This window comes from Coffea eugenioides, chromosome 3 (assembly GCF_003713205.1).
Source record: "Coffea eugenioides isolate CCC68of chromosome 3, Ceug_1.0, whole genome shotgun sequence".
Lineage (NCBI taxonomy): Eukaryota > Viridiplantae > Streptophyta > Magnoliopsida > Gentianales > Rubiaceae > Coffea > Coffea eugenioides.
In genome coordinates this window covers 41,134,542-41,205,994 of record NC_040037.1, presented here as the reverse complement: position 1 = coordinate 41,205,994, position 71,453 = coordinate 41,134,542, and the positions used below count along the sequence as shown (strand labels likewise).

General features: G+C 36.9%; 6 protein-coding genes and 1 pseudogene across 7 annotated transcripts; 4 read left to right on the top strand and 3 right to left on the bottom strand.

Annotated features, from left to right (window-relative positions):
- Positions 1–20,169: 20,169 nt before the first annotated feature.
- LOC113766638 lies at positions 20,170–22,638 on the bottom strand (annotated as a pseudogene).
- Positions 22,639–31,841: 9,203 nt separating this feature from the next.
- Positions 31,842–36,220, top strand: LOC113764741 (polygalacturonase At1g48100). The gene is made up of 6 exons (XM_027308719.1): positions 31,842–32,502; positions 32,754–32,921; positions 33,129–33,173; positions 33,273–33,480; positions 33,580–33,661; positions 35,475–36,220. Exons 1-6 carry the CDS (start codon positions 32,026–32,028, stop codon positions 35,977–35,979), a joined length of 1,485 nt encoding a protein of 494 aa, XP_027164520.1. The 5' UTR covers positions 31,842–32,025; the 3' UTR covers positions 35,980–36,220.
- Positions 36,221–45,524: 9,304 nt separating this feature from the next.
- On the top strand, positions 45,525–50,512 carry LOC113766926 (protein FAR1-RELATED SEQUENCE 11-like). Its single transcript, XM_027311084.1, has 4 exons — positions 45,525–45,713; positions 47,109–48,218; positions 48,976–49,419; positions 49,499–50,512. The coding sequence occupies exons 2-4, from the start codon at positions 47,250–47,252 to the stop codon at positions 50,339–50,341; spliced, it is 2,256 nt and encodes a 751-aa protein (XP_027166885.1). The 5' UTR covers positions 45,525–45,713; positions 47,109–47,249; the 3' UTR covers positions 50,342–50,512.
- Positions 50,513–51,741: 1,229 nt separating this feature from the next.
- Positions 51,742–55,060, top strand: LOC113765507 (protein FAM136A-like). Its single transcript, XM_027309718.1, has 3 exons — positions 51,742–51,927; positions 52,045–52,182; positions 54,699–55,060. Exons 1-3 carry the CDS (start codon positions 51,799–51,801, stop codon positions 54,879–54,881), a joined length of 450 nt encoding a protein of 149 aa, XP_027165519.1. The 5' UTR covers positions 51,742–51,798; the 3' UTR covers positions 54,882–55,060.
- A 1,576-nt stretch (positions 55,061–56,636) lies between these two features.
- Positions 56,637–61,481, bottom strand: LOC113764921. Of its 2 annotated transcripts, none has more exons than XM_027308966.1 (2): positions 61,038–61,481; positions 56,637–57,048 (listed from the first exon to the last, which is right to left on the bottom strand). In XM_027308966.1, exon 2 carries the CDS (start codon positions 57,006–57,008, stop codon positions 56,802–56,804), a length of 207 nt encoding a protein of 68 aa, XP_027164767.1. In that variant the 5' UTR covers positions 57,009–57,048; positions 61,038–61,481; the 3' UTR covers positions 56,637–56,801. The 2 variants fall into 2 exon arrangements, with proteins under 2 accessions (XP_027164767.1, XP_027164766.1); XM_027308965.1 differs by having other exon boundaries at positions 56,637–57,045; positions 61,038–61,480.
- Positions 59,377–61,414, top strand: LOC113766637 (probable LRR receptor-like serine/threonine-protein kinase At1g14390). The gene is made up of 4 exons (XM_027310809.1): positions 59,377–59,426; positions 60,045–60,069; positions 60,343–60,684; positions 61,337–61,414. Exons 1-4 carry the CDS (start codon positions 59,377–59,379, stop codon positions 61,412–61,414), a joined length of 495 nt encoding a protein of 164 aa, XP_027166610.1.
- A 1,478-nt stretch (positions 61,482–62,959) lies between the features above and the next one.
- Positions 62,960–66,922, bottom strand: LOC113765647 (D-3-phosphoglycerate dehydrogenase 1, chloroplastic-like). Its single transcript, XM_027309880.1, has 5 exons — positions 66,370–66,922; positions 64,780–65,156; positions 64,585–64,695; positions 64,407–64,502; positions 62,960–63,721 (listed from the first exon to the last, which is right to left on the bottom strand). The coding sequence occupies exons 1-5, from the start codon at positions 66,920–66,922 to the stop codon at positions 63,050–63,052; spliced, it is 1,809 nt and encodes a 602-aa protein (XP_027165681.1). The 3' UTR covers positions 62,960–63,049.
- Between the last annotated feature and the right edge of the window lie 4,531 nt (positions 66,923–71,453).

The following is a 71,453-nucleotide window of genomic DNA, read 5'->3' as shown; positions in this document are numbered from 1 at the left end:
CTTTTGGCATTTGTACTGATCGCAGGGAAATGGAATAAAACATGGTAAAAAGATACATATTCCTCACTATATTTGCTAGTTGATGCGGGATATCCAGCGTTGCAAAGTGGAGTCACAAAATCTGCCAACCAATGGAATTGCCAGACTATACGTTTTTTGTCAACATGGGATCCGCAGGATCAATCCTTATGGCAATTAGTAAAAGAGTTTAAGTGGTAGTAGGAAACAAGAGACTAAGTTAATTCTATTTCCTTATCTAGTGGAAAAAGTGCGGCAGACTTGGAGTCAATTTAGGATGCTTCCTTTTTCTTCTTTTGGTAGCTTTTCAAAAAGGCAATCAGAGAGCCATAAGAGACGGACTTGACTTTTTCTTGTTTTATTCTTATTCCATGAGGTGGACAATCTGAAGCATGAGACATTAGTCATTCTTTTTGACTCTGTCATTTTTTCTTCCTCTTATTCAATTAAATTATATCATTTAAATTGAGGACGATGCATTCAATGAATATCTCTACAATGTTCCATGAGATTGCTCCATCGGAGATTATCAAAATCTCTTTTTCTATCCAAGAAACAACGGAGGATTTGGTTCAACTTAAACTGTGAAATCGATATTTTTTTTGATACCGCCAATCAAATCCGGCTGGCGGGCTTGGTTACCCTATTTATTAAATAGAATAAAAAACATACAAAGCTGGGAGAGGCTGCAAGAGCTCCTCAATTAGGGGCCAGCTGAGGGATGCCTCCTAAAGTACCTAAAGCAGCCAATACCCAAGCGGTCAACATTACATAGTCCTCGTACAAACCTAGGTAAAGAGTGAGAAGAAAGGAAAAGGGAAAACTTTTGTGTGGCACTACCAAAGGCAGCCAAAGAATCCGCCACCGCATTGCCCTCCCGGTAGATATGACGATATGAGAACCTGCGCCAAAGACCTGACCAATGCGACGAAATATCGGAGCCACAGATGCCGGAGCACCACCAATCCCCTGTATGGCATCAATCACAATCTTGGAATCGCCCTCAACCAACCCTGAAGTAATGCCCAACTGCAGACACAGTTCCAGCCCCGTGGCTAACGCCCTAGCCTCAGCCTGCAGAGATGTCACATCTGTGTAACTCTCCGAAAAAGCAAAAACTAGTCGGCCGTTCGAGTCTCTCAGTACCCCCCTCCCCCAGCATGCTGGGGAGCCGTAAATGAGCCATCAAAATTAAGTTTGTAACCTCCTTCCGGGGGGCGGACCCAATGGATATATCGTGTCTGTACAGACATCTCAACCTGTCCAAGCTATTGAACAATCCTCTGCCAGCTTGTTCCCAGAGAACGCCGTTAAAGGAATGGAAACTTCAAAACCAGCAACTCTTTCAGATCGCCCAAAATCCTATTGGAGAGGGTATCAACCGGCAAAACCTGTCCCTCATATACAAACCCACACCTCGCACACCACAAATGCCACAAAATTACCGCGAGCACAATCCGTGTGAGCCACCTCAGTATCCAACTCGGTGAAGTATAGACCCACCAGTACATACACCGCTCGCGCACCAGCCTGCCGTGTGAAGAGAACTCAAATGGCATTTCAAATAACGTCCAAATTACTGTGGGGGTATTCCCAAGGGAGAAAACATGTTGCAAAGTCTCTGAGCTAGGCTCGCTGCAACAATAACAGCGTGTCTGCCCATGGATATTAAGCTTAGCCAGCACATCCGATACCGGTATCTTGGAGTGCAGAACACGCCACACCAAACAAGAGAACTTTATCGGTAGGCCTTCCACCCATACCTGCTTGAAAACCCACGACATTCCAGGGTCTGGGTCCATAAGTTTCGCAGCAGAGCTAATGGTTAATCTCCCAGACTGTGTAGCAGCCCAAACTAGTGCATCCTTGAAGCCCTCCTATCAGCAGAAAAACTGAACGTCAATTCTCCTTAACATATCCTTCGGAAGCACCTTACTCAACTTCCCCAAGTCCCAGCCACCATCTGACCAGTAGTCCGATACTGCTTCCGCTCCTACAAGATGCGGGAATTGCCACGCCAGAGGCCCAACGCCTAACCAGTTATCCCACCAGAATGAAATCTCCCCTACTGTCAAGTCCCAAACCGCATGAAGTTCCACCAACGCCCTGACCTGCAGCATCCTCTTCCAAATAGTCGATACCCCCGATGTAGGCTGCACCTGATTCGGGTAGGAGTTTTTACAATACCGCAACCTCATGAACTCCGACCACAGGGACCCACCCATTCGGAACCTCCACCATAGCTTTGTAAGAGAATGACTGAACCGTGGTGAAAAGTGATCGAAGCGCCAACCCTCCTGCCTCCTTCGGCTGACATAGGCGCATCCATGAGAGCCAGTGTCTCCTCGCCTTATCCTCCGCCGATCCCCATAAGAAATTCCCCAAAATTCTTTGGATACTATGAATCACTCCGTTTGGGGGATTCAGAACCGATAACAGGTAAATCGACAGTGAAAGTAAAATCGATTTAAGAAGAACCAGACGCCCACCAAAGGAGAGCCACTTAGATGACCAGCTCCTTATCCTACTAGCAATGGAGTCCACCAACCCCGAGAAAAGAGAACTAACTTTCCTCCCTAAAAATATTGGACAACCTAGGTATTCAATTGGAAGTGACTTAAACGAGAACCCAGTGAGCCTAGCCACCACCGCGCGCCGGGCTAGGGGACACCATGTTGGGGGCAAGAAAACAACTCTTCATCTTATTAACCAGCTGCCCTGAGCAAACTTGATAGTCCTGAAGCACTTGCATCACACACTGAAGTGAGCGGACATCCTCGCGAGAAAAAACAATAATGTCATCGGCATATGCAAGGTGAGTAATGGGGCCTCCTACCAGAAATGGAGTGAAACTGGGTTCATCAAGCAAAGCATTAAGGCCCCGCAATAGAACTTTCACTAAAATAACAAATAATGCTGGGGAGAGCGGGTCCCCCTGCCTCAACCCACAGGTAGACTGGAAGAAGCCACATGGCTGGCCATTCACCAAGACAGAGAAATGGCAGTTGGAAATCAATCGCCAGACCATGTCAATGAAAATTTCTCCAAAGCCAAACGCACGCAGCACTGAGATTAAGTAGACCCATGTGACTTTATTGTATGCTTTGACCATATCTAGTTTAAGGGCAATATTCGCCCCACGGACTTTCTTATTAATAGCAGATATCACCTCCTGGGCCAACAAGACATTATCTGATATCAATCTGCCCTTAACAAACACGTTTTGCTGAGGGGAAATAATCTTAGGCAGTACCCTTTCCAACCGGGATGCCAGTAACTTTGAGATTATCTTATTAACAAAGTTGTACAAGCTGATAGGTTGGAAATTCATAAAATGTGACGGGTTTGTGACCTTTGGAATAAGTGCAATTAGTGTTGAAGTGTACCCTACTGGCAAATTCCCTCCGACAAAGAACTCCTGAACCGCTGATACCACATCATCCCCCACGATGCCCCATGAGCTACTAAAGAATTTCCCTATAAATCCATCTGGTCCTGGTGCCGACTCCCCATCCATAGAGAAAATAATTCTTTTAACCTCGTCCCCATCTGGAACCCCCTACAGCATCCCATTCTCCTGTTCCCCAACCAACTTAGGGATGAGCTTTATCAGGCTTGGTGCAGCTGCGCAGGCAGCGGTGGAGGCCCAGATCCTGAGAAGAATGCCGAGAAGAACTGCTCCGCCATGACTTTGATTTGATTAATATCCTCCTCCCAGTTGCCATCGTTCGTCTTAATCCGGTGGATGAATAGTTTAGCCTTCCTCTGTCTCACTGTCGCATGGAAAAATTTTGTGTTAGCGTCCTCTTCCTGTAACCACTTGACCTTAGCCTTTTGCTGCCAGAATTCCATCTCCCTACACAATTCCCGCTTCAACCTTGCTTGGGCAAGGTTCAAGAGAGTTTGATTATGGTCAGAGTGCTCCTCTTCTACGGCCAATTCCTGCAGGCGCACTGCCTCCTCCGTGACAGGGTGTCGAAGCCTGTACAATAATAAAACCTGCTCAAACTAAAAGTAATTTCTGTTGATAGTGGTAAGTAGGGTCGAATCCACAGGGACTGGGAGTACTTGTTCCTTTTCAAGTTCACAGCGACGAAGGGGGTGTTTTTGTGCAGAAGGTGACAATAAAAGAAGTTCAAATAAAATCTAAGAAACTACTAAAAATTAAATAACAAATTACTAAAATCAAATGAGTGATAATTAAGGATCTAGCCAAGGAATAACTTCAGCAATGGTGCACCTAATTGATCATTGAAATGAAGGCAATTCCAATTATTTATCAATAAATATGTTATAACTACCAAACAAGCGATGACAGTCAACCCCTCCTTACTGTGTCGGTGATCAAGGTACGCCCGTTAATCACTGCCCTAATTGAGAAATAATCTTAGGTACGCCCGTAGAATTTAATTCCCTAATTGCCTTACGTATTAGAGGAGCCCTATTCTAACCAAATAACGCACTACCAGGGTTATTTTAGATTAGTCCGCGTATTCCCCTGACACAAACCCAATCATGCCAGTTATCACTATTTTGAGACAATTAAACAATTACGGATTTAACGTCCCAATTGACAATAGATTATCCAATTAACTAATTATCCGGATCCAAGACAATCAATCAACTAAATAATCATAAGCACTGTAACCAGGGAATATGCGAATACCAATAAGTAAAAGGAAAAGATTAAATTAAGTCGATCTCACAATTTTTAGGTGAACCAGAGCCTTCGTTGTTCCTTGACTAGAGTGGAAAAATTAGTTCATGTTTGATGAACTAAACCCATACAACATCGCAGAGAAGCCAGCGGCCATGGTCCGTTGGAATTTGGCAGAATCCAACTCGTCTCAATATATTGAATGAATAGAAAAGCTACAAAAGTTCATAGTTTTCACTCCGTCTGGCGCACAACAATGAAGAAAAGACTACTAAAAGCAACTAAGGAAGAAAAGTCCAAGCCATGAATAGCTAAACTCCTGACATTCGTAAGTCCCAAGAGCTACTAAGAAGCCAAAAGAAAAGTCAAAGGCAGCAAGTCTTCATTGTTCCTACCATGCGTTTCCGTTCCTTGGTCCAAAGTCTAAAAAGGAAGAAGAAATCCAATTCTAAGCTAGAAGCTGCCGCCCCTTCCTCTGCACCATTTTCTCTTATATCCTCCTGTTCCGTGCGGCGGCTCCAGGGAGAAGAACACTTTTGGCACAATGACCGAAAAGGGCTCATGTCCCTACTTCCCAAAAATGCCCCTAGGACAAACTCTATCATCTGAACTCTTTTCTTGCCAAATTAGCACCTGTTATTATATTTTCGTTCTACTCCCTGAAATAAATGCAAAATATCAAAAGTGAGTAGAATCTAGCAATTAATCCACATTAGGTCAGGTAATAGGGAAAATTAATAATAAAATAAATGATAAAATTGCAACCTATCACTCCGCCTCCCTTACGCGGTCAGCAACGTTGCCAAAAATCTCTTGATTCCACTTACTTAGTGCCGATTTGACAGCCTGTAATTTCAGCAGCAATCTCCGGAGAGGCCGGCCTTGTACAGGCCGCATCCACGCTTGTTGTACTATCTCCAAAAATTGGGGATGGGATCCCCATGCATTCAAGAATCGGAAACTCTTGCCAGGAGTGATTCCTAGATGACGTGCAGAAATCAGAAGAGGCGAATGGTCCGACACCGCCCTACTCAAGTGTAGCACCGATGTAGTTATCTGTAACTTTTCCCACTCTGAGTTCACCAGCAGACGATCCAACCTTTTCCACACACGAGATCTCCCAAACCTATTGTTGCACCAAGTGTATTTTGAGCCAGAAAACCCGACATCACACAGCTTCGCCCGTTCAATAAAATCCAGGAAGTCCTCTCCCTCAGACGGGGCAAATGGTCTCCCACCCTTCTTCTCATCAGCCCCTAGAATCATATTAAAATCACCCATCATAACCGTAGGAAGTCCATAAGAGTATAACAAGGCTAGGTCCTCTCATAATATAGTACGAGCATCTCTATCACAAGACGCATAAACGAAAACCGTCAAAACTTCACTACTAAGCAATGGGTTAGACATCCGTAAAGGAAGAAATTGAGCACTCTGAGCGACAACCACAGCCGACCAAGAATGATCAAAAAACACCCAAATGTGCCTTTCAGTGTTCGCTAATGCATGAGGGAAGTTTAGCCTTACCCGCACAGAATCCAACTGGGTCAATCCAAGTAGTGGCTCACACAAAGCAACTAAAGACAACGAGTACAAACGACATAACTTCCATAACCTAGCCATAGTAGATTTATTTTCCACTTTCCTAGCATTCCAAAATAAAGACTTAATCATTTAAAAAGGGAAGAAGTAGCTTGGGGAGGAGTAGAACCTGTCTTCTTATTGCGGCGGGCTACAGTATGCCAATCACCCTGTGGCCGCAACCCATCCAACCTTGGCGGAGGTCATCCATTGATAGCTGCATCGTGGGCATCTTTCTAGGGGAAAGGTTCATCTCCTCCACCATTTCCACTTGCTTTCTTGTGAGATCCACAACAACCTCCTCATCAGCGGTCTCCTCCCCGTCACCCTCACCAACTATCTCATCTGCTATACGCTCCAATTCCCTCACCGTCATGCTCTGAATGGCCTCGTCCACCAGCTGCTCGCAAACCCCATGGCGGCCAACTCCTCCACCAAGGCGGTTAGCTTCTAACCCTCCCCCACTAGCCTCCACAGTCACCTCCCGAGCACACGCGCTATCCCTCACCGCTGTTGCAGTATGCACGTCCATGGCCAAAACCCTCTCGTCGTGATAACAGTTCGCTGCCACCAAATTTGGAGCAGTAATGGATATCATATCTTGAGTAGTTGGTGCCAAGTTCTGTTAAGCAAGTATCAAATCCTTCCTATTAGCGTCCAGAAGTGCAACCTTAGTTGCATTGTCATTCTGAAGCAGGGAGTCACCCTCGCCTGAGTTGCCCGCGGTCAGGTGCATTCCATCTGTCTCGGCCGTGACCACTAGAGGGCAGGCAGCCTGCGCCTGTTCCTCTTTCCTCTCAGCAGCACCCTCACCAGTCCCAGCCACCGGAACACTCTTCGGTTTGTATGCCACAACTCCCTTCCTTCTCTCTACCTTAGGCTGACACAGGACCTCAGACCGTAGCTCCGGATTCTTAACCCGACAGTCTCCCTCTTCGGTGCCCTGATGCAGGCAATGAATGCAATATTTCGAAAGGTTTTCGGGGATCAACGTTTACCAAAACCCCATTCTGTCTCCCACTGACACCCACACCCTGCGCGGCAACACCTTCTGAAGGTCCACCTCCACGTATACGCGTGCCACACTTGGCCGCATCCCCAGCGCAGTCACAGAATCCACACACAGAGGCCGATCGAGGCAACCTACTACAGCAAAGAGGCACTCTTTTTGGAACAAGTGAATTGGTAACTTCAGTAAAGCGAACCAAACAGGTACGAGGGAGGATTTGCGATCGACATGGAAATCAATAGTCCACTTAAAAACCCGCATTGGAGCTTCCTGTATATACCAGATAAAGCGGGATGAGATGCGGTAGTAATCCGCTTCGTTCAGTAGCCGAATCAGAATATGCTTTCGGTCAACCAAACCCAGCGAGACCGTGTCTTTCAAATCCAACGTTCGGAAGAATTTACGAAGCTCCTCTATGGTTGGGCGACCCCTGGAGAATTTGCCCATCAACGTAAATTGAAAAGGAGCAGCGAGTCTCTCGATGCCAGCCATAGAAAACTTCACAACCGACTCCTCCTTATGAGTTGAAGTGGCGGCTTGAACTTTCAGCCCTGAAGAGGACAGCAGCGACGCAAAAGATTTATTTTGAAAACCTAGCGGCTGATTGGAAGAAACCACATCTGCAAAAGAAGGATGGCGCTCGGTCTGTCGGCCGTCCAGTGGCGATGTCCCCTCTCCCGAAGAGGAGGGCTGCTCGGCCATGGAGGCCAGACTTCTAGGCTGCCCTAGCTGAAAACCCTAGAAGCATGCAAACCCTAGAATTGTTACTTCTTGTACAAAGTGATGAATATATGTTTTCTTATACTACTAATAGACACTTGTATAAAGTTTATGATTTAAGAATGGTATAGTTTGAGAATAATTTTCAAGGATACATATTCCTTCAAGTCAAGAGAATCCATCCTCAAACCACCGGCTTCTTGAATACCTTAGAATTTCTCTAGGTGTTCGTGACTTATCAATCGAGAATCACACTAGGTTGTGGCGTCTTCTACCTTTATACCAAGGTTCCTTAACCACGTGATTAACGAGTTGAGGTCATCCGCTCTAAGCTTGGTATCCTCTTGTCGATCATGAGTCTAATCTCTTACGGGTTTTGTCACAAGGTTGGCGACGTTCGTATCAGTTTTCTCTCTTCTTGAAAAAGATTTGTCCTCAAATCTTGGGGACAAGTGTTAATGATAGGAAGAACATTGCACATCTCCTACCTGGATCAAAAACCATAGTAGATATGCAAATGGAACTCCATGTTGGTGCGCTTATAGGATAGCAATGTGGGAACTAGATGAATGAGCACCAGCTATGTCACATGTCGCTTGCACAACCTTATGATGCTTTCGAACAAGGACATTCTCCAAGACAAGAAACACCTTGTATAAAACTTGTGAAAATTTCATGTGGCACTCCAAAACTCTCTAATCAACCCTTGGAATGTCATATTCGAACTAGCTTTAAGAGCCTGAATCATGCTTGAAAATTCGCAAATATCAATTGGCGAGAAGTCCTCAAAACTGGCAGCAACAGGTACTATAGTTTGCCTTGGATCCGATTGCTTTTCTTGAGGAAACATTGGAGATACACGGACAACTTTACAATCTGCAAATAATGAACAAGTTTCACCATGTAAAAGACCAGAATTTAGAACAATAAGAAAGTCAATTTCATGAACTAATGGTGATTTTTGAAATTGAACAGTTTTTACTCCCTTCACCACTTCATTCTTGAAAGTTGGTAGCACTTGAACAACCATAAATTCTTCAAAAGAAATGAGCGAATCAGCTTTAAAAACCTCAGAAAATTCAGAAGGAAATAATGAAGTATCACTAGATGAATGATAAGGAACTATAGAATAAGACTCAAGTGTAGGTACTCCCTTTGAAACTACATTAGGATCACCAACAAACAAATCAACTCTAGGCGAGAGATTGGTCACTTGTTGATAATAAAGACATACCACACTTAAAGCACAAACTCCATGAAAGCTCTTCAATTCTCTAAAGGATGTAGGAATGGAACATTTTAAAATCAAGGCAATTGGACTTTGCTTAACCTGCACAAAACAAGAAACACTAGACAATGCAAAGTTAAGATGGTTAGTACAATAAGAAGTTCTCTTCACATCCTTAGATTCTGTAGTAGATGTTTGCTTTCTTTCTTGTTTTTTCACTATCGCTGAACTGTGCATGAAATTTTTCACACTCAACTCCTTTAAATGTTCATTCTCTCTTTTTTTGACACTTTCCTCAACTTTTACCTCTAGTGCACTCTCACCACCACACTCAACTCGCTCTTTTTCAAGTTTTTGTTGGAGGAATTGTTGATATGTCTCCCATACTCGACTAGCTACTTCATCTATGGATAATGTATTTGCATGCTTTGTTGTCAAATGAACCCCCTCCCTTCTCCTTGAATATGCTGACTTTGAAGAGGTAGATTGGACGTTGGGAAGAAATTGTGTTGAACCCCTCCTCTTGACATCCTTATTCACCATTTGGTCAAGGCGTTTATGAAGAGGCTTGAAAGTTTCATCCAAAATCTGCTTGAATTCTTCCCTTATCGCATCTGCAAAAAGTTTAGATTTGAAAGCTTGGGAGCATCCTTTTCCCTCGTTAGACATGGTAGAGTGATAGCTGTGAATTTAGTAGTGAAAAGAGATAATTTTACCTCACACACTCCCTCACGTGTATGCACTCATACTCGTGTTTTCACTCACTAAAACTCTCTAATGATCTCACCAAGTCAATTCTCAAGGCTCCTCGGTTAACTCCTTAAAGAAGTTAGAACTCCTTATAGTACTGTTCAACTTACCAACCGTGACCACAAGATTGTAGCAATTGAAAGAAAAAGATGAAGAGACTGACCAATACACAATGACGACTCAAAGCTGAAATTTTAAGGAGCTTAGACAAGACTCTATCGAAGGACTCAACTCTTGTTTTGCTGGAATTTGGTTCGCGGTTTTCTTGTCGTTTCGGCCAAGTGGTTTATAGAGTATTTGGGCTGTTTAGGATGTGTAAAAAAGGTAGGTCGTTTTAGCCCTTGATGGTAATTTAATTCGGTTCACAAGGTCTTGCAACCGAAGTGGGGGACAAGTGCTAAGAGGCAGTTGGTTTTGTGTAGGAAACTGGTTTGGTTGTTTTGGTAACAAGGCTTTGTTAGATCTGATGTGGAAGGGATTGAGGTGTTTTAGGAAGGCTTGGACTTGATTTTTGATTTTCTTGGCTGACTTCAATCCCAAAAGCTTTAGGAGTAGAAGTGTTTCAAGAATGGGACTTGTTTTCCAAACACTTCTAATTTATCCAAAAATGGGACTTGATTTCTTCTGATGAACTGTAGTATTTTGAATCTAGTTTCTAACGCTATAAACCATTCTCAATTTGGACTTGTATAGAGTTAGATATGGTCTGATTTCAAAACTGTGTTGAAGCTTGGTGACTGGAAATCTTTTGAACAGGTTGCGAAAATCAGCCAACTTCAAACCATCTTATCTTGCTGCTCAAAACTCCAAATTTAGTTCTACTTGTTGTGTTTGAAACTTGACTTGAAGCTCTTGTTATGTTATAAATTTCAGAGGCTGATTCACTTCCTGTGAATTTTGCCGAATTTCCAAACATTGATTTTACTTTATTTTGCCGAATTAATCCAAACACTTCTAATAAGAGATCGAATTGATTTTAATTTTTTCTATTATTTTCTGGTATTCGTATATTTTCTGTTTTATGTTCTTATGGTTGTTATATTATTCAATTATTTTGGGCCCGGATTTTAGATTAATTCGATAACCTAAAACCAATTAGAGTAATTAAATCCGTAATTGTTTAATTATTCTAAATTAGTGGTAACTGGTATGATTGGGTTTGTGTCAGGGAAATATACGGGCTAATTTGAAACAACCCTCGTAGCGTGTTGTTTGATTAGAACAGGGTTTCTCTAATTCGTAAGGCAATTGGGAAATTGAATCATGTGGTCGTACCTAAGGTTATTTCGCAATTAGGGTAATAGCTAACAGTCATACATTGGCTATCGATAATTAAGGAGAAACTAACTGTCAACGCTTGTTTGACAGTTATAGCTTGTTTATCAGCTTATAAGTAGAATTATTCTTGCATCAATGATCAATTAGGAGAACCATATCCAGAGTTGCTTCTTGACTAAAGCTTGCCTAATATTATTTGCACCTTTATAATTTGTCATTTAATTTCTATCTATTTGTTACCTTCAAGTAGCATAGCTTATTGTTAGTTTTTGTAAAATTCCCCCGTATCCTAAACTCTAGAAGAAATTAATTTCACCAAGTCCCTGAGGATTTAACCCTCTTGCCACTAGATACAAAATTTGTATTTAATTTGAGTAGGAATTTATTATTACACAGGCTCGACAACCCGTCAATTATGTCACTTCTTACCTAGAAAAAAAACAACAGATGGAAATATAAAGTAGTGTAAAATACACAAAACCTCTTATAATATCGATGAAAGTCAGTGCGCCTCTCTATTTTATCAAAATATGCACAAGACATCTTCATGGTTCACATTGGCATGAAATTTGACCTACAAGTAGTTATGTCACTTGCAAGAGGTGTAAATCTTTACAGGATTTAAAAAATATATATAATCAATTGAGGGGCTTAATGGCACTTTGTTTTAAAAAAAATTTTAAAATTTGAGAAAACTGTAAATTGAGGAGTCAATACAGTTCTAAAAGGTGGGTTGTCTTCCCTAGCGAAATCGTTTCTCTTTCCACTTCTTCGATTTTTCTTTTTCTTCAAATCCAGCTTGCTAAACTGATGGCCAATATCCATCACCACTTTCCACCATAAAACTTCCATAAACTCACCCCTCAAAATCCTTTCAATAGTTTTATTCTAGGATCTCAAGCCCTATCCAAAGTAAGAAGAAAAAACCCAGAAAAAAAAAAGAAGAAAAACAATAAAAAAAAAAGGAAAAGAAAAAGGACGAAAGAAGGAAGAACGGGGGAATAAGCTTCCATTATTGTCGCCGGAATCAGCCTCCCACCTCTACCGACAAGTTCTTCACCTTAATTTCAATGTGGATTTGTCTTTGCATGTTTATTTCTGAATTCCTTCTCTTTTGATTTGTGGAGTCCAAGTAGCAGGCCAACCACTAAATAAATGTAATAAAACTCATTATCAATGGATTATTAACAATAAGAAATATCACACACACACATATATTGTTTCTTACTATTAATATCCACATTCAATATTAATTAAATATCCATTTTAAATATAAGGAATATTTACATTTTGTAAATTAAGTTGATCTTTGTTGTTTTTTTGGCATTTCAATAGGTTATCAAGGTAGATAAATATTATCAACTGAGTTTGAAATGAAGTTGATATTTTATACACATTATATGAACCATTAAATGATTATCAAGGTACATAAATATTAAAATAAATACTTCAAAACTACAATAACGGAACGTTAGTTTTTCATTGCTAGGAAGGACAACAAAAAATAAAGGATAGTTTTCTTAAGAATTCCTAGAATTACTTGAGAACGATACTTATCTTCACTAGTTTTTTATAAGTACAATAGATAACTATAATAATTTGAGGCCTGCATGTATAAAACATGCAGTAATTTTTATAATAATAACTATAATAAAATTAAATTATAAAACTAGAATTCTCCTTTTCTTCCACTACTTTATATTTTATTTATTATTGGTATATTATCTTTAATTGTAACTTATTTAACAAAGATATCCTAATTAGGCTACGATCATGTTGTGTGAATATAAAGTGTTTTAATTAATAGTGAGAAACAATAATATACATACATTATATCAAATTTGAAATTAACTATACAAAAGAAAAGAAACATATGGTACGTATATTATTTGTATGAATAAATGAAATAAAAATAAAAAAGAAGAAAAAAGTTTGATTAGAATTTTTATTTCCCACTTAATGCTATTTCATTCTAATTTGCATCTCAATTCACTCTAAAATTCTTAATATCACTATTTAAAAATTAAAAAAATAATTATTCAAAATCAAAACATTAGGGAACACAAGAGTAAAGTCAAAGTTATTAACTATTAGAAGTGTTTGATATTGACTGTTAATCATTGTTTCATTTTTATTAATTGTCCTAAATTTACCTAAATTCACGAACTTTGGTGACTAGATTTGTTTTGACCGAAACATTAGGGACCGGTTTAAATTAGGTGCGCAATCACATTCACAAGTCGACTTCCGTCTCTAAGATTTTTTTTTCTACATGGAAATAAATCTATGCTACCATAATGATTTGTTACCAGATCACTCAAAAAAAAAGGAAAGAAAAAATCCCTTATCAAAAAGCAAAAATTTTTTTTTAAAAAAAAACACACGCACACTCACAGGGACGCACAATAGATCAGCTTTCGGTATCATAAAAGTCAAACTAATTATATCTAACTATTGATTGGCAACGTGAATATCACAAATCCAGTCTCAATCTGAATTGAAAAAAAGAAATCTGCACTCAATTTTATATTGTCAATGATCTTCATACACGACACTCTAACCGTATCATAGAATTAAGTCACTTAAAATCTGCAGCATCTCGGCTTTTATTTGTCGTAGGAGGAAGAATAATTGGGACCAAAAATGGCAAACAAGTCCGATTCCCTTTTTCATTATTGGGCTAGGTTCCATGGGATCGATACGAGTCATATGACCTTCATCAGACTCAAGACTTCACTGCATTTTTTGGAGCCCTTTATTATTGTAAACCTTAGCCAGGAGGATTACTTATTCTTTACCAGGTCAATAATTCGTACTAATGTATTTTTGAAAAATGAATTACCATACAATGTCAGATTTCAACCAAAAAAAAAATTTTTTTTTTGCTACTCAAACGTCACGATTTTCAAGAAATTCTGGAAGTATATTACATTTCTGCAATGACCATTTTAAATCAAGTGGTACATGATCCGGTAATTAAGTTGAAAATTGTCCTTGACAGGATACATTACGGGTAATGTTCGAGCTTTGCAAAATTTTAGAAGGATTTCATTCTTTCCTCTTTAGAATCTGCCCTCAATGTTAATTCCTCAACCCAATATTGGAGGTTGCTTGTCAAATCACCAAAAATAAAACTGTTGGTTTAATTCGTGTAGATTTTCTTCATCTCGTCCATTAAAATTTCAAGAAACTATATTTACTGGTGTGTTTTGGCTATGCACGCGTGCACCACTTCAGTTTACCTTACTCGAGATTGAGTTTAATTATTTCTAATCGAATCTAATCAAATTCAATCAGGTCTATTTGAGTCTAATTGAACTTAATCGAACCTGTTCGACTCTAATCGATCTCACCTAATAAAAATTAATATTTTACATACAATTTTAAATAAATGATGTAATTGACATTTCACAATAATAAATTTAAGGAATTAAAAAATATATTATAAAAACCTCAATTGGGTATTTTAAGCCTTTAGGTACAAGAATTTGGAACTTGAGTTTGACTCGTGAGCTCAAATGAGTAGCTCGAACTCAAGGTCTAACTCGGTCAATGCGAGCTCGATTTGAACATTTGACCAAGTACCTCGCAAGTTGGAGTCGAGCTACTTGGTTTAGCATCACCCCTAAACATGCTTATTGAACGTGCCAATATATGATAAGAAGTTATTTTCTCCATCTTGCTAATTATATCTGGCAAAATTAATTTTATTAGACAAAATACGTGACATCCGAAAGGAATTCCAAACTGCAAGGAGTTTTAACTCAAAAATCCATTACCATGAAAAGTCCAAACAGCAATGGATTTCCAACTGAAAATCCATTTACCACAATTTATTCAATAGCAGGAGATAACATACTACACTAGAACCACGCTTCCATTTATTCATGTTACAGCAAGAACAATTTGATAATTGTTCCCTTAAATGCTTGGAGCTTTAGCATGATTCAGCTGCTACGAGAACACTTGTACTCGGGCCACAAACAGACACAGCTAGCACAACAGCCCGTTAACATTTACCATAATTTTTTCAATAGCAGGAGACAACATACTACAGTAGAACCACACTTCCATTTATTTATGTTACAGCAGCGAGAACAATTTGCTAATTGTTCCCTTAAATGCTTAGAGCTTCAGCATGATTCAGCAGCTATTGTAACACCTGTACTCAGGCCACAAACAGACACAGCCAGAACAACAGTTCGTTAACAAGCAGGATTCCCCTGTATGTTTACAGCTCTGTCCCAGACCATCATCAACTTCAACTCCAAGAATTTCTATAAGCTGTGCTCCAATGGGCAGCAGTTTTCTTGATGCAGTAGTTTTGACAGCATTGGTGGTTCCTGTAGCTTCCCCAGCTTCAGCTTTCCCAACACCACACCTACAAAAGCAAGAAAGGAAAAAAATCTTAGTAGTTAATTAGCTAGTAATGGATGGTAATTCAGTTCTACTAGTAGTATTAATACTCTATAAAGACTATCTAGTAATAACTCATTTATACTGATGGTTAAGAAAATAAGTGTGAGAGACTAACTAGATGCAAGGAGCACAAGAACAAGGAAGAAAGACTGGTTAAAAGCCATTTGCTGTGAGATTTTGAGTGCATAAACTTTTGCATGTAGAAGTGTATATATATAGTGCTCAATGAAAGGGTAGATGGCAATAATTTCACTGGCATGATCACAAGAAACACGTTCCGGATAAGATTTCTGGATAAATTTGTTCCTGAATAGTTTTGTCATCTCTAATGAATTTAATTATATGGTCACATAACCTGACAAAACTAAGCAGCCAATTAGTACTATTTATCTAGTGTTTTAGTTACAAATAGTGTTGGGCCTGACGCAGTGCTTCAGGTTGCCCTGATTGTTAAATAGTTTTGTTTAAAACTTGAAGTGTGATAAAAGTTCTTTGAGCTTGGAATTTTTCAAACAGTTAGATAAAGTAGCAGAATGAGTAAGCTGTGATAAAGCAGTTTTGAGATTTTATAAATATTCACAGTATATTAAACTATTTGAAAAATAAACTGTTTTACACGAGTTTCTGGAGAGTAACCTTTTGGTGACATGCCACAATTGGATCTATTAGACAGTACATATCAAATAGTTGTATTTAAATTAGTAGTAGATAAAGGTGAAGTAAAAGTACTAACCTCAGGAATATATTATCAGGAGAAGAACAATTACTAATGAGAGAGGTTTATATCATCAACTTCTATATCACCTTCTTCAGAAGATATATCAGTAGCAACTTCCTAAAGACCATCAAAAGCATCTAGGAGTTTTTCCACCTTTAGTTATGAGTAGATCAATTTTTTTTGTCGCAATCGGTCATTGCTAAATCGGTTGGCAAATCTGCAGCCGGCATATCGACATTGTCATGCAAATCGACATCAGCCATATCGATACTTGGCCATGGTGATCATATCAATTTCGACCAATTCTGTTCATCAAGTAAGTGGCTATCAATCTTGAAAGAAGAAAGTTTGGCAACTCTGCACGTCAATTCACATGGGTAGACAATACTTGAAAGAAGGAAACTTGGCAATGATATACAACAAACTATTAAATTGTACAAAAATCCAATTTTACCAATTCTAATAGGTTACTTAAGAGTTGAACCTTGAGCAATTGCAACCACGACATTGTGCAAATTACATCAAATTCTAAAATCATTCAACTTTACCCTTATATATATAGTTTCCACCTAATTTACACAAAATTCCTTCCTTAAACTTGAAATATTCCCTTAAAACACATCGAATAATGCACCACAACTTGATATATATTCATCAAAAAGAATGCTCAATGGATAAGATAGTGTTATGTGTGGCTTTCTCCCACATTGGTTTTTGTACAAGGAAGTCTTTTCCTTAGTTGGTTACAAATAGAGTGGGCCTGTGATGAAATTAAGTGCACAAAAATAAGAGAGTTTTAGTGGACCCATTGGGTCATTAAGCATTTTTGTAGTAAAAATATTTTGGACTCTCTTGTGCTTTAGTATTAAGTGTTTTGGGGACTTTTGTAATCTCTTTTTCACGTGAAATTCTACGTCTTCTCCATCCCTGGACATAGGTCAATTTGACCGTAATAGGGCTCAAAGGCTCGTCGCACCTTATCGAGTTTTTTTAATTTTAATTCTTTAATATATTATTATTAAGAAATTACCCTTATGCCTATAAGAGTAGTTGAATTTATGAAATGTTTTAAATCATATGAAATTTTTTGAAAGGTGATTATGTCTTTTTGCTCAAAAATTGTCAAGCAAAATGAAATCCCAAACCTTCCTAGCTCGAGCTCAATAAGGCACGCGTTAACTCGACTCGTTCGAGCCCCATGCGAGTCGAGTTCGAGTTCTGTGAGCAATACATCAGGCTCCAGTAATACTGCTCACTCAAACTTGAGAATCCTTCCTGTATGTTGAGTCGAGCTCAAGTATAATGATATTCGGACTCGACTCGACTCGACTCGACTCGATAGCATCCTCATAATAGACACAAAGGATGATTCAATGCTTCTTCCATTTGAAATTATAAGAAATGTAACTCATTTGACCAAATGAAATATAACTCCTATTCACAACATCTACTTTTAACTGTATTACAACTCTATTTAAAAATATATATATTATAGCTCCTAACATTAAGATTTGTAACCTCCATAACTCTCAAATTAAATTGCATTACAAGTCCTTGTAAATTTTGATCAAATAAATTTGAAATTTTATTAAAATACACTAACAGGGGGTTCAAAACAGAATATTCACGTTTATACGAGCCCACATTGAACTATTTTATTAGATGTATATATATGATCTAAAGTTGTATGTTTACCAAAAACATTAGTTGAACATTTGCGAGCAAAAACTTTTGTTCATAACTCAGAATACAATCAACGGCTTCATCTTAATGTCTTTGTTTAATTTACGATAAGAAAATATCATTTCATGTTAAAAAATTTTGTGCCCACAAAAAGCTCATTCTATATATACCTATGTATATGTGCACGCGTATAAGCACGCCTAAATGTTAGGGCAATAACCTCTTTTTTTTGGGGGAGGGGGGGGGGAGGTGGGTTGTTAATAATGAAATTGCTTAAAAATTTTAGAAAACAATACAAAAAAGAAAAAGACAATTTTGTCTTAAAGTTTTTTCTTTTTACCCTCCCCTTCCCCACATCCCTCTCACACTCAACTGCTAGACGCACGATTCAAATGCTAAACTTAACAGCGGAGAAAATTATAAGAGCCCTCTCCTAGAAAATGAAACAATCTGTAGCTAACAATGAAAAAAAACTAGAGAAGAAGGGTTGTATCCACAATAAGAGATTTATATAATAAATACAACGAATGCAGCATCATTTCGATTGTCATTACAAGCACATTGGTACTGCATATTACCATCATTTTTGTTAACTTTTTTTTTTTTTTTGCTGAACACACAAAACAAACTCACACAATAATCTCCACCACTAATGGCAGCATTCGAAAAGCCCACAGATACCCAAAATGTTCTGCTTAGTGCTTATTATTTTCAAAGAAATAACAGCAAAAAGATTGACAATAAGCTTCGCAGCAGGAAGAGTTTGCTGGCCAAGAAATCCAGCAGTTGCATTGGATCCGCGTTCAACAGGTGCCAACACAACGAAACAGAAACCTCAAACACTCACAACCAGGGCAACACCTGTCCCGAAAACAGCCTCCATTGCTATAAGCACATGCATTTTCTCCGTGGCCATCCTTAATCCCAAACACTTTAATTGAGTTTTTCGTCCTGAAGCAATTTAAGAGTAAAATTGTCCTTGCAACCTGTTCAAAATGGACACTAGCTTCTTTTCCACTCTTTTGTATTGCATTTTTCAAGTCCTTTCTATGAGTGCAATTGATTTTATGATCAATACGCAAAGGATTTATACTTTGGGAAAGGAAATGTTTTCTGCATCTTATATGATTTCTTGGATAAGTGGACTGACTTTGTTATATTGAAATTTAAAATAGAAGAGTTACGTGTAATAGTCAAAACTTTAAAGGAGACAAATGAAATTATCACAAACCTAAGGGAGGAGCGTGAAATCATGCCTAATATGAATATAAAGAAAACATGAGTATGACAATTAAATGAATCTTGACATGCAAATATCAATGGCCATATGACAAAGTTTCCAAATGACTGCTTATCCCCGTCCTCCCCCCCCCCCCCTCCCAACACACAAATTAAGAGAGAGAGAGAGAGAGAGAGAGAGAGAGAGAGGTTTCTAAATTAGAAATGGCCAATTTGAGTGAGACTTCCCTAGTACGCTGGAGATGCGTAAATCGGATTAGGGTGTACTGGGCTATCAAAACCGCATATAGCAGCCACTTCTAGTCATAGGGTCAAGACTCATAAGTCATAAGCTCCTTAATTAGGTACCTTTTAGTGTAGCTAATGATGATTGGTTTAGCTTCCTTTCCCACGGCAAATTTTCCACTCTATAAACCATGTAAGTTGGTGCAACATTAAAAGCTTCACATTTGTGCATGCATGTAACAAGTTCTGAAACTTGTTTGGGGGGCCGGGGGGGGGGGGGGGGGAAGGGGAAGAGGGGATTTCTGATTTTGGGAAATGAGACTAGGAAATACACTGGTGGGAAAAAATTACTGGTGCCTGATTCTTAAATTAGTTATTATTTTGATGGCTTTTTTATGTATTCGGAACTGAAAAAAGCATTTATCAGGAACAAGTACAAATAAATAAAGAAATCATATTGAAAACGCTCCTAGGTCCTAACCCAACCCCATCCTTCGTAGAGCCCTGAATTCTAACTAATCTAAACTTTCATGGAGCTGCTTAAAAGAACTAGCTCCACTTCCTTGATTTTTTTTCCCACTTCCTTGATATCCAGTTGAAGGAAGAACTCTATCCATGGCAGAAAGTTCACAGACTTGAGTATATCAAACATGAGAGGTAGTATTGGAGCTGGCACATGTTGCCTTGTGGAACAAAAGTGAAGAGCTAAAGGCTACCCTTGATCTTGGGAGATAAAACTGTAGTAAGTTGTCCTCACTCGGATGCGCGCCAATGACAATTGATGTCTTCGGCAAAGAAGCAGAACGAGCATAATCCAGGAAACCAAGATGCATGACATCCAAAACCATCGAGTTTGCACCAGAAATCCTCCACAGCACAATTTTCTTATGGAGCACAAGATCAATTGGAGGTACCTGTGGACCGACTTTTGAGCTAGGAATGCCTCTGAAGCATGCCTCCAAAGGTGCCACTGGGGTCACTCCAGTGACACTAGGGGGAAGTTCTCTAATGAAAGCTGCTTTCACAGCCTTGTAAATGGAATGGAAGTCTCTAAGACAGTATAAGGATCAACTGTGCTGATTTTAGTTCCTCCATTGCCATCATTGTCGAAGGACAGCACTGTTGCGTTCAATGGCAGTTTTACCATTGACTCTGATACCCCAATTAAGTACTCAGAGAAAACTATTTGTCCACCATATCGAGTACCAATTGGATTCGAGAGCAATGGGACGTAAATCAAAGACTTGGAGATATCAATGGTATGGGGAAGCATAAGATTATTGGGCAAATCACCGAAAACTATAAAGCCACTGGCTTTGACCGAAGAGCTTAAACAAATAGCAAATTTCCTTTGGAAACTAGAAGTCTAATTGCGTTGGACCCTGCCATTCCTTTAACTCCTCTAGCTAGATTATTCCCAAGAAACCATGTAGGCACACAAGTAAAGACGAAGTGTGGAACCAAAACAGATTGCCCTGTGGTGGATTGAATTGAGAGAACATCTTCAGCAGCCTCACCACCGCTGTAGGAAGTTCCGTTGACCAAATTAACCGGAAATGTATAGCATGCGTTTTTGTTGCAGTACTATGAAGGACCACTCACAAAGCAGCTATCTCCACAAGAAATAGTTCTAGCCAGGACACAATGGGCTGAGCGGCAGTTCACACTCTTCTAAGATGAGCTTTTGTAGCCCTCTTCACAATCCACCCATACCGATTCCCCACCTAGGTCAACAGTTAGTTTTACGAGGACTAGGGGTGTCCTTTGGTGAATAAGGGTGGTGTACTGAAGTGTGAAGGAGTCTTTGGTCACGACTCACGGGGAGGATAGGTGCTTTGGGCCGGAAAGATGTTTTGGCTGTGGATGGAGTGCTGATAAGCAATAGTAGGAGAAGAAAGCAGAGGGAAAGAGGAGAAATGCCATAATGCAAGGCCATATGGCAATTGGGATAATAGGGAAGGTTGCTATGGTGGATTACATGTTATATATAGATGTACACAGATCAGGTTGTTTGGTAACTACTGCAGAAAATAATCAATGGTGTGAGATAAGTTAATTCGAAATTAGATACATGAGATTGAGTGTAAGACATGACGATTAATAAGTGATACTATTTATTGTATTTTCACACGTTACCGTCTCATTGTCTATAATACTGTGTTTTTAAATTCGGATCGAACCGAAATTGATCAAGTTTTTGGTCCGAATTATGCTAAAAAATTGGATGAGTAAAAACTCGGTCAAATTCATTAAAAAATTGGATTTGATTGGGTTTGACCAGAAGAACCGGTTCAATCAAAGCCTTTTTTTTAAAAGGGTCAAACATTTTTAATATTATGTTTTGACCCCTAACTTATTAAAATTATTAATATACTTCAAATATTTCATACTTTATAAATGTTTTCCTAAATTTTGATGTTATTTTTTAATCAAGTCCATAATTTTAATTCTAAATTTGTTAATGTTCATTAAATAATATAAATTGCTACTTGATCATTCTAATTTCTTTGCACTTTCTTGTTAAATATATTTGAAATATCAAATATATATGAATATACCTTTATTAATATTAACATGCTCTTAGGTATTTTACATACAACATTTTAATTTTTAAATAATTTTTATTAGTGACATCATCCGATTCAACCCCGATAGAAACTATTGACGCTAGACTCTTAAACTCAACCGAGTTGATACCCGGTCCGAGTCTGAAGACATAGGTCTATATTTATTTGTGTTAGCGTATAGTACTATATTAATTATTTCGTCTACTATTGACTGACAATTGAAGAGGCCCGGGATCCATTTGTAAACATAGCCTTAGGAAGAATCAAGTTTCCTCATTTAGGTCAAGAAATTAGAACCGGTGTACAATTTATTATCTACCAACAGTGCAGCATAAATCGATATACAAATAGGAGGATAAGAATAAGTAACTCAGCAGGCAATCTCTGCCCATTGTCCACTGAGTTGTGGATCTCGGGGGAGATTAGCACCCATAAAAGTGCTAAACAATGAGGCCATGAGATTTGGAGGAAACACCTAAAAAAGATGTAAACAATTGAGGCAATAATGTTGTTGATCGTCTCAGTAGAGGATACTGGTTTACTCATCTTTACGATTTTGGTTTGGCAAATATTGGGCCAGAAATAGGGAGAAGAGAGTGAGAAACTGACGGCACCATCAGCCACCAGGGCCCATTGGATTTTGCTGCTTGATCCAGGATTTAAATCTTGGACCTTGGTAGTTGTGGGTGGGAATTGGGAAAGAATTGAGGTGAGATGAGAGGGTAAAAAAATAAGTTAAACAAAAAATAATAATAATTCAAAAGTTGCTAACAGGTGTCTAGGAGACAATCGTTAATACATTTAAATAATACCTATCATATGAAAGCACACCTGAAGCCCTTCTTAAGGGATACCCATTGGCACCTAGTAGTCAAATCTTTTCTTTTTCTTTTTTTTTTTCTTTTTAGTAAGGGATAAGTGAGATTTAAGTAGTGAGGAGGATTTTAATTTAAAACCTCAAAGTTTTGGGGTCTCAATTTTAGTCAATAAGTCAAGTCATCTTTGGCCTATGCGTAATAATAAAGATACAATAAGCCACTAAACCTAGTAATTATGGTAGCTTGATCTTAAATTATGTACAAACTAGTGCTAAGGGCATAGATTATGTCTAGGCAAGATAAAACTAAGAATTGATATGAAACTGAGATATGTAACAATGTGCAGTTACTCGAAACATTTGTTGTTTGAGCGTCAATTGCAACAAAATGTCTAACTCTCATTGTTGATCTTACAACTAAGTTAGGATTGAAAAATGAACTAAACTACTTAATACTCGAATCGAACTTGGTTTGGTAAAAACTCGTTCGAGTTTGATTCACCAACTATTCAATCCAAATTTAAATAGTGTCTTATGTTCAATAACATTCAAACTCGATTCGCAAGTAAACAAGAAAATTTTGAATAAAATTTCAAATTCGTTAAACTAATCAAGCAAGTTTGAATACTAAGGTATTCGTTTACACCCCTAAACTAAGTAAAGGAAGTACCTCTCTTCCACTGACTAGCTCTGCAAGGGATAAAATTATTAGATATAGATTTTACGTATGAATAGTGATGAAGTTACACTTTATGTATGTGCATACAATAAAATTGGGATTAACCATATATACACTGATAATGTATACAATATCACTATTAAATGGATGACACACATGTAAAGTTTAGTTTCAAATTCAAAATCAGATTAGTTATTATACATTCAATGGTAATAGTGTATGCATTGTCAGTGTATAAAAGATTAATCTGTAATATTATAATTATTTGTTGATTTTAATTTAATAAGAGTTAGTTTTACATTTTAAAAACTAATTTGTTAAGAAGTTTATAAAAATATAAATATATAGATGTACAGTTTTTTGGTAGTTATATAGGATCAGTAGCGGAACAAAGAGGGGCAGAGAGCGGTAGCCGCCTCCCCAAATGTTTGAGAATCTTTATTTTGCACTACTATTTAGTTTTTGCCACCCCAAAATTGATAATTTTTAGTTTATTAATTACGTGCTTTGCTTTCTAGTATAATTAATTTATGAGTAAAAATTCTTAAAGATATTTAATAGCTATCATTTTAGATTTTGAGCTATATCTTACAGTAACTAATTTAATGTATTTGACTTTAATCTTTATGCTGGACATAAAATATTTCAATTTAGTATTTCTTCATTAACAAATAAAAAATTATAATCAGTCTTGGAAAAGAAATTTAAATAGTACATATAAATTTAGGATAGCTGAAAATTGGGTTAAAGATAAAGCAGTGCTTGAGGATTGAGTTGCTAGAGCAAAAAATAGGGTACTCGATACACTTCAAATATAACACACACACACACACACATATACTATATATAGTATCATAATTTTATTGTGAGTCTGTTATAAAGATCTCTGATTTTTTTTTAATTAATGAACGCCCCATATAGTGACACGAGGTCATAACATGTTATCGCCCTATGATCCCACCCCCCCCCCCCCCCACACCCCCTAGCCCAGTCCCGAAGTTGAAATTCTGGTTCCACCAGTATGTATTGATGGTAACTAACATTATTTATAATTTCTAATATTAATCCTTAAAGAATATAATCTTTTTAAAAAAAAAATAAGGTCTGACCATTGTATATTTTCTTGTAAGAGCAAAATAAGAACTTCAAAAGATGACAAAAATTATAACACCGTAAGTCTCATCAAACTTTATATATAACATTTTACAAAATTTAAAAGGACTAAAAGTCTTAAATTACTCACTTAAACATCATGGAATTAGTTTATTTTACATGCACTCTTTAAATGTCATCACATTCCTAGCTCCTGCCTTTCTGATACAAAAGATCATTTGAATATTTTGACTATTGGACATGAGACAAACACTAGGATAAATTCCAACATCATGTTAAAATAATATGAAATAAGAACAACATTGGCTTTGGTGTCAAGTTTCCCCATTTTTTGCTTCTTTGACTCTTATTTTTCTTTTTCTTTTTTTTTTACCCTTTCCTTCTTTTTCTTTGACAATCGAATGGTAGAGGGATGAGTTTGAATGATTGGAGGATGGAGATCGAATACTTCTACTTACATTAAGGGGAAAAAACACAGCTCCAACGAACCATTTACTGGTCCAAACGAAGCTTCACTTTTGACTGTGTTAGTCACAAGAAGCAAACCACCCAGATTTTTGTTCTTTCCTCCTTTTGTGCTGATTTTTTTTTCCCTTGTCACTTGATCTCATCCTCTATCATATAACCAAACACCAGCCATGGTGTGAGTTCGTCACCATGGCCTCCATCTCACAACACCAGCATGCCAGCTAAATCCTTAAAATCAATTAGAAGAGAGAGAAAGGGAGAGAGAAAGAAGAGGAGAGGAAGACATTAAATGAGAGAGAGAAGATTCCATACCTTTGAAAGGGATATGTGTGATTCTGTTGAGAGAAACTTACTGAGGACTTGGACTTGCAAGAGAAATAAGAAAACACAAGATTTAGGTTTCATTATTTGATAGTAGCTTTGAAAGCCCTAATAATTTTTAATCTTCTATTTTGTCCCCTAGAGTGTTAGTTAATACACCTAGAAATATTTTGTAATTTACAACTACAGTCTTAAATTCTAGTACTAATTTTCAAATAAGCCCACCAATTTAATTATAAACTTGTTGAATACGCATTAAATTATATGGAGTGCTACTCGATTATATTATATTATTTGTATTTTCTTGTAATATATCTTAGAATCATCACACATATTAATACGTTTTTAGAAATTTTACAAAGTATATTTATTTCTAAAATTAAATATATTTATGACATCATAATGATGTTGTCATGATTCTTAGATGGATCCGACTCCGGCCATCCCAATAACCCTTTACTAGTCTAAACGAAGCTTCACTTTTGACTTTGTTAATCACAAGAAGCAAACCATCCAGATTGTTCTTTCCTCCTCCTTTTGTGCTGATTTTTTTCCCCTTTTCACTTGTCTCATCCTCTATCATACAACCAAACACCAGCCATGGTGTGAGTTTGTCACTTTGGCCTCCATCTCACAACACCACCATGAGAGAGAGAGAGAGAGAGAGAGAGAGAGAAGAGAGGGAGAGGAAGACATTAAATAAGAGGGATAAGATTTCTTACCTTTGCAGGGGATGTGTATGAGAGTCTGCGCGATTGTGATTCTATTGAGAGAAATTTATTGACGACTTAGGGTTTATTTTGATAACATGAAAAAGTGCTAAACCTTTTCAGATATTCAGAAGTTTTGGATATTTGATAAATAAAAATTGATTTGCTGAACTTGTTAAATAGTGCTAAACTTGTGTGTATTATTTTCAATACAAGAATTGTAACTGAATGCTTAATTCTGATCAAAATCAACAGATTTATTTCAATCACCTTATATTATCTACCAAATCTACCTTTATTTGTTAATTACATTCAAAATCCTTATCTAATTAAATAATCTAATATTCTCTATCTAACGATTTTATACTTCTCTTTTCTCCCTAGCTATTTATTGACTGTCATAGTTTCTCCATACTCACATTTTTTCTACTCTGTCATAATTTTATCATTTTCATCTTTCTTAAAATTCAGCAAATTAACTATTTCAATATTTAGATTTCAGAATTCATATTCAGTTTTATCAAACAGAACCTTAGAGTTGTAGAGAAATAAGAAAACACAAGATTTAGGTTTCATTATTTAATAGCTTTAAATGCCCTAATAATTTATTTATTCTATTGTGCTCCCTAGAGTGTTAGAAAATTGTTAATACATCTAGAAACATTTTGTAATTTACAGCTACAGTCCTAAATTCTAGTACTACTTTTCAAATAAGCACACCAATTTAATTCTAAACTTGTTGAATGCGCCTTAAATTGTATAGAGTCCTACTTGATTATATTACTTTATTTGTATTTTCTTGTAATATATCTTAAAAACATCAAACATATTAATACATTTTTAGAAATTTTATATAGTATATTAATTTCTAAAATTAAATACATTTATGACATCACAATGACATCATTCAATTTTTAGATGAATCAACCTCTAGTCGATCCCATTGATCCCTAATCTCGACCGAGTCACAACCCGGTCCGAGTTTCAAAACACAGGCATCAACCATAATATGCACTCTGCAGTTGTACAATTTGATAGTCAAGTGACAAGAGCCAGAGGAGAAGCAGCCACCTTGATAATGTGTCCAAATTGTCTCTTCGGTGCTGATGCTCTCTGATAACATACTCCATATATGCCTTTTCATGATGAATGTGAAATTTTTGTGTTTTGTCTTTCTTAAAAAAGGATGCATATGATCAAAAGAATTTCCATTTGATGGGGGCACATCTGTAAATATTTGCTGAAAAGTAATGAAGTCCATTGTATGTTCTTGAAAATAAAATAATGAAAACCACAATCATGCAAGCACGTGGCTTTAACCTACAGGTGAGTTGTCTTAGAGCTTATTCCAATACAATAATTTGTCACTTCACGAGCGTCTCTTAATTTGATAATGAAGTAAATTCTTGTCATGCAAAGGCTGCCTAAAAAGTTGAAAGTGCTCCTCGTGAAAACTTATTTGGACTTAATTTCCAAAAGGGAATTAAGAAGAAGGCTGGATTAACAAAAATGAAGCAACAATGAAAAGCTTATACTAAGAAAAATGGAAAATTGCAGCTCTTAAGGACCACCTGAAGAAGACAGGTTGACACTGAATCTTCAGAGACAAAAAATAAGTATAATCAACGTAGCCTTGTTCCCTAGAAAACAACTCACTTGAGAGTCTAGACCTATTTTAATTGGAGAAATCTTTTCTTTAATTCAAAAAAAAAAAAAAAAGAGCAACGAATTCAAGAATTCCTCAATCCCCACAAAAACAGAAAATTGTCATGAGTGGACCTTAAGAACGAGCCGCTGCATTTCCCGTGACAAATTAGGGCTAAAACTGATGTACTTTTGTTTTTTTTTGGTAAGATATAAGTGGAGGTTTTGAATCCGGAACGTCTCACTTTTACTCTCTGTCTCTGTACCACCTAATCGATCCTTTCCTAGATACAATTGATATACTCATATGTGAAAATAAGTATAATCAAAGCAGCCTTCTTCCATAGAAAACTACTCAGTTGAGAGTTTAGATCTATTTTAATTGTAGAAACCTCTTCTTCAATTCAAAAAAAAAAAAAAAAAAGTAGCTACGAATTCAATAACTCCTGATAAAAACAGAAAATTGCCATCAGTGGGCCTTAAGAACGAGCCGCTACATTTCCCGTGACAAATTAGGACAACCTTTGCATACATCACTACATTTTTTGGCCGATAGACAGCATGACATTTATGAAAACGACCCTTAATTAACTTAGAATTCTGTTAATTTTTTTTTTTATATTTTCATACTTCATACTAGATATGTGTGCTAGATGCAGTTTGTTGAGCATTACATGTGAGAACAAAAATAGGTGAGAAGATATATATATATATGTTAATAATATTTTCAGTTTCCAATTAAGGATTGAATATTATTGAAACAAATAATAGTCTTTTTTTTTTGTCGCACGGTAGGATTTCTATAACCTAATCTAGCCTAATTTAGGGAGAGGAAAAAGGGACTCGATGTGAGTAGAAACTCCATAGAAAATAACCACTGAAAACCGTCATATATTGTGACAATTTTTGTGAATCTCCCGCACCACCAAGACTTGGCAGTGATCACTGGACCAAAGCCCCAATGGTGAAACAAACAATAGTCGTGGTAGTATTTTCCTTTTCATTTCTTTTACGTGGCAGCAGTACAATCTTGCCCATCAAAAGGGATTATATTAGGCAGAAACTCTATTTTACGGTGTTCTCTCCTCGCAATAGTAGCCCTTCAAAATCTTGCTCTCAGCCTACAGATTTCATCAAATTTATAAGATGCAATGAACAAATCTATATACTTATTCATCTGTTCTGACACAAATTCAAGTTCCAACATGCAAATTTGTTCAACTACCTAGATCTTGTTTACTAATAGTTAAATAGAAAGCGGTATGATGTTAAGCTGGTATTATATCTTAAACAATATGATGATACACAATTTGATGGTCAGCCAACAGATTTGGAAAAGTTTACCAACTTAAGTATATCTATTTAGATAGACAGTTTAAAAAGTTTAAGAACATTTAAGTTCAATTTGTAATGGCTAAACCAAGCAAGAGGAAATGTTAATGTCCTATTTAGATTGTTATTTTTTGTCGAAACTTTTTTGAGCTTTTTAAAAATATTCTCTTTTTTTAATAATAAAAAAATATTTCACATATGTCGTACCTTATTAAAAAATATTCTCTTTTTGAGCTTTTTTAATGTTCTTTTTTTGAATAATAAAAAATATTCTCTTGCTACCTTTTTATTTCACATATATCACACCTTATTAAAGCACTATAGCTATTTTCCGCAAAAAAAAAAAAAAAAACTCTTAAAAAATACAGCCCAAACGGTTAGATATTCAGTTCCTAATATATGGTAACTTCTATGGATCTTATATTACTAATACACAGGGCAAATGTCATTTCTCAACTGTGGGTTTACTCCTACTTCTGTGTTGCAAAACTAGACACAGTCTTGAACAGTTGCTCCCCCCCCCTCCCCCAACCCCAAAAAAAAAAAAACAAAACAAAAACCCAAAAAAAATTTTGTTATTTGAAATGCATGGTTATCTTATACTAAGTTGTTTATAAGTTGTTTTTGGGAAGGGTTGGATTGGGTGGTACAGGGGTAGGGAGTGTAAGTAAGAGGTTTCGGATTCGAGTCCTCCCGCTTACACTGGAAAAAAAAAAAAAAAAAGTTGTTTATAAGTAACATGTTTAGCTTAGGGTTCAATTATACCTACCAACATGGCTTAGGTGAGAAGTGAAGTTATGCATAGTTTTGTGTTTTTAATTAACCTCTTTTTCTGGGGATGTTTATTATTAACTAATTATTATACATGTTAATCTAATGACATTGTTGATGTAGTATCTTGGGGTTTCACAAATCACGACAACTATGATTGTTATTTTAGGGAGTTATCGTAGATCTGATTATGGACTGATTATGTTAGTTTTATGAAATTATTTGCAAGTAGTACCTCTTGGGTTCACAGGACTGTATAATTGCTTTAGGGCACTATTATGGATCGACACATGCACCCGTGAAAGGCTTAATCTGTTGTCTGCATGTACTACACAGTTCCGACTTCCATGACCACAAGATGCTACCAAACAACAAAGGTTCACGAGACCAACTTTCCTTTTACATCAAACCACATTCACTAGAATCAATCTGTCTTTTGTTTTTGAATCTTTTTTTTTTTTTCTTATTCCTCATCCTCCAAATTAATTCTCTCTTTATTGCTTATCTTCATTCACAATCACACATGTGTGGCTGCCCCACCCCCCACCCTTCACTTTTTAAAATTGGAGTACAGAAACTTTAGGCTTCACATTGATTGAAATTCCAGCTATAAATAATCTATGATAACCCAAATAAATGAATTTCATATTGATTCATCATTTGTCTTCAAATCAATGAATTGAGGCCACATATATAGCACTTTCATAGAGTCTTGAATTTAGAATTTTACAATTTTTTTTTTTTGGTTTGGCTCAAATCAGCTTAAGGAAATTGCCTAGTTCACTGAACAAACAATAGAGATAAAATTTGTTTCTAAGTCAGGACGACCTAAATTGTCCTTCAAGTGAAAATGTGGTCAAATGGGCTGGTTAGCCATGTCCAAGACAGTGAATAGTACAAAATACAATTTCTTGGCAGCGGAGCTGAAGGAATTTAAGATTTTCTTTTGGTCCAGTTTGTGGTAAGGGACAAAGGAAAGGCAACATCCACAGGGAACCAAGAAATGCTTTTTTCGTTCACATTCTTAATAATCTGGAAACTCCTGAAAACAAAAAGCCTGGTTGTATTTGTATGCAATTTATTATAGGCTAGGCTACAGACCTAACAAATGTTAAAATATAATGACTAGTTTTATAGTTTTGCTGCATCCACTTTCAAGCAAAAAGCAGACTGTTTTTAAAGTTTTAGTTTGATCTGAAATTAGTGGCTGTCGATGTTGGCACCTTTTTTAAGAACACTACAACCTCAAAACAGATCACAAGACCATCCAGAGAAGTAGCAAAGTCAATTACAATATGATGAAGAACTATGTTCACTAAAACCTTCAATCATTCCTGCATTGGCGACTTGTATGGTTTCTAAGGTAGGAGACGGTAATGGAACTGTATATTTGGATCAACAATCTCGTAATTTTGGACCCTAAAGCAATCTGAAAAAAATGCATTGCATATAAATCATACAGTTGATTTTCCTGTAACACCGAACTTTGGTCTAACATAATAACTCACAAATTTAAACTATCCGTAAAAAGTTATTAGGTCAACTCAAATATGAGGCGTTACATGTAAATGCATAGGTACTTTTTCTGTCATACCATGGAGAGGTTTCTTGGTCATCTGAAAACAAAAAATAACCATGAAAATTAGGTCTTAGAGAAAGAAATGCACTAAGAAACAAGGAGATCCCTCTGCCAAGATTGCCACAGAAGCCATTCCTGCCCATGGCTTGATGTTTATTGAAGAGGAGTATACTCTTGTAATAGTTGACAGTGATATTTGGATCAGCCTAAAGACAACACGTGTCTGTACGTTGCATGTTAGACATTCTCCAAGTGAGGTACATTTGGGTATAAATTTGTAGCCCCTACTTCACATGATTCTTGCCATTAGACATCTTCTGCTTCTTCTTTCCCACCTATCGTCTGCCTCAGTTCTTCCTCTTTCATTCACTTGAATTTTCACACTAATTTCTCCACAGTTAGAAAAAGAAATTCCTCCACATTGGTCGAACTATTCAAATGCTGGTCTAATTTTGAAGCATTGTTACACATAGAACACTTCCTTAGTTCATCACAGGAAATGGATTCTCGTAAATGGATTTTGTTTATAGGGATCATTGCAATTTTCCTGCTTCAGAATTCAAGCGATGTGGAAGGAAGGCATCATATTCACAGTCATAAGAAGCATAAGAGCAATAATGGAAATGCTGGTTCCCCTGTCTATGCACCTAGTCCTGGTGACCCTGGCTCCGATAACCCTGATTATCCTCCTCCTATTTCTTCAGACCCGAGCAATCCTCCATATAGTGATGACCCTGGAAATTCCAGCAGTCCTGTGTCTCCTGATCCTGGAAATTCTACCACAGGATGCACTTTCAATGTCATGGATTTCGGGGCAGTTGGTGATGGTTCAACTGATGACACTGCTGCATTTAGAGATGCTTGGAAGGAAGCTTGTCAAGCAGAATCAAGTGTTCTTTTGGTTCCTGAAAACTATGTTTTCTTGATCACTTCAACAATTTTTTCAGGACCTTGCAAACCTGGTCTTGTCTTTCAAGTAAGACAGCAAAATTTATCCCTCATCTGTTTTTGTTCTTGTTTTCTTAAAACTTTTAGAAATGGAGTACAGTTGAGAATTTATCAAATGCTTGTTCTAGGGAAGGAATAAGTAATGTTTAAGTTGTTTTATCTAATGCTATATTCGAAATTGTCGTTGTTTTATGGTTATTACTTTGTAAGTTGTTATACTGGACAATTTTAGGATAATTTAAAGTGTATTACTTAACATATTACTTAACTTTTTTCAAGGTTGATGGGGTCCTAATGGCGCCTAATGGACCTGATTGCTGGCCAAAAGGTGACAGCCCTCAGCAATGGCTTGTATTTTATCGACTAAATGACATGACACTGACTGGAACTGGTACTATTGAAGGCAATGGTGAAAAATGGTGGTCACTACCTTGCAAACCTCACATGGTACTTAGTTTTAGTTTTCCTCAGTGGCCTACTATTTTCTGCATTCATTTTCAAGCCATTAACGGAGCTTAACTGGAAATCTGGACATTCATTCTGCAGTACTAATATTAGTTTTCTGGTGTGTACTTCTGAAAGTAATACAAGTGCCTATTCCAATTACTCAATATTGATCAAAGGCTAATAAATGCTATGGAATGCCATTTTCAGGGACCTCATGGCTCAACATTGCCTGGACCATGTGACAGCCCAGCTGTGAGTAAATTCAACCAAACATCCAATTTAATCAGTTGCATTCAATATAGTGAAATTTTGAAGTGGTACTGAACTTAAATTCAATCTGCCTTGCTGCAGCTTATACGGTTCTTTATGAGCTCCAATTTGATGGTGACAAATTTGCGAATCCAAAATAGTCCAAAGTTTCATGTAAAGTTTGATGGATGTGAAGGTGTGATCATCGATACAGTGTCGATCTCTTCCCCTAAGCTTAGCCCGAATACGGATGGAATTCACGTCGAGAACACTAAATCTGTTGGAATATACAACTCAGTAATCGCAAATGGTAGTTCAAATGCCCTTGAATCATTGGATTTTCTTCATGTTTAATAACCTTCCAGTCAATCTGAATCTGCACTGATTCATGTATTCACTCGTCTTGTAGGCGATGATTGCATATCGATTGGTCCTGGTTGTTCAAATGTCGATATAGAATCTGTCACTTGTGGACCTAGCCATGGGATCAGGTGTGTGCCCTGCCTTACCTTTTTACTCTATATACAACTGAAATTGAATAAATGACAAGCCGAATTGCTTGACTTCAGCATGTTTTAGCTTGTCCTGCCTGTATCTAGTCTGTCTGATAGTGAATCCACAACGTTTTATTTTAATGCCGGATTGCAAAAGTTGGGTGGTTATTTTTATATAGGAGTGGAGGGAAGGAAATACTAGATGTCCAAGCCAGATGCAGAGTTTAGCCTAGTCCAATGAAATTTCATTTTTTTTTCAAGAACCTGCATTCTTTTACTGTCATAACAGACAGCAGACCTGAAACTGAATTGCGTAAATTGATTCACGGGACTGGGCCAGATTGGAATGCTATTCACTGATATGATGTTATGCAATTGGTTATATTGGAGCGTGGAATTTCCATTCCTCTCTAGAGTGAAAGGAATGCCTAAAATTGTAGGAGAACAGATACCTAATTTTGTTATATGTTCTTCCATAAATGATCAATGCCTAAAAGTAGTGGTGGAGCCACATACAGTTGAGGGCGGGTAATTGCCCCCTCTCAACTTTGGTAAAATCACAAAATAGCCTTAGAAAATTTGAGAAGTTTCTGAATTACATTATATTTGGCTCCTCTAAATTTTGTGCAATTACATTTTATAGTTCCATTGCCCCCTTAACTATTAAGATATCATAATGATTATCTTTTGTTAGACTCTTGGATCCACTTCAAGTTATATAATGATTGATCCATTTGAATTGAAGATTATTTGAAAATTTTTCTTTGCTATAGCATTTTTTCAGGGCAAATTACACTTTATCCCCTGTGGTATAGCTAATTTTCACATAACCCCCCTCTAGTTTTAAAAGCTATATATAACACCCTCATAGTTTGGATTAAAGCGTCAACTGACGAAAATGATCATCCATAACAGACCATATGAAAATGTCGAAATTACCTTTGTTTAAAAGTTAAAATGGTTTAAGTGACCAAAATATATAAACATAATATGCATGACACTTTAATCCTGTATGGTTTTATATTTTACCATATAACCCCCTTATACTTTAGTGCTTTATTATATAACCCCCTTATACTTTAGTGTTTTACCACATAAACCCCTTATGATTTTCAATATATATACATAACCCCCTTTTGGTTAATAAATAATTTTTAACTTTACATAGGGATATTTTTGACATTTTAGTTGACTCCGTTATGGATTGCAAATTCCGTCACTTTGACACTTTAATTCAAACCATGAGGGGGTCATGTATAGTTTTTGAAATCATAGGGGGTTATGTAATAAAACACTAGACCACATGGGGGTAAATTGTAATTTGCCCTTTTTTGTGAAGTATGTGAGATGAAAAAAATTGTTGGAAAATGTGTGTTTAGACAAATAAGAAATGCTTTTTTTTAACTTTTTTCTAAATTTTTATGTTCCTAACTCAAATAAGTAGAATGATCTTACTGCTAAATTAAAGTCAAAAAATTAGATTTAATGGTACATGTGACAAAAATATCTATCAAACAGTATTGTCACATCAAACATGAGAGTTACACGTCGCACCTCCTGATTTAGGGTCCTAGCTCCGCTGCTGCCTAAAAGTGCACTAATTTATCTCTGTACATAATAACCAAGCGCAGTTTCATTGCATCCAAAATGTTGATCACTGATAGAAATCATAAGCAAACATTTTTCTTGGAAATTCTGTTCACAGTACATCTGAAACAGAACAGCTTTCTTTGTCCTTTCCGTACTAGCTCGACAAAATTTGTATACTTCTTTCGGATATGTAACACTAACCTCGTCATCGATTTTGCAGCATTGGGAGCCTAGGAGTGCACAATTCCCGGGCATGTGTTTCGAACATAACAGTCCGGAATGCCATCATAAAGGACTCAGACAACGGAGTCAGGATAAAGACATGGCAGGGAGGTGCAGGATCTGTAACAGGCATATACTTTGAGGACATCCAGATGGACAATGTTAGAAACTGCATAATCATAGACCAATACTACTGCCTGTCAAAGGCGTGTCGAAATCAGACTTCAGCCGTTTACCTATCGGACGTATCGTTTAGGAACATAAAGGGCACTTATGATGTGAGAAGCCCTCCAATCCACTTCGCCTGCAGTGATACAGTGGCCTGCACAAATATAACAATGTCTGAAGTTGAGCTGCTTCCGTTCGAAGGTATATTGGTAGATGATCCATTCTGCTGGAATGCATATGGGATTCAGGAGACCTTAACTATACCTCCAATCGATTGTTTACTGGATGGAATGCCTGAAACTGTAGGAGAAAGCAACTTATATGCCTGCAATTAGGGGGGATAGTTTACTTAATACTGTATAGGTAGACAAGTAGCCAACTATTCTGTCAGGGTTTCATCTCTGAATTTCCTGCAATCTTGGTGCTTTCTTGTTTTACTTCCATCCCTTTGGGGTATATTCCCTGATTGTGCGATGAGTGCATGAAATCTAGTCTGCATAGGTTCATTTTGGTGCCTATAATGTACTAGTAGTAGTACCATAATATAAAATATAAGCCAAGATTGAGTTTCAAGAATTGCAGTAGAACTGTATATCTGTTTATGTTGATTATTGCTGTATAGCTTCATTTTGAACGAAAAATTAAAATAGATATATGATGAATAATTGTAGCACAGAGTTAAATGTAGGTAATTATCAAATATTTGTCGCCTTCTTACTTCTTAGGGAGATTGCTTTTTCTTTTTTTTCTTTCTTTCTTTTGAACTTTAATGGATAGAGATAAAAAGAGTTCAAAAAGTCCCCAAGATCTAACACAGTTATTTCCTTATCGAAACTTGTTCATATAATCAATCTTATCTATGCAATTTCAAATTCGCCCAATTTAATCCATCAATTGTATGGTGCAATTACCCAAAGAATCCCTTTCTTATTGCCCATCACCCACACATCAATGTGAACTACATACTTGCATGATCAATGTGAACCACCTATCAAAGAATCTCATCCTTATTTCCTGGAAATGCCCTTAATTTCTGACGTTCCAAGAACAATCAACAGAAGCTGCCAAGGAAAGCCCTCTAGACATAATCCAACAAACAACTGCTGAAAACCATGCTTAAATTACCACAGAAATTTAAGGCCTTATTTGGATTGTAATTTTTCTTCTAAAAATTTTTATGAACATATTTTTCAATAATCTTTTTACTTCACGTACATTAAATCGTTACCGTATATTTATTTTGTAAAAACTCTAGAAAATAGCAATCTAAACGAACTCTAATAGACAAGGAAGGAAGTCTTTTAGGAATCAACTTCCAGGCCAGAACCTGTTTCCAACAAACCTTCAGAAGAACATGGACAAGTAAAACGTAGATGTTTAATGGTTTTCCAAAGCAGACTGACAAAGAATGCAATATGCATCATCTTCAAGAACCACCACTATAGCAGCAGCCTTGGCCTGGTTAGTAAAGTCTACCTTCTTCAAATCAAGGAATACACTTTTTTTACTAGACCAATTGATGCCAATAAACAAGTTGTGGGTTCTTGTGGGCGCTTTAAAAGGTCAAGTTCTACTTTAGATTGATAATAATTTAAAGCACCTTCACATAAATTTTTTTTCCCATATTTTTACTGTATAAGAAAACAATTTTATATTATAAATACCTTGTCAAAACATAGCAAAGCATATAGTAGTACTGTATCAACGCTGTAATTTATTAGCTGCAATAAGATTACCTTGGTGAAGGAAGGAAGGTTCCTTTTAATCCATTTTCTTTGTAGCTTACTCGCCATAAATTCATTGTCTTTGCCATTCATTTACTTTGAATACTAAATATAGGAAAAGTTTTATGTATTTAAGTATTTTTATTTCGCTATGATTTAGCCGAACTTGTACACTTGTTAATTACCTCTTTACAGTTCAAGTTGCAATGTTAATCTCTTTCATTTTTTTTGCCAAAATGTCATTTGTATTTCTATTGATATAAACATGCCTTCACACACATTCACAAAAGGAAGCAACTGCTCCATCAAGGCTACCCGTACACACCCACAAATAAGGGGGCATGGATATTTTTAGATTTCTAAATTTAAATTTAAATGGATTGATCAATTATATCCATTTTATGGCCACCTATTGTCACTCCTCCTCCGATGAGCTCCCAGCCTCCCCACCACTGTCTTCTCCTCCGCCTTCACCAGTAAGTCCTCTCCCGGCTTCCTCTTTTCTGCCACTTCTTGTTTCCCTCCCCCATCACCCTATCTCTTCCACCAATCACTCTCTCCTGAAATTAATGAATTCCTTTCTTTGCTAAAGTCAGTGAATGTTTCAGCAAGATGAAAGGTTTGACTAAAAGAACGAAAGAAGAAGTCCTCCAAATTCTTGTTAGCTCCAATTGGTGCTTCTCGTAACATCCTCTGATCTATCTATCTTCTACTCAGTATATATTCCTCTCCTTTTTCGATGTTGGTGACATATTGCGTGATTCAACAAAGGAATTCTTTGTTTAGAGAAATTAGCCTTGTGGATTTTCATTTTTCTTTGTCCTTTTTCTGGGAAACAATTGGACACTTTAACAAGATTTAAATTTGAATCATTAACTTGTACTTGATGTTATATTTTTTTTTTCTTTGGAATGGTACTTGATTCATTTTGTGGCACCATTTACAGAGACCATGACTGATTTTTGGAGACCCTCATTTCTGTTTTATTTTCTTAAATGAAATTTGTGCCATCTACTAATTACATATTATTTAATTCAAATTTTTGTGTTATTATCATTTAATTATTAAATAGTTTGCAATTTTGCAACATTTGAACGGGTTGAAAAAATGTTAATTAGTCTTGTTGGATATTATAAGTAAATATTTAAATTAGTGATGAGTGCAGAGAAGGTTATAAATTGGTAATTTAGTTTATAAATGAATTTGTAAAAAGATAAAATAAATGGATTGTAAATGGTAATTGAGTTATCCTACTCATTTTTTGATTTATCCATTTGTATCCATCTAATTAAATGTAAGGTTGATTGTGAATCGAGCTACTCGCAAGCAATTCGATCAATTGCTCGGCTTCAGCTCAGGTTGACCAAGTTTGAGCTCGAGCTCAAGCTGTTTGATTGGGAAGCAAGTCGAATTTCAAGCCCAAATATATACTAGTGGAACTTGATGAGCTACTCATCAAGTACTTTTTAATTTAAATAATATATTTTTTTAAATATGCCATTACCACTAAGGGTTTATGCTTTTAGATAATTTACAAGTTGATTTGCATACTTAATAAAATTCTTTAATGGGAAAAAGGTAATAGAATTTGTAGACACAATTCAATTTCATTCTCCAAGTTTCGAGCTTAATGGCTCAAAAATGGGTATGATCAAGGTTCTATGCTTGAAGCATCATAGAGTACTTGAGCTCGATATGGCTTGATCTTGACTCGAGCCATATCGAGTCGAGTTTGAGTTTTTTTACCGTTTCAACAAGTTAAGTTCAATTCTCTATTTCCGAGCTTGCTCGAGCTTAAGTAGGGTGTCAATGGTGTTTGAATCGAATTCAAGTATAGCACTACTCGAATTTAAACTCGACTCGTATATATTCCTAATTAAATAAATATAAATAGATTGACTCAATTATACTCATTACCTATTTCAATCCACCCAAGTCACCCATATTGACACTTCTAATCAATACTATGTGTCTCTCTTGCAAGCCACAAGGGAAAATCTAATTCCCACTTCACGTGTAAAATTGGTCTAGTTCTATTGGAGCTTCTACAAATTAAAGTAAAAGTACAATTCCAAAAGAATTCTTTCTGCTGTCTAATATCTCTGGTGATTATAGCTAAGAAGGACTCATCATCTACATTATCATTAAGCCAGCTCACTTTTTTAATACCTGTCCACTTTTAAAAAATGTGGAGTATGATTAACATATACCAAAACCTTTTTAGCAACTCAACACTATGGGTACGAGGAAAAAAAAAACAAAATTGCTAAGAATGCTTATTGTTGACAAATATCAGCTTCTTCAGGTCCTGTTGGGGAAAAAGAAATAAGCAAAAGTGGTATAATCGAGTCACAAAATTGGCAAACCCCATTTCTTTGAATCCCAATTGCTACAGAATACCTAGCGGACTTGTATTTATTCTACACCAAGTAAATTAATAAATAGTAAAGGGTAACTTTTAGTCTTGTCTTATGTATTGACATCATGAAGGCTGTAAGTCGATTCCACTAAAATGGATTAAATCCATTGCTACAAAATTCAGCCAAAACGGTTTAATTTCAAAATAATTAACTGAAGGAATATTAAGTGGTGTTGCTTTGTATTTCTAAAAGTTGAAATCTCTTCATCAATTTTCAAATGTCGACGTACATTTTCTGAACTAATTACATTTGTAAACTATCTTTGTAAAATTTAACTTTTTACCTCTATATTGGGTTTACTATGGGTAGAAAAAACAAATTTTTTTTTTAGTGCCGGTGATTGCAATACCTCTGAATATATTATTGTTTGCTGGCTCCCATTTCTTTTTTGGTTTTTTTTGGGGGGGCGGGGGAGGGGGGATGGTGGTGTTATTGAAGGATTAAAGAAAAAAAAAAGGAATTGGTACCTATCCAATCCATTTAAGGACGAACAAGGGCCCGAACGATTATCAGGAAAACCGTTCAGAGTGATTTTATGTAAATTATACACAATGTAACTCACTTTCAACAACGTATGATTATAGAATAAAATTTTATAAGTCCCATACATAATGTGAAAAACGAGGTACAAGATAAAATATGAACCCTATATATATTTTTTAGTCAAATCTTGACCATGAACTTTCAGAAACAATTAAAGGACCAAACCTGACATACGTCAATTCTTTGATTCCCCGTAGCTGAAGAATAACGAGTACCATCCTTTCCAAAAACAAATAAATAAATGGCAAAAAGGCAACTTTTTAGACTTGTTCTGTTGGTTTAACCGCAGGCCGCATGGACTAATAAAAGTGCATGGTATAAATTCATTGCCTACAAAACCATTCTCGCATTTCCATTTGCAGTGATTAACAAGAAGTCATGAAGCAGCTCACCTTCATTTTCCTGTTGGCTCTTTTCATCAATTCAATTTGTTAGTACTCTTCTTCCCCTCTCCCCCTACATCCTATCTCCCCACTAATTTAGAAGAGTGTTTTAATAGCATTAAAGTACTGAACGTTACTCTTTTGACCTATATGTTTCACAACTTGAGAGCATATTGACAGCATTTTGGCATTCTACATATCAAAGTCTTGTTTGATAGGATATATATATATATATACACCTACCACCATATTTTTTAAAAATTATTTTTTCAAATTCAATTACCAGCTTGAAGCCTTTAAGAAATTTCAAAAGAAGTCTCCATTACAAAATACCTTTCCATTAACCCTTCAAAACTTTGTTCTCATTTAGTTTTGGCACTCCAATTTACTAGATATTTTTAATTTAGCACCGAAAATTTACGTGCATTTTTTGTAGCCCTAGCGAAAGCCCCCATTTTCGTCTTCTTAATTATAACATTCTTCTACTTTTGCCCCTTCAACTTACAACAGTTTTTGCCTTTTAGTAGGAGGAACAACGTTCGAAACAATTTTTTTTTTATTTCATATGTGGTCAAGGAGTTACATTGGCACAACATCTTTGTATGAAGAGAAAAATTTATGAAATAAAACATTTGGGAGCCTTATTGACAAGACTGAACTTTTGTTATTAGTGCAATTAATTATGCCATCAAATGTTTAACTACGATATTTGCTAGTGGTCTTTTGTTGATATGGTGTGCAATGTGCAGTTTTAGTATCGCCAAGGGGAGATGGAGGTTTGCTCAAGCCTAAGATACAACAAGCCTTTAGAGGCTCTTGTGAAGTAAAACTTTGCAGAAGTAATGAAGAGTGCAGATTTTGTGGTGGTTACACATGCCAAGGTAAATTAGGCAATGGACAATCAGATACTGACGGTTCTGTTCTTGGCAAATGTGCCAGGGCAAGAATAAAAATGGTGGATATGCATCTTTACAGCAGCCTTGGTTGGTCAGAAAATTCTTGGGGCGTTCTTGGGTTGCCTTTTCAAGTAGGGTTAATTCCACTTTGTCCCCCCAAACTTTGGACGATTACCCACTTCAGTCCCTAAACTTCAAAATGGGGCACTTAAGTCCCTAAACTTATAAATACCTCCGACTTAAGGAAAATCGTTAACAAATCCTGAATGCCGTTGGTGGTCGAAGTGTCCTATTTTATAAGAATTTAGGGATTTAAGTGTCCTATTTTATAAGTTTAGGGACTTAAGTGGGAGGTATTTATAACTTTAGGGAATTAAGTGTCCCATTTTGAAGTTTAGGGACTGAAGTGGATAATTGTTCAAAGTTTGAGGGGATAAAGTGGAATTAACCCTTTCAAGTATATCATATGTATGGCTTCCATAGTCTTGCTGTGTACTTCGCTTAAATTTGTGTGAACTTTGTTGAATTTGATAATAAGGCTGCGACCTGGGACAGGACAACCATCCTTGAACAGTGTGACATTGACACTGCAAATTGTAATTTATTCTTAATTGTTTGTATATTTTTATAATAAAGGTGTGACATTTTATTATTATTCTTATGGTTCAATGCATAATAATTGCACATTTGCTATGACATTTTACAAGTAATTCATACAAAATTACAAATTATTTAAGTTTAACTCACAGAAAATTTGATTTGACTTGTCAAAATATCGAATTCAAGTACATACAATCAAAGCTCGTTCGGTGACTTATAGTTATTAGTCTGTATTTCCAAAATTTGAAAACAAAAGTTGCACAATCTTATAAACTTACAAGTTATAATAAGTTGTCAATTTGTCTGCTAATCAGTGAAAATTCAATCTTTTTCATTTATTAAATACAAGCACTACTAATATTTTAATTAAGTAATAGATGACTTTAAGTCTGTATTATATGCTTGCTATTTTAGAAGATAAGCAATATAAAAGAAGGAATAGAAGTGGAGTTAAAGAAGGAAAACTATAAGTATATTTTTATAAAATTTACTTATCATATATATTTCTGAACATGTCGAGTCAGACAACGTGAAAATCGTGAATAGTTTGTTAATATTTTCGAATTTAAAATCATGTTCTGATTTGGATTGATACCTAAATAAACAAGTTTGAGTGAGGTTGGCTCGAATCGAATTCAAGCCGGGTGCCAAGTTGCTTGTTTCGATTTACAACTCTAATTATAGGGCTTGCCTCTTTCTCCTTGAGCTTTCTCCTTCTATACAAAAGTTTTAGCACTACCGGACTCCTGGCCGTGGATAATGTTGTTGCCATCTGTTCTTCTACAGTTATCTGATAAAGTAAAATAATCTTCTGGAGCCTAATAAATGAAAAATCAATGCATTAGTCTTCAAGCTTTAGCGGGATAAATAGTAAGGCTCGGCCGACAGGCTTGAGTGGTCTTTTTTTTTTTTTTTTGTCGACACAGGGGTGTTCGGGTCAATTCTTACGGGGCTCGACTAATCTCCTGCGACCCGGGCCCGGCGCTCCAACCCGACCCTAGCACGTTAAGTTCGCGGAGGAATCCAGCAGAGTTGAGGCTTAAGTGGTCTTTTGTCCTTTACTTCCTAAAATTTTGATCATTTAATCTTCCTCTAGTTTATGGTTGTCCTTTATGTTAATAATATGAAAACAAAAAGACGAAAATAGAAAATTAATATTACAATCAATTAGTTACCCCAAGTACCATTGTTGAGTTGTTGTGGAGAAAGAAATTAATAAAAAATAATAATATTAGAACAGTTAGAAAATAATTGGTATTATTTAGTTTATGAAAAATACATAATATATCGGATTGAAACTTAGTGAGTGTAATAAAAGAAAATCCCTATCAGACAACTTCTGCTTACACTGTAATAGTTCACTTCTTTTATATATATAGTTTTTTAGCCATGTCAATTATTAATTTTCATGGGGATAATCTGGTCACTTTACAGAACTATATGAGGTACACATGATCGAACTTTTCACAAATTGAATTGTTCGACCCGATTGCACCAAGTTGAAAATATTGTAATGTTGGGTAGATTGGTGCAATTCATCCTTAAGGAGAATAAGGTGAGAAAAAGAGCACTTATTTTTCAAGAGGATTTATTCGAATTAGCTATTTAATCGAAATCTACCTCAATTCGAAGCTTTAATATTCCTTCCTTAAAGTAGTGTCTGTTCGTGTGTAGTAGTGAAGGAAAGTGACGGAGAATAAGTTTTTTTCTTCCTCCCTTTTTGCACGCAACCAAAGTACTTTGTTTTGTAGGAAAGTTACAAAATTTTCTTACACCTTTTTTGTAACTTTGGAGGAAAAAAAGTTAGTTGCACACAACATTCTTAATTACTATCGCTTATTATAGTAAAATCTCTATAAATTGATAGCCTTGGGATCACACAAATTCTATTAATTTAAAGAGGTATTAATTAATTGATAAATTAATAATTTATGGGAAATATTATTCGTACTCTATTTTTGTTATTCACACTCCCACAATCATTTTAGTTATATAGTTTTCATTTATTAGACTATATAATAAAATAAATGTTGGGAGTGTAAATTAACAAAAGATAGAGTGCAAATAAACACTTTCCTAATTTATTAATTTATCAAGTGTACTCAACTAAAGTTTTATTTTAATTTATAAAAATATGAATTATTTTATTGATAAAAGGAGGCTAAAAGTCTGAGGAACACAAACCAATTCACATCTTTTTTATTTTCAATTATAATTTAATTCTATTGATGTCTTCAATGTACGTACATAAATGATGTCATTTTAGACTCATATCTTAAGGAAAAAAGAAACAACAATAGATTCATAGTTGAGGAAACTATGATATATAAGTTTAGTGGATTATTGAATTATGATATGAATGGGACCAAAGGTTATGTAGGGTTTTCAAAAAAATTTATTATCTTATTATTTTGTTAAAATTATTAATTTAACTCGTTAGCCCAAATTGGGATTGAAAAAATTACTTATTTAATAAAGGCTATTATTTATTGAGTGTTACTGTATCTATTTCCTCTCAAATTTTTTCTCCTTGTCAAAAAAAACATGCATTAGAAAGTGAATGTCTCTTTTCTTTACTTCACTTTCTTTCATTTACTTTGCTACATAATTTTTCCTCTAATCAAACAAATAATCTTTATAAGTTCTTCGCATCCTATTTTATTTGTTAAGGTCAGGTTTGTCCATAGTTCAAAAGTTTTGACGTTTGACCACCTAAGAAAATGCTCTTAATTTAAACTCAAATCTTATTAGTGTCTTTTGAAACTTCAAATTCAATCATTTAAGTCTTTTATGTTGAAGTATGACTTTAGTTTCTTTTTTTTTTTTCCATTTTAAGGGCAAAATACAAATGTTTTTTTCCTCCTCTTTTTAGGCCATGAAAAATAATTTGGGATGTATGAAAACAGAAATGATAATTAAGGAAATGGGAGAACCACGTTGTTTTTTAGTTCCTCTCTTTTGTTTTGAAGTGTTTAGTCCCTAACAGTTTAAAATGTTAAATTGTAGTTTTATTCCATATTCAACCTAATTCTCTAATGAAAAGCTCTCATGTGCAGCTTACATTGTAGAGGGCCAAAAATCATAAGTTGACAAGGAAAAAAAAGCAAGAAAAAATATGTTCGAATCATTTGTTGTTATGCTCAACAAACCACAAATAGAGCTTGGACTAGAACGCAACTTTTTTCAAATTTTGAGGGACCAAAACAATTCATTTCATATACGAAGGACTAAAAGCGTACAAAGCATAAAGAAAAGGGACTAGTTATGTGATTTTCCCTTTCTTCGTACGACCCCTTTTCGGTATTTACATTACAGAGCCATCAGTACCCTTTCAACCGCCGCGCTCCGCCGCTACCCGCCACCGTCAAAAACCTCAAGTTGCAATTGTTCAGCCTTTCCTGCACCGCCGACGAGAACCCTTTTCTCCTCCGTGGACTCCCAACCACCTCGAGCTCTTCAGCACTACCAAATCCGAGGCAATTGTGGAAAACTATAAATCTTAGGTAAGTTCAATTAAAGTTTGTTCTTTGGTTAGCTTCTTCGTTTCCTTGCTATTTTCAGGTTTATATTTTAATTATTCTCTGTTTCTGTAAGATCATTGTCCAATATCTTCTATCCTGCTTCCTAAAGATTGGCGCAATTTTGGAATTTGACAATGTCATTTAGCTGGTGATCCACCAGTTTATTAATGTTATACTCAATGTAACTGGAAAATTCTATGAAAAGGGCGTTCTTGGATGTCTAATAGATGAAGATGGTGTACTTTTAGGCTGTCTGTTTTGAAGGACATTTGTAATTATTTTTGTGCAAAATGTGAAGCTAAATGTACGCCCTGAAGGTGAGCATTTTGTACTAAAATCCAGTATAACTGCCCTTGAAGTTAAGTAACGCAAAATTAGGTCATTTTTATGAATTAAGCGTCTTTGCATGCCCTTTTCACTGATTGTGTTAGGTTGTATTATTGTTTTGTTGATTGGTGAAATGGTGGATGTTGATGGTTGGAATGTTGTTGTTTCCTATGATGTAATTACGATGTTTTTTGCCTAGTTGCAGGAGGTCATTGGGTTTTAATCATGATCAGCATATTGCGGATAAGAAACATAGTAGTTGAAATCCAATCATGGAATGTAGTAGCCAAAAAAAAAAAAATTATAGGATAATTTTACAATTACAAGCCTATAGGAGCGCAAAAAAAGGGTAGGAATGTAATTTATGCTAAAAGCCCATAGGAGTGCAAATGTTTACTTCTCAGGTGGATGTAGTGTATGGCACAGAATTCTCTCACTGAATAATTTTGTGACCACGTGGCATGATCACTCATTCCAACAACTTGCAGTATTTCCTGGAAACGGAAGTGCCACACTTTTGAGTTGTTGGTCATCCCCACCCGTTCATCTTTAAGTTTTCTTTGTTTTACCCTATCTCTAGGTAATTAAACATGATTGCTAATTGCCCCATATTCTTCAGGAGTTTTTCAGAAATGTTATCTTCATAATCTATTCTTTAAGAAAGTATCGGAACTCAGTATCACATATCTGTGGTGCTTGATGTGGACCTCATCTCAAGCTCAGATTTGTTACACCAGTAAGAAAGATTCTGACTATATCTGACACGGCTATAATACGAGCAGTTAGTCAATTGGTTCATATCCTTTTGAGGCATTGAAGGCCACTTTTTGTTTTAAACTTCGTTGTAGCAAAAATGTACATGCTGCATGAACTTTTTTGTTTCCCCAATTCGGAGAATATTGTTTTGGCATTGTTGGCTACTTTTCTACTGCTGGAATTTTAAGCTGCATGAATTTGTAATCTTATTATAGTTCCCTAGATTTAGCCTATCAGTGTGCAGGTTGATTGCTCAGAGTTGCATGATAATTTCCTTTTTCCTTTTCTCCCCAGGTTCCTTTATGGTCTTAAATGATATCGGTGAAAATGGTGCTTCTTGATAGTGGCTGTTATTTTGGCTGGGTGTGCCCATCTTTATTGTTTAAAAACTTAGCATGTCATTACAATATCTAAGGTCTTATTTTCTTCTAAAAGATGCCTGATATTGTAAGCATTGTGAAAGAGAATTCTGAAAATGGCACCGACTCTTCTCAAGATGATGTTGGTGCCATTGAGGAGATGCCTGAGGATACTATTTTGTCACGCCAAACATCCGTGAACCTTGTCCCATTCATTGGCCAGCGGTTTGTCTCACAAGATGCTGCCTATGAATTTTATTGTAGTTTTGCAAAGCAATATGGCTTCTCTATCAGGCGTCATCGCACCCGTGGAAAAGATGGTGTGGGAAGGGGAGTTACAAGAAGGGATTTTGCCTGCCATCGGGGTGGGTTTCCTCAGTTAAAACCCTCTGAGGATGGAAAATTACAAAGGAATCGAAAATCATCCCGCTGTGGATGTCAAGCTTATATGAGGATAGTTAAAAGAATGGACTTTGATGTCCCTGAATGGCGTATAACTGGTTTTAACAATGTCCACAACCATGAACTCTTGAAATCAAATGAGGTGCAGCTGCTACCAGCCTACTGCATGATATCTGCTGATGATAAAAGTCGTATTTGCATGTTTGCTAAAGCTGGGATGTCAGTCAGACAAATGCTACGGTTAATGGAGTTAGAAAAGGGTGTTAAAATTGGTTGTCTTCCATTCACTGAGATTGATGTGAGGAACTTGCTGCAATCCATCAGAAATGTGGATCATGACAATGACCCCATTGACCTTCTCAAGTTATGCAAGGAGAAGAAAGACAAAGATCCAAACTTCAAATATAACTTTAAGATAGATGCTAGCAACAGGTTAGAGAACATTGCATGGTCATATGCTTCATGTATTAGGTTGTATGATGCTTTTGGAGATGTCTTAGTATTTGACACGACTCACCGCTTGGATGCTTATGATATGCTTCTTGGGATCTGGATTGGAGTGGGCAATCATGGAAAGACTTGCTTGTTTGGTTGTGCACTTCTTCGAGATGAAAACATGCAATCTTTCTCATGGGCTTTGAAGGTAAGTACAGCAATGCTCAGTTATTGTGCATTTTTCTTCTTGCTTTTGGGTTGTCTTTTAGCTTTATAATGAGTTTTAGTTAAACATTTTACTGTACTTAGTCTGCTTGTCATCAGTGCCATTTGTCTTGGAGGTTGGATCTCCATGTGCCTTGGGGAGTTAATACTGTACGCAAAAAAAAGATTGATGTGATAAGGCTTCTTGAAATGAAGTTTGCCGAGACCAGTACTGATACGACCTAAACTTTTGATCCTGAAAAATTTGTCGGAGATGGATACAATTTCAGTCGTCTACCTCGGATTTGGTTAGCGTATTTACTTATTGATGAGTATCATCGTCTCTTCATCATCCAAAATTTCTTTAATAGTAAACTCAAAGCTGACCACACTGCATTTACTAAGAGGGACACAAATATCTCACCAAATCTGTGCTCTGTTAAAAGTGAATCATGACGAACGTGAGCAGCTCCCTTTCCATTCCCTCTTCCATGCATGTATGTGTACACTTGCAGATTAGTCTCACCCTTGCTGTGAAATGGTAAATATCAAATATTCCTTTTGCTATGATGGCACCAAGTTGATCCTGCCCCTATTTATGATTGAGCACCATTAAGGTGGCAACTGGGAGTAAAATTCAGTTGATTTGCTATACTGGGTTATAGGTCTATTGCCATATTTACATCTGTTTAAAAAGTTGGTTTTTCTGATAACCTTCTTTCTTCCACTACAAAAGAATTGCTGTTTTTGGTGTGTGGCAGACATTTTTGAGCTTCATGAATGGTAAAGCTCCGGGGACCATTTTGACTGACCAAAACATGTGGCTTAAAGAAGCGCTGGCCGCTGAAATGCCAAGGACCAAGCATGCATTCTGCATCTGGCATATCATCTCAAAATTTTCTGACTGGTTCTCCACCTTACTTGCATCACAGTATGACAAGTGGAAATCTGAGTTCCTTCGGCTTTATAATTTGCATTCGGTTGATGAATTTGAAGTAGGATGGAGACAAATGATGGACAGTTATGGACTCCATGGAAATAAGCACGCAGTCAGTTTGTATGCCTTGCGTATGTTCTGGGCACTGCCATACTTGAGAACTTACTTCTTTGCAGGGATGACAAATACAATACATTCAGAGTCGATAAATTCCTATATCCAACGATTTCTCAGTGCACAATCTGCAGTTGACAATTTTGTGGAGCAGGTCAGTCACTTGCAAGTTGCAACTGACGTTTGATGTTTGACAGTTACCTGTATATGATTCGTTCTACTACTTGGTCTAGGTTGGAGCAGTTGTAGATGCTAAAGATCAACCAGGTGGAAAACAAAAGATGCAGCAGAAGGTGCAGAAAGGTTTGCTTATAACAGGTTCCCCAATTGAGTTGCATGCTGCCAATATTCTCACACCATATGCCTTCAACAAACTACAAGAGGAACTTGTCTTAGCACCACAATATGCATCCCTTATGGTAGATGAGAGTTACTTCATTGTCAGACACCATACCGAAATGGATGGAGGGTGCAAGGTTTTATGGGCTCCCCATGATGAGTTCATTAGCTGTAGCTGCCACCATTTCGAGTTCACAGGCATCCTATGCAGACATGTTCTCCGTGTTCTGTCAACAAACAACTGTTTTCATATTCCTGATCAGTATTTGCCCCTGCGATGGCGTGAAGTCCTATCAGCATCTTCAAAGGCCCCTTCTTCCTCATCAGGGGACCATCCGGGAAAGCTCCATTTGTTTCAGTCGTTGATTTCAACACTTATTGCAGAATCAATTGAGACAGACGAACGCCTTGATGTTGCTTGTGAGCAAGTTGATTTTATTTTGGCACGGATCAAGGAATTACCGGGACCATCGAGTGGTACTAAAGAAATCCCTTGTGACAGCCCTTCCGACTCGCTTATTCTTCCAGAAGTTGAAGATTCTGACTGTGTGGCTCAAAGTTCTGCTTATGAATCTATGATAAAACTGAAAGAGAGAAGATCCAGAGATGGACTAGACTTTTACAGCAAGAGAAGACGATGTTCATTTTCTTGCTGTGGCCACTTTGGTCATGATGCCAATGATTGCCCTTTGATGGGAAGTGATGATTTGAATGGAGATGGCCTAGGATTTTTGTAGGTGAAATGTCCAAAAAATAAAATATATGTAATGATAGTTTTTCCAGAAAAAAGTGTGAAGTTGGTTGTTCACACTATTCAGTCTAATGCACAATTGGACACACGTTGCGCAAAATTTGAACTTTGTACCTTCCAGGATTAAAAAGTAACCACCTTCTAGGATTAAAAAGTACCCAAAATCTGTTCCTGTAAAATCTTTAATCATGCTTCGATGCCTTCGTGCACCTTCCTCATCCCTGCCCAAGGGAAAATAAAGGGAAAATGCCAGTTGTCATCTCCAAACTTTTGGTCATGGATACATTTTGTCCTTGAACATTTTGGCATAACACAATTGGCATTTGAACTATGAATTTTTTTGCCAGTTTCATTCTCAGACAGAAAATTAATGGGAATATGCCAGTTTTCATTCTCAAATTTTGGGCCATGGACATATTTCGTCCTCAAACAACTGCATGCAGGTTGCTACCAATAACAGATAGAATCAACATCATAGCTGAAACACATAATTTGACTACGAAATGTGTTCATGACCCAAAATTTTGGGATAAAGCTGAAACACATAATTTGACTATGAAATGTGTTCATGGCCCAAAATTTTGGGATAAAGTTGGCATTTTTCCATCCAAATTGATTAATTTCCCATTTGAGGATAAAATTTGTCAAAAATTAATAGTTCAAATACTAAATATATTATGCCCAAAAGTTTGAGAACGAAATATGTCCATGGACCAAAGTTTTGGGATGATAACTGGTATTTTCTCGGGAAAAAAACCCCTCATCCAATTAAAAATGAAAATAGCTTTTGTTTTAAACCAAGTTTGAGGGTTGGATTGAATTGGTATCCAGTATTTTAATCAAAACAAACGTAGTCTTCAAAGTACATAATTTTGACCAAATTTATCCCTAATTTTTCATTTCAACAAATATAGTCATTTAAGTATATTAATTGGCTAAGTTGGTTCTTAATATCTTAAAAACATCTACTTCTATGACCAAAAAAAATACAAAAAATTCTATAAAAGTTATAAAAATAATTATACAAAAAACAAAAATTTGAAAAACTATAAAAATGTAAAATATGTGTAAGGTAATAATTTTTCATCAAATGAAGATAATTATTTTTCTTATTTTTGTAATCAAATTTTTTTTGTGACATTTTTCATTAATTCTATGTAATGTTTTCATAGAATTTAATAATAAAGAATTGAAGAACTCTAAAAATGTAAAATATGTACTATAAGGTAATTACCTTAATGACTCTATTCGTTTTGGTTGAAATATTGAGAACAAATTTAATCTAAACCCCAAACTTTGAGGACTAAACATGCATTTATTTCCTTCTTCCTTCTTTATTTGTTATTCTCCCCAAAAAAAGGAAAAAAAAAAAAGGGACAAAGCACCATAAAACCCTGAAAACCCACCTAAAACCCTAATCAGAACCGCACCCCACCAAAAACGATGGATGCCATAGCAGCCGCAGAAGAACGAATAGTAAACGATAGATTGAGGCAAAAATTGAATGAAGTCAATACAGCTGCTCAATCCCAACTCTCACCTGTCCAAGACCATGTTAATTTCACCCTTCAGGTCTTCCTCTGCACAATTTTTTTTCGGTTCATTTTTTCTTCAAATATTTGAGACAATTGATTAATTGAAACGATGTTTTTTTTTTTTTGCTTTTTTTTTTTGGTTTTGGTGAGGCAGCAAGCTTATTTCAAGTGTGCATATGAGTGTTTTGACAGAAGAAGAAACAATGAGGAGATAAGTAACTGTGTGGAGCATTGTAGCGTCCCTGTTCTTCAAGCCCAGAATCTCGTTGAATCTGAGATGGCCAAGTTTCAGGTTACTTTTTATGATTACTTTTCTTGGTTTGGGCCTTTTTGGTTGCAGAGTTTTGAGTGTGGATTGTAGATTCTTGAATCCTTGGTGTCTGTTGTAAGATATTTGACCATATGATTTGCGGTAGAATTTGTGAATATACTTGTGCAGATAGTTGACGTTGGATGTTGATTAAGTACTTCTTAGTGTATTTGTTTTTCCTGTGGGCTTTGAATGGCAAAATGGGTGAGGTTATCCTGCTTCGAATGTTGGTTTGATTGTTTAATTGTGACGTTGTGGAGAAAGTCATCAGGTCACTCCTTCCCCCTCCCCCCCCTCCCCCCCCCCCGCGTTGCGTTCATGCCAGTGGAGCTCCCAATGATTGAACCAAAGAAAAGAGTTTCAGCCTTGTCTGAATCCAGTTTGATGAAATTACTGCTAAACCTGAGGGAGTTATGCAATCTGCTGATTTTTTTTTTTTCACATTTATCTGTCTCAGTTGTCTTGTTCGTTAGTTAACCTGTGATATGTTGAGACAGTTTATTTGAATACTGGTTAATATAAGCTTCTTATGGTGAGCATGAGCCATATATTGTGTAAGAAGGGCTTGTGATATGTCCTTTTTTTTGCCTTATTTGCCTTCATGATTATGGCAGCTCCCAATGATCGGACCCATTGTAAAAGTTTCAGCCTTGTCTGAATACAATTTGATGAAATCCTTTTAAATCTGAGGGAGTTTTGCAATACTGAGTTCTATTTTTCTTTTTGTGCTTCAAAAGATATACGTTACCAGGGAAAAAAAATGCTTATAGGTTGAACAAAACTTTTTTATTTAGTCTTGCCTGCTGCAGTTGTATGTGCAGGTATGGCTTCAGTTACTGTCACCTCACACAGTTGCTAACTTACTTTTGTTTGGATAGCAAACATAAAATTGTAAGCTGTGTCAATGTTACTCATGTAAGAGGAGGACATTAATCTGTAGTTTCCTGCCCATACTGCTCCCAATGATTGAATCAAAGATAAAAAGTTTCAGCCTTGCCTGAATAGAGTTTGTTGATATAGCTTCTGAGTCTGAGGGAGTTGCGGTTTTCATTTTTCTGTATCTTGCCTCATTGATGATCTTACAAGTTGGGCAATATTTGTAGTTGACATTTTATTCTGTGGTTGAGAGATGCATTGATCTTAGCATACTCTTCCAGTTAAGTTATAAACACACCGTACTATGGGAAAGTTCTTGTTTTATCCTTGTCAGTTGCCAGATGTATGTTATCTTTTTCCTCTCAACAAGGAATTGAAACATATCAAAGTTGAATTACAAGCTGATAGAGATATATGGATTTGAGCTCTGTTTCTCTTTTCTACATGGAAGAACTTTTTAGCCAAACAAAAAGGGAATAGGGAGAGCACAAGGTTTTATCTTATCTGTTCTTAATGTTTTGTCTTTTTAAATCTAGACTTATAGGTGTTTAGTGGTTGCTACCAGAAGCAATTGCACATATATTCAAGACAAGTTAGTTCAGTATAGGTGGTATAACTTGTTATGGTAGTTTATATTGTTGCTTGCTTGATAGAAAGTTATCACTTTTCTGTTCCTTGTGTATCCTTGCTTATGGCAGCTCCCAATGATTGAACCAAATATAAGTGTTTCAGCCTTGTCTGAATGCTGCTTGATGAAACAGCTTTCTAATCTGAGGGAGTTATGCAATCTGCTGATTTCTGTTTTTCTTTTTTTCACTTTCCCTTCATTGTTGGTCATCGTACTCTGAACTTTTCTTGTAATGTCAAGTGTATAATGTGATTGGAAGAAACATGCATCCATAATATCGCTTTTCCAGTTAAGTTTTGTAAAGCTCAATGATACGGGTGGATGTTTAGTATTTCGTCATTTCTGACTGCAGATTCTGAAGACTAGCTTATATATGGATACATTTTACACTTGAGGTGCAGATTCATAAGATTTGAGGGAAACATAGAGATGTAGGTGCAGAATTTCAATTTGTAAATGTGCAGAAACACAGGCAGAAAATAGTCTATTGGAAGAACAAGATGTTTGTTGCATGTTTTCTGATTTTGCTGCAAATTGCATGTCATTTGGGAGCAAAATTGCTGACATAGTCAGACAAATTATTCTGATGTTGGTTCACATAAACCTATTATTGTTAGTGTCAACTGTTGTTTCTTTAAGTGGGAAGGAGTGATTCCTTGTGTTTCCTTTACGTCCATGCCTGTGCAGCTTCCACAAGAAAGAAGTTTCAGCCTTGCCTGCACATAGTGTGATGAATTACCTCTCATGTCTGCAGAAGTTATGCTATTTGCTGAGTTTTGTTTCTGGTTTTTGTTTGGTGTTGTATCTTTGTTGAGTTTACGTGTGAATTTCTTCAGAGCTTAAAGTTCCAGAGTTTCTTTTTAGTTTTGTTTCTTTTATCGCATAGTGAATGCATGCCTTTCCCTTACGTGTGATAGAAGTCATATTGCGAAGTCTTGGTTCTTTTTCATGGCTTTGAGATTGGAAGATCTAAACATCTTTTTACTTGATTCAGGAACGCCTGAATAGGGCTTTGATGGTCTGCCAAGACAAATTTGAGACAGCCAAGCTCCAACGAAGCAGGGGTGATGTTATGAACGATTTAGAATCATGTGTTGATCAGTCAGTCCAGGACAGTGTCAAGACATTGCCTTCGCTTGTCGATAGACTGAAAACTGCTCTTTCATTCAGTGAATAGGTGCAAAACCTTAGAATTCAGCTGTATACGCTGATAAACAACTCTAACCCTTCTGATAGAGCATTTTTCAGCATATTGATTTATGCCATTGTATGATGAGGCAATTCTTTGAAGTTTATCCTATCCGACGACATTGTTTTGTTTAATAGTAGATAATACAAAATTTTTAAATTTTATAATGCAAGATTTATGCATAGAAAATGAACATGCTTTCTCAAATTTGGTGCACCAGAATCAAGGGTAATTTTGGTATACCAGACTCTGGATTAGCAATTCCGAACATCTCAGGCAATACAAACTTTGAGAACTTGTTTCTAGCATGATACCCTCCCACCCTGTACGGGTGGTGTAGCATGACTATGGGCATGAATCATCCTGTATAATGTGAAGAAGTAAAAGCCTAAAGGCCCAGAGATAGGTAGCAACTACCAGTTCCAGGAATTGGGTGCAAGGCCTCCATTTGCTTAACAACTAAAACTGCAAACTGCAGAAACATTTATTTGATTAGAAAGTCGATACACAAAAAGATGCCAAGGAAAAGAAACCATGGTCATACTGCAAAAATAAAAGCACCAGCATGTAAAATTATACTACAGTTTTATAACGAGCAAGATTAAGCTCAACATTCATATAGAAAAATCCATTTTTAAGTTCAATATCCATTGGCAAACGGTACAGTATGTTGAGTCCCAGACATGGTTCAAAGTCGCGGTCGCGATCCGGACCGTTCCACAACGGTCTTGGCATATTGGTCACAATCTCGGCGAGACGAAAATTTTTGAAATATTTAATATTCTAAAAATTGTAAAAAATATGATAAACAAAAATAATTAAAAAATTAGCAAAAATAATAAAAATTCGAGTTAATTCGGAATGACTCGGAATGACTTGACTGTTTCTATCCGTTTCGCAAACATCTCGACTGAGCTTTCGGTGATTCATTATTTCGGAGTCATCTCGTTTCGGTATCAGATCGGAAAGGTCCGTTCCAGTGACGACTCGAGAGTCGTCTCGGTCTCGGCCAAGTCTTCGAACCATGGTCACAAATGACCTAAGCAGCAAGTGACCGGAGGGACTTACCATACAAAGAATATTAAAGTAAGCACATATATTTCAAGACATCTCGTGGTTATCAATAGAGAATCAAATAAATTTGTTAATTCAAGTACTTGAATTCAGTTTGTTAGGTATTAATACTAATTGCCGTGTTGCCTGTGAGATAACTTCAGTTGACCTGGAAATGTGAAGATGCACCTTGATAATTTGAGACACTAGTTCCTCTGTTGCTTCACAAACACCAGCTAGAAAGAGATCACAATGCAGCATCTTCCTGGTAGTTCTAGAAAATCTCAATATGGCAAGCTGAAATATTGGCAAATTATATTTTACCATTCATAAACTTGATATCATTATTGTCGACTGCTGTTTATTTGCATTTGATTTGTATGCTCATAATAGGTACGCCTCACCAACAATTTGATGGTCAAAAACACAAAATCATCAGTCTTTCCATTAACGTCCTGGCTATTATAAATGTGGTAAAAATGTCAAAGAGAACTCATGGTTCCTTTTGCAGCCAATTCTCCTGTGTAACATGAGTTTGTTGTAATCGTATGATCCAAAGTCCACCAAAGCTTCAGGTCCCAAATCATCACTACTGTGTCCTAAACAAATAAACACACACAGACCCTTAGACCATGACATTCGCTGGTTCCAAAGAAAGTACGTTGCGTGGATACTTCAACAAAATTGCACTTCCACAAGATAACTACATGCAAGAAGCTCAATAATGAAAAATTATGTAGGTCTTTGTATCGAACTGTTCTTGAACAAAGCTTGATAGGCAAGAACAATTACAAAAACAGTTTGTGTTCCACATTCCATCCAAGTCACGTTATTATATGCACAACAAATATTACATTAGGCCTTTGGTGCGAAGCCTTCTTGTGTCTCAGTCTTGCGTTTTTCTGCTTCAAATTTATCAATGGCTACCTGCAGCTCATCAGTACCTCCAACAGCTCGCATGGTATAGTAGTACACCCCAAAAACAAAAGCTGTCAAGCCACCAGCAACAACCAGGTTCTTGGTCTTGGGTGCGAGGCTATTAAATGCTGAAAAACCAGCCATCTTACAAGCAATCTCAAGCTCTTCTGCTTCTTCAAAACTGCTATGTAAAAAGAAATTTATTGAGTCAGTGACTCAGTCAGACAAAATCATACAGCACAAGGAATGAAATGAAGAGTAGGAGGAAACATTTGGACAAAATGGGACAATGAAAAGTAAAAAATACTTTAAGCAAATTTCATCAAGATCCATGCAAGCCATAGACACTTCACGAATACCTCACACAAGCGGCACATAGGGCTGATCTCAACACAGATGCATACATTTTGGGTTCGGTAATTGCTACCAATTGGTAGGTAATGCATCCATAACAAATGCAGTAATTAAGCAAGCAAACTAACAAAAGAAATATAAGAAAGACACACATAGTGCTGCTTTTATAGAAGTTCTCTGAAGCTCTAATATACATGGATTCCTATAGGAGTAGAGGGATATTTAACCTGTCCTCTGTTGCTGCAGAAACAACATCTAGAAATATCATGACACAGTCAGTTCCTGATAGTTCTGAGAACAACATCAGTTTCGATACTGGACGGTTGAATTCCAAATTCTGTTACACTTTTTATTCCAAATCCATGTTACGAACCAAAGCACATTGTATTGATTAGACATCAAATACCCAAATTCAATTATCCTTTCCTTGCGATGCATAAGATCTTTTGATTTGTTATAAATTCGCGCTTCCTCCCTTTATCCACTCATCACCAACACCCTTCACAAACTTGCATGTATTGAAGCAGAACAACAGTTCTAAATCCCATCTGAACACTAAATACAAAAATCTGCATCAATCAGGATAAACTTTTCTTTTATTCTCATCCACCATTTCTCGTTAAATCACGCTTCCCTGACTTTCTCACTTCACCTATGCTGACTTTTTCTACCTTCCCTCAAAAGAAGAACGAGGAAGCGATCATGTTGAGCAATACAAAATTCAAAGTAAACCAAAATAACCTCTTTGAAACATAATCCTAAAAAAACTACCCAACTTTTAAATCCAACTATTTTTCTCTTTGAATATGAAAATTAAACCAAACACATCTCTACCCAAAAAATTACCCGATGCAGTACCCACAAAAAAAATCCATAAACATTCAGCAGGAAATTAGACATAGCATTTCCACCTTGATATCAATTATAATAGTCAACAAAAACAAAGAAATGATAATAAATCAGCGAATTGGGCAACTTGTTTGCTGACCCAAAAAAAAAAATTTTTTAACTTGCTTAATTTCTTTATTTATTTTTAGACCAAATAAAATCATTTTACAATTCAACAGGCTAAGAAAATAACGAATTATGGAGGAAAACTTTGAAAAGCAGAAAATAATTGAGTTGCAGAAATGAACCTAGAATTTGTGAATCAAGCGATCGTAAAACCCTAGTTCTCCAGTAGCTGATTTTGGGGGTTTTGAGATTTTTCGAAAGCGGTTCTGAAGAGAATTTACTGTTAAGCCCAGTTTCTAGGCTGGATACTGGGCCTCACAAATTTGGGCTTCATTGTGGACCTTCTCCTCTGTTAAGATCCTTTTCTAGATAACGGAAATAGAGTTGGGCCAACAAAATGATAAATATCCAATGCTAACAAAATGAATTACATAGCCTTATTATACAACTCAATAAATAAATTATTATCAAAAGAAAAAAGTCATAACTATTGAATAGGTTCACATAGTGAAATCAAATAGATATATACATGGGTTTAAAATAAAATTGTTAGCTTTAAATTCATGTATATATCTATTGAATAGCATGTGTACAACTACAATTAGCCTGTTTAGGTGAAATCAAATAGAGATATATTATATGTTATTCGTACTGTTTAGGTGAAATCAAATAGTTATATACATGGATTTAAAAAAAAAATTGTACATATGGTCAATGAGGGATAAAAAAAATTCATTTTATGAAATGTGAGGGACTATGTTATTCGCAACTATGGACCTTGGTTCTACTGTTCTAGTTCTTCTGATGTTGAACTTACACAAGCATCAAATTCAAAAGGGCATATATATATATATATATAGCTCAACTACACAGCTACAACTAGTAGTCATCAGAAGACAATGTTCCTAAAAAATGCAAGTGTAATTCCATTGTACCAATCAAAGCGTAATAACAAAAACAAGACCAGCAGACATGGCAGAACATAATATCTCACTCGACCATCATAAATAATAGGAGCTAAGCAAGTTTAGCTTCAGATGCCATATCTGAGGCAGATACGCACCAGAAAAACATCACAATGTCATGTTCTTAAAGACATATTTAATAGCTACTGCATTATAGAACTAAAAATGAAAGGCAAATATGCACCTGAAAAATTCATACATATGTTAAATGAAGAAAAACTCATTCAGTGCCAACAGATATGGCAAGATATCAGCCGCAGGTTTGGGGAGAAGAGGTCTCAGGAGTCAAGTAAGAGAATTTTAGAATGCAACCTACATCAGAGTAGGCTATCAAACAGCCAATCGCAACCTAAATGAAAACTCCAACATCATCATGTGACATGTTCTTCAGAAACAGACATTAGTACAACATATGAAAATGATCGACTGCTGAAAATAAGCTTAAGAAGCATTGAGAATGAGGATACAACACAAATCTCACAGGTTCTTAATATCTTCACAACTCATAGCACTTCTCCTGTTCAGTTATGAAAATGCATAGCTAGAGTTAAGAGTTAATACATCATAGAATCACATACAGGAATTCGGTGGTGGAGGCCATCGGAATGCGAGTTCATTTATGTTAGCCTCTACTGAGTTTAAGAAGTGGAAGGTTCATGGTGATGCCTTGACCAATGCGGCAATTTAGAATATTTTGTGCATGTCATCTAGATGGTGTAAGATGCTCTAATCATTGTTGATTCTATTATCAATCCATGTGAATCAAATCCAACAGTAATCTATATAGATAGTACATTAAAGTTTCTTCTGTTTGATTATTTCCTGTTTAAAGAGAAGGAAGAGCTTTTTCTTCTGTTACCTCCTAGAAGCATAGAAGCCATAACATTCTATGTTAAATCATTTGCAGAGTTGATCTGCTTAGTGTCTCGCAGGTAAAATCTGTCAAGAACAGAAGCAGCCTGAAAGTTGGGGCGTAGTCATGCTAAGTCGCTCAAAGTGTCACTTCAAGTGTTAATTCAAGCTCTAATTCGTTTGCTCAAAGATTATTCCGCTGCTCAAATTTAGATATCTTTGGTCTACTTTTTTTTTTTTTTTACAAAATAACCCACTTAATTTTTTAAAGTGATTATTATATTAATTTTTGCAGTAAAGATAAACTGAACTTTGTGGTATAACCATCTGCTGCAAACTTTTCCATACCGCAGAGAACTCTGTCCCAGGGATTTTCAATTGATTCATTCTTTACAGGCATAACTAAGCTTTCCAATCTGAAAAAGTTGTCATTAGTATCCCTGGGAATATGGGGACCATTGCCTGCCAAGGTTGATAGGCTTGATTCTCTAGAGGTGCTAAACATTAGTTCCAACTTCATTCAGGGTGGCATCCCCCCAGAGATTGCCACATTCAAGAATCTGAAAAGTCTTGTTTTGGCTGATAATCTGTTAAATGGAAGTATTCCAGGTCTGAAAGGCCTATCACAGCTTGAAGAGCTAGATATCAGTAACAATCCTCTTGGACCTAAGTTTCCTTCTTTAGGCAACAACCTGGTACGTATCAATCTTAGGAGCATGGCTTTGAGATCCCAAATTCCTCCAGATTTCATTCTAATTCTATCATTTCACACCCAAAATTTTTATGTCCAAATCGATTAATATATATAATAACTTTTAAAAAATCCCCTGAAAATCATTTTTCATATGGGGTTCATATCCGGAAAATCATTTCACAACCAATGGTTTGTAATTAAGCACTAGAGCCTATTAATTAACCAAACTCTCTTGAAGAAAGACATCAAATCACTCTCTTGTACAAAGATTTTGCCAGTCAAAGAAATTCAGAATTCAATATTCAATGCTGCAAAGTTAAAAATCGAAGGCAAAGGAGAGCTTTTAGTTGTTACCTTCCGGACTGAAGAACCCAGTTCAAGAAAATTAAGCACGGGTAAGTAGAGAGCACTCGGAGCAGTCTTGCGATTGGTGAGGTGATGGGTAGATGCGTGGCAGGAGCTGATGGTTCGTTGATTGAGGTTTAGTCAGGTCAGTAGTTCCATCGACAGAGGACTGAAGTCCAGTGGTGAGAATGCGAGAAGGAGGGTGCGAAGAAAGAACTTCCGATAATGAAAGGAAAGGCCTTTTAGGGGAATTCACTTTCGCTCCAGCAGTCTTGCGATTGGTGAGGTGATGGGTAGATGCGTGGCAGGAGCGGCGAAGGGTAGAGGGATGGCTGGAGAAGCAAAAAGCGATGCCGGAGACGGTGGTGGAAGAGGCAAAATGTTAGGGTGGAGGTGAAGGCGATGACGCAGAGCAGAAGCAGTTGCGGTTGAGGAAAAGTGACTAATTAGTTCGGGAGAGAGGGCTGCTTACCTAGTTGACCCGGTTTTAATTTTTTACCCACAAGATCCGCGTGTAGACCCATTTCGCAGGGTTAAGTTGTGGAATTGGAATTAGAATTCTTTTGGTCGAATTCAAATCATAGAATTGGACCCTATAGAATTCAGATTCAATTCTAATTCTTTGAGTGAAACAGTATCCAAACAACAGATTTGGAATTGGAGCTCCAATTCCAATTCTAAACCTCAATTCCACAGGGAACCAAATATACCCAAAATGATTTCTTCCAAACAACTCAACTCCGTTAAGCTTTGCAGGAGTAGTGAAGAAATAGACTAGAAATCACTTTTTTCTTGATTTTTAACCAAAGGCAAGTATAGGAAAAAAGAAAGTTTACATTATTGAGTTCAGTCAGTCATGTCCCTCCTTCAAGGAATGATGGGAGGTCTAAGATTTGATTCTTTATCTCCTCGAGTGAAGACGTTTAATTTTAGGATAGTGATTTTTATAAGTAGATAATTTTAGGATTTTTTATTTTATTCTTTTTAGCCTAGTTCCAGATGACTTTTATCATTAGGGATCCGTTTGGTTGGAAGTAAAATGTTTTCCTTGGAAAAATATTTTCTATGGAAGTAATTTTCTAGGAAAATCATTTCCCTTTCATCATTTTCAGGTGTTTGGTTAATCTATTGAAAATATTTTCTTACTTAATGTTCTGATGTTTGTTTAACTTTTGAAATATTTTCATTTTTACCTCTATCTTTACTTTCTACACATTATAACCACGTACTTCTTCCCATGCAAAATAAAAAAATTTATCTCATTGTTTAACTTTAAAAAAATCTTGGAGAAATGTGTATATGGAAAAAAATTTCTCCTTAAGCAATAAACAAATTGCTGGCCATTTATTCTCAAATATCAATCACACGCAATGCTTATTGTGACATATATCTTACACTCTCACTGCTGAAAGTTTCTCTAGAAAAGAATATCCCTATTATACATAATTAATTACTAGCATAGGATGAGTAGGGTGAAGTCTTTTTTTGATTTTGAACATACTACAAGTTTTGAAAGTTTGACAGATACCTTTATCAGACGGGATGAATGCATTTCGGAAAACAACTTCAGTAAGTTTGGATGGAAAGTTGTTTTCCATAAGATGAGTAAAAATCTTTTATACAGTAAAATATTTTCAGTAACTTTTGTGCAACCAAACACGGAAAATTAGGAAAATATTTTTCTGGAAAAGATAATATTTTCACCCGAAACAAACGGACCTAGAGAAGTTGTCCATTTTCAAGTTTCTGTTTACACTAACTTTCCTGCAATACTAACTGGTTCTAACTAGCAAAATATAGGTTGAAATATACCAGAAAAATTCAGCTTTTTACTGTAAGAAAGCAGAGTTGAAAGAATTGCTAATTGACAGGAATGAAAATTAACTAACAGATAGCAGCATTTCAAAATTTGTCAGGTGACAACAGCAACTCAATGCATATCACACAATCTCAAATCTAAAACCGAGTTGTCGCCTTGCCAGTGGAAATGACAGTCAAAATCAGTGGGGCTAAAAACTTAACTATAACTTAAGGTAAACAAACTCCTCAATTGCTGGGATTTCTCCAATCCTCTTTAATGATTCCTTGCGGGGTGGTTCATCTACTCCGATTGCCATTACAGCATGCTTCCTTTGAGCAACTCTTCCAACACTCATAAAGCTAACGTTCACATTTTCCTCACCCAAAATGCTCCCAACCTTTCCAATCAGTCCTGGTTGATCAACCTGCCTGCACAGAATGATATTGCCTTCCAAGCTGACATCCACTTCAAAAGATCCAACCTTCGTCAAATGCGGGATTCCATCTTTAACCCGTCCCTCCATTTTGATTTCCCCCGACTCAGAAATGGCACTAGCAAATTTCGACTCTACATTTGCGATTTGAACCTGGATGAACTCAAGCGGATTTTCAGGTGAACCATCCAGAAGAATTCGTTCTTCAGTTATACGAAGTCCTCTCTGTTTAGCTGTAAAATCTGCATTTACCAAGTTCACAAAGACACTGGAAATAGGCTCAATTAGACCCTTTGTAATCATGGCACGGAGTACCCTTGTGTCAAGATCATCAGGGGCTCTTGACGATGCATAAGTGACTTTCACATTTTTCACCCCACGTCCTCCTGCTACTAATTGGACAGCCAGTCTTCCAAGTTTTTCAGCTAGTACAACAAACGGCTTCAGCTCCGTTAAGACCTGCAGGCAGGTAATCAAATAAGATCAATCTAATTGTTTCCATTTAGTACTTAAATTATAGGGAAAAAGGAAAAGTAAGGTAGAAAAAAGGAGCGGGAGAGAGATCTATGAATGAAGCTATAATTAAAATTGAAAGAGAGAGCTGGTCACTAGAGAAACAGCTCACTGCACAGAATTTGTAGAAGGGGTAATTTCTAGCGCAACATATTGATCACCTTGAATTAGTCAAGGGACACAAGGGACAAACACAGAAGAAAGAAGAAGCATGATAAGAACTTCATGCAAATTGAAACCCTCATATTAAGAATGTAAAAATTCCTAAATTGACTGCACGTTTCCCTCAAGTTCAAATCCCATACCAGAGTTGTATCAGGATGAGTAGCTGGTCCATTTCTTAGCAAACAGGGACAAAATGAGTGGACAAAGAGCAGCTCGCTTAAGTGGTTTCAGAAACCAAAGCCAAGCGGGAAACCCTAAAAACGAAACTTTTGGGTGCAAAGTAGCCCAATATCCAAAGAGGCTAGATTTCATCAAAGACTAAGAAGAGAAAGAGGGAAGACAAATCTCTGATGATGTGCAGAACTAAATGATACTCCATTGAAGGTACGAGAATACGAGTCTCTAAATAAACTTAGTATTGAAAAACTAAAGATAATACAAGTAAATAAGTATCCTTATGTGATACCTCAGCAGGAACCATGGGTGCATTAACAGCAGTAGCAGCAAGCTCCCCTTTCAATGCTCCAACAACAGCTTCAGCTATTTCAATGGCCACTCCTTCCTGCAAATCATATTTAAGAACTTTAACCAGTATGTTTAAGGACAACGAAAAGCAAGATCTGGTTTTACATAATCAAGCATACCTGAGCTTCCATAGTGCTGGCACCTAGATGTGGAGTCACAGTTACATTCTCATGTTGCACTAACTTGCTGTCTTTTGAAGGTGGCTCCTCAGTGAAAACATCAAGAGCTGCCTGAAATACAATACATGCACAAATATGAATAATTTTCTTGCACATTATCAACTGATTTGAATGTCAAAGATCAAAAGCAAGAACCTGAGCCACTATGCCCACATCCAGCGCTTTCACGAGTGCATCATCATCAATTACTCCTCCACGAGCAACATTTACAATCCGCACCCCTTTCTTCATCTTTGCAAAATTTTCATCATTAAGAATCTTAGAAGTGGCAGGAGTAAGGGGCATATGCAGTGAAATGAAATCTGCGGTTGCGATGGCTTCATCAAAGCTCACAAGATCAACTCCCATAGCACGGGCACGATCTGCTGCGGCATATGGATCATGAGCAATAACATGCATGCCGAGTCCCTTTGCTCGCCTAGCAACTTCAGACCCGACCTTTCCAAACCCCATTACAGCAAGTGTCTTGCCAACAAGTGACACACCGACATATTTGTTCCTCTGCCATTTCCCTACATATATTAAATTCTAATTAATTAAGATCTTACATGCGCTTTACAAAAAGACCATATGAGTACCTATTCAGCATGAATCTCTAGGCTAATAACAGTCGATATATCCTGAATTCAAAACAACAGTTTCTCACCAAGGTATCATTCCAAACTTAATTCAATGACTAAACAACCATAAACTACAGTTCTATGTAGAACAACAAGAAGATCAGCCATGCAAGTGTATTTAAAAGAGTAGATAAAATATGCTACTCATGAATGATACCAGTCCAAACATCATTTCAGATCTGGGGTGGAAAAATCTACTAGAAAAAACAATCATAAGAAATCAGGGTAAAAAAATAATAATAATAAGCAAAGGAAAATGTTGAAAAAACATGCTTTTCGTTTTCATCAGACTTTCTAGTTTCTAGAGGTCAAAGGGCATTTATAAAGGTTTTAGTTTGACACTGCACTTAACATAGAAGATAGTTGTAGATATTGACAGAAAAAGAGAACAAAGGCAAGGAACTCCTCTTATAACGTAAAATCTGGGAAATCATAATGGTTTGTATTCTTTTTGTGCTAAGAACATTATGTATTACTGAATCAGAGGAGGTGACTATTGCCAGAAGAGTTGCCTAACGAGAGAAAAGTAGTTATCGATGGCAGACGGACAGAGCAACAGGAAACAACAAATTTGGTATGATAAGATGTTATTGCCTCAGTGTTGTAGTAACAATATGATCTCCTAGTTATACTAAGCAAAAACTTATAGAAAGGCAACAAAGAACTATTGCACTTGTAATTTGCCCTTCTGCGATGCGAAATTACAAAGACCGTCACTTTTCAGAAAGCAAATTTTGTTGCTTCTCCACTTTTCCAAGATTTTACTCGACCCTTACATTAATAGCGTTTACCTTATTGCGGAAACTAGTGATAGACGTAAACTTTCAAAATTCAGTAAAAATCTTTCACTAGACTGCTGTTGCACCATCCGATTGCTTTTCCATTACTTTCCTCTGATTAGAATAATATTTCATGGCATAAAGCAATCAGATCTGATAAAATTCCACGCTATCAGCACAAACGGCTTGCATGCAATCAAAATTAGAGCTTCACGAAGGAAAATGTTATTCAGCAGAGACCATACTAACTATTCGAACAAGATCCAACGAGCAAAATTTGTAGAAAACATTTATACTGATAAAAGCAAGCATTGATAGACGCTAACCAGCTTTGACGGAGGCATCGGCTTGAGCAACGTTACGAGCCATGGCAGTTAGCAGCGCGATCCCATGCTCTGCCGCGGCGACAGTGTTAGCGGTTGGAGCATTAACGACAAGGCATCCATGCTCGGTGGCGGCGGCCAGGTCCACGTTATCAATCCCCACGCCAGCTCGTCCGACGACCTTAAGCCTTCCAGCGGAGGACTCAAAAACGTCACGAGTGACCTTGGTTCCACTGCGAACAATCAACGCATCGCAATGCGAGATCTTGTTGCAAAGCTCTTCCGGACTCAAATTATAGGAGCAGTCGACGTTGGCGAAGTCCTTCAAGAGATTGATTCCAGCTTCGCCGAGCTTTTCCGCAACCAGGACGGTAGGTTTGGCGTCCATAGCGAAAACCACGAGCCTGGGGGAGTGGCGGTGGTTGCTGCCGCGGCCACGGAGGGAGATAGTGGCGAAGGCGGAGAGAAACGGAAGCTGGTTCTTCCATGAGAGGTTCGACGAGGGAGAGGTTTTTGAGATGAAAAGGCTCGTCGAGGAAGCTGGAGCCGCCGCCATTACAGAAAAATCACGTTCAAAATCTTTTCCCTTTTCTTTCTGGGAATTGATGCTTGGTGTGAAATTGAGCTGGTGGCCTCCAGGGAATTGGGAAATAAGACGTACTTGTAGTGGTATCGGTGGAAGTCGCGGTTGGGGTTACGCAAGTGTTAGTAAAGGAGACTAGTGAGCGAGCACTGAGCAGGAGATTGTGATTTGAGATGCAGGTACGGATTGCTAGGCCCATCAATCGGGTCATATGAGCCCCGCCTTTCATAAATTTAGACTCAATTTATTTAATTTGTAACACTTTTGAGTTTTAAACTATGAGTTTCGAATTAATAAATATGATTATCATATTGAACTCACAAATTATTCAAATTTTGAGCCTTATTCGAGATTAGCTCAAACTCACTTATTGCTCCTCAATTTTTTTAATATAATTACTATAACTATTGAGTTGTAAAACTAATTTAACATTTAAAGGACTACAACATTAAAACTAAACATGAGCAAATAATATGTAATGACTCGGTGGAGGGTTGAAGAAAGATAAAAGGGAAAGAAGAAGAAATTGAGTGAGAAGAGAGAGAATTTTTATTGAGAGGATAAGAAGTAGTTACATCAAGAATCAACTATCAGGCCTTTCTCTAATTCGCTTATTTATACAAAGCAATTGTCGGTCACTACTATATGGCGGTCACTACTATATGTCGGTCACTATCTATACAATTGCTTAAGTGGATTCCATGACTAACCACCGACACAACAGACTTGTAATGGCTTCTAATTGGGATATTACAACTGCCCTCTCCTAAAACAATGCTAGTCTCTAGGATTAGCCTTAGCAAATTCTGGAAATTGAGTATTGAAAGTGACCCAATCTTCCCAGGTAGAATCCTCTACTATCATCCCATCCCAATGCACCAGTACTTGTTTTGCGGAACGTCCTCTCTTGTTAACCACCCTCTGATCGAGAATAGCTAAGGGTAACACCTTCCCAGCACTTTCATCTATCACTTGAGGTAGCTGGCCCTCTACTGCAGCTCCTTTAGTGGACTTCTTTAACATGGAAACATGAAATACTGGATGAATCAAAGAGTTCTCTGGCAATTTTAGTTTGTAGGCTACAGTCCCCACTTTTTGTAGGACCTCATAGGGTCCATAGTACTTAGCGAAAAGTTTGAAATTCTTCCTTATAGCAGCCGAGCTCTGCCTATAAGGTTGTAGTTTAAGGTAAACATAGTCCCCGATCTCAAAACTCCTGTCAGTCCTGTCTCTATCAACCAATTGTTTGATCCGGTTTTGTGCTTTAAGTAAATTCTCTCTAAGCACAATGTTTAACTGTCGTCTTTCTTTACACCAATCATCAACAGCAGCCACTACTGACGTACCAGGTGAAATGGCCAATTAAGGTGGAGAGTACCCGTACAGGGCCTGGAAGGGAGTCATCTTCAGTGAGGTGTGATAGTTGGTATTAAACCACCACTCAACAGCTGCTAAGAACTGCTTCCACTTGTGAGGTTGATAGAAATACATGCATCTTAAGTAGGTCTCAAGGCAACGGTTCACTCTCTCTGTCTGTCCGTCAGATTCTGGATGATAGGCCGTAGAGAGGTTTAGCCTAGTCCCAAATTTCATAAACAGCTCCTGCCAAAAAATATTGGTAAAAACCTTATCTCTGTCAGTCACCAAGCTCCTAGGAAGTCCATGTAATATGTGGATTTGATCAAAATATAGTTGGGCCACACTTTTGGCAGTATAGTGAGCAGTTAAGGGCAGAAAATGGCTGTACTTAGTGAACCTATCCACTACTACCAAGATCACATCCGACCCTAAGGATTTTGGCAATCCTTCTATAAAATCCATTGACACATCTTGCCAAGCTTGCTCTAGAATTGGTAGGGGCTGTAGCAATCCAGGGGGCTTGCAGTGCTCATTTTTGCTCCTCTTGCAAGTATCACATTCTTGTACAAATGCTTCTACTGACTTTTTTAGACCAGGCCAGTAAAAGAAATCCTTCATTCTTTGATAAGTCCCCAACATACCAGAATGACCACCTACCATGGACACATGCATGTATTCCAGCAGCTTTGCTCTTAATCCATTGCTTTCTCCAACATATATCCTTCCTTTATATTTGATAATGCCATCCTTATAAGAATACTCAGGTATATCCACTGCTTTCGTAGCTAGATCCATCAACAAGGAAGTAGCCTTGTTATCCCCCGTATATGAACCAGAGACTTCAGATAGCCACGCTGGTTTGACCGCTGACAAGGCCGATACAGCAGCAACATTTTCCTTCCCCTTAACCTGAGGATCTCCCTTAGAAATTCTCCTAGAGAGGGCATCACCACATTCTCTTTGCCCTTCTTGAACTGTATCTCATAATCCATTCCTAATAGCTTGGTGAGCCATTTTTGCTGCAAAGGGGTGGAAATCTCCTGTTCCAACAGGTATTTGAGGCTCTCATGGTCGGTTTTGATAACAAAATGAGACCCCAGCAAATAATGCCTCCATTTTGTCACTGCAGTGATTAAAGATAATAGCTCCTTCTCATATATAGAAAGCCCCTGGTTCTTCGGTCCCAACACCTGGCTCAGGAATGAAATGGGCCTCCCCTGTTGCAGGAGGACTGCCCCTATGGCTTTAGTGCTAGCATCTGTCTCTAACACAAAAGGTTTGGAGAAATCAGGTAGAGCCAGTACTAGAACAGAGCACATGGCCAGTTTCAGCTTTTCAAATGCTACTGCTGCCTCATCATTCCAGCAAAAGCCGTCCTTCTTTAGGAGATCCGTTAGAGGTTTTGCAATTTCACCATACCCTCTAACAAACCTTCGATAATACCCCATCAAGCCGAGAAATCCCCTCAATGCTTTGATGTCTTGTGGTATGGGCCATTCTCTCATACATTGAGTTTTGGCAGAGTCAGCTATGACACCATCAGCAGTAACTATGTGGCCAAGATACTCTACTTGAATACAACCGAATGAGCATTTGCAGAATTTAGCATCAAGTTGATGGGTTCTTAAGATTTCTAAGGCTGTTCTAAGGTGTTCAAGGTGGGACTGGAGATCAGGACTATATACGAGTATGTCGTCAAAAAAGACTAATATGAATTTTCTGAGATAGGGAGCAAAAATGGAGTTCATGAAGGCTTGAAAGGTGGCTGGAGCATTGGTAAGCCCAAAGGGCATTACCAAGAATTCATAATGCCCTTGGTGAGTACGAAAAGCGATTTTAGGAATGTCTTCTAGTTTCATTCGTATTTGCTGATATCCGGCGCGAAGATCAATTTTTGTAAAAAATTTGGCTCCAAACAATTCATTCAAGAGGTCATCTATAATAGGTATAGGAAACTTGTCTTTCACTGTAATGTTGTTGAGCTGTCTATAGTCAATACATAATTTCCAAGTGCCATCTTTTTTCCGAACTAATAGCACTGGGGAAGCGTAAGGGCTGTGGCTGGCTCTAATAATCCCAGATTCTAACATGGAGGTTGTTTGTTTTTCTATCTCAGATTTTTGCATGTGGGGATATCCATAGGGGGCTAGTTTAAAGGGTTTAGAATCAGGGATTAGTGTGATCTGATGATCAAATTCTCTGGAGGGAGGTAAGGAGTGGGGTTCTTCAAACACATCATCAAATTGAGTCAAGAGAGTAGTAATGGCCTCAGGAATTACCTGATAATTGTCAGCTGCCTCACTGCCAGTACTCAGTAGGAAGGTACGTGGCTCAAGGAGTTGCCTCATATGCCTGTTATGGATCCTGGATGCTTTGTTCCTCTTATGCAATTTCACATCAGCCGTTTATGAATCTCCTTGCAGGATGACCAACTCCTGTTCCTTGTCAAAGACTAATTGTAATTTCTTGAAATCAAAAGTAAGAGGGTTGTATGCTGTCATCCAATCAACCCCAATGATCATATCATAAGGCTCTATATCCAGTATGTGGAAATCATGTGAGAATTTATGGCCCTGCATTTCCCATTGCAATTGTGGTATCTGATTATTACACAATAAACTATCTTCATTAGCTACCTTCATCCTAAAAGGCTTAATTTTCTTGATCAACTCAGGGTGTTGAAAGGCTACTGAAGCCTTAATAAAACTATGGGAGCTGCCCCCATCTACCAGGATTGTAACCTTACTCCCCAACCAGTCTCCTCGCACCTTGATGGTGTTCTGCACCATAATTCCAGAAATGGAGTGTAGGGTGAGTTCGACATGATTTTCAATTTTCCTTCCTTGGTATTCAATCTCTTCCTCAATCATTTCCTCTTCTACTGCACCTGGTGAATCCTCCACAACCTCATCCACAACTAGCATATGCACCTCCTTATTCCCACATTTATGATTAGGAGTGCACTTCTCGCCATATCTGAAACATAACCCTTTTGCCCTCCTATGTTGAATTTCTGCTGGTGTGATTTTTTAAAAAGTAAATGGTTCCAATTTCCTGTTTGGGTCACCCGATAGAGTAGAGGCTCCACCGCCCTTGAAATTCCCTCCCCCACTGCTCGTTGATGGGAAAGTAGCAATTTTGCTAC

Coding starts and splice junctions, on each gene's coding strand:
- LOC113764741 (XM_027308719.1), top strand. CDS start 32,026: ATGGATTCTCGTAAATGGATTTTGTTTATAGGGATCATTGCAATTTTC. Junction 33,481..33,579: donor CAACTCAGTAATCGCAAATG/GTAGTTCAAATG, acceptor CTCGTCTTGTAG/GCGATGATTGCATATCGATT. Junction 33,662..35,474: donor GGACCTAGCCATGGGATCAG/GTGTGTGCCCTG, acceptor TCGATTTTGCAG/CATTGGGAGCCTAGGAGTGC.
- LOC113766926 (XM_027311084.1), top strand. CDS start 47,250: ATGCCTGATATTGTAAGCATTGTGAAAGAGAATTCTGAAAATGGCACC. Junction 48,219..48,975: donor CTTTCTCATGGGCTTTGAAG/GTAAGTACAGCA, acceptor GGTGTGTGGCAG/ACATTTTTGAGCTTCATGAA. Junction 49,420..49,498: donor TTGACAATTTTGTGGAGCAG/GTCAGTCACTTG, acceptor TACTTGGTCTAG/GTTGGAGCAGTTGTAGATGC.
- LOC113765507 (XM_027309718.1), top strand. CDS start 51,799: ATGGATGCCATAGCAGCCGCAGAAGAACGAATAGTAAACGATAGATTG. Junction 51,928..52,044: donor ATGTTAATTTCACCCTTCAG/GTCTTCCTCTGC, acceptor TTGGTGAGGCAG/CAAGCTTATTTCAAGTGTGC. Junction 52,183..54,698: donor CTGAGATGGCCAAGTTTCAG/GTTACTTTTTAT, acceptor TACTTGATTCAG/GAACGCCTGAATAGGGCTTT.
- LOC113764921 (XM_027308966.1), bottom strand. CDS start 57,008: ATGGCTGGTTTTTCAGCATTTAATAGCCTCGCACCCAAGACCAAGAAC.
- LOC113766637 (XM_027310809.1), top strand. CDS start 59,377: ATGGCAAGATATCAGCCGCAGGTTTGGGGAGAAGAGGTCTCAGGAGTC. Junction 60,070..60,342: donor ATCTGCTTAGTGTCTCGCAG/GTAAAATCTGTC, acceptor TCCATACCGCAG/AGAACTCTGTCCCAGGGATT. Junction 60,685..61,336: donor CTTCTTTAGGCAACAACCTG/GTACGTATCAAT, acceptor GATGCGTGGCAG/GAGCGGCGAAGGGTAGAGGG.
- LOC113765647 (XM_027309880.1), bottom strand. CDS start 66,922: ATGGCGGCGGCTCCAGCTTCCTCGACGAGCCTTTTCATCTCAAAAACC. Junction 64,696..64,779: donor ATGTGGGCATAGTGGCTCAG/GTTCTTGCTTTT, acceptor ATTGTATTTCAG/GCAGCTCTTGATGTTTTCAC. Junction 64,503..64,584: donor CCAGCACTATGGAAGCTCAG/GTATGCTTGATT, acceptor TATGATTTGCAG/GAAGGAGTGGCCATTGAAAT.